Genomic DNA, 72,089 nt, shown 5'->3' on the forward strand with positions numbered 1-72,089 from the left:
AGGCAGTACCTTTCTCTGAAGGGAGGAGAGAACTTCCACTTTGACTATGACCTTGTCTAAATAAGATCGGAGTTGGTGAACTCAAGAGACTTCCACAGCTTTGGCAGCTCATGACAAGAGCCTCGAGTGATTACTGATGTCATAAATAAGAGTGTCAATTGTTAAATCAACAAGAGGAGTCACTGTGCACCTGCTCCCCTGTAGGACATCTGCCCTTAATACGTTGTCCTATGCAAATTAACGGTGAAACTACTACTCAAACAGTACTCTATACTTTGTGTGTCTGTTTGGGTGCAAACTGTTGAAATCTTTAATTAGTATATACTAAATTGATCTTCTGTATATAAAGTTAATTGAAAATGGATCATGATGAAGAATGGGATGGGAGAGGGAGTGGGAGATGGGATGATTGCAGGTGGGAGAGAGGTTATGGGGGGAAAATCTGCTATAATTCAAAAGTTGTACTTTGGAAATTTATATTTATTAAATAAAAGTTGAAAAGAAAAAAATAAAATCATAATACAGTTTACTTATTTATGAAATTTGTCTATTATGTTAAAATAGAATATTCTGTGCAAAAATGTGAAAAAAGCACATTTCACAAACCAAAAATGTCAAATAATGCTTTAGTTTAATGATGTGTTATATTTATCATAATAAAATGAAGATGTCTATTCTAAAATTTTCTGACTTTTAAACATTTTAGGAATATCTGCTACTAATGTAGAACAAAAATAGATTCATTTCTTTGCTGCTGATTTGATTTTTCACTTTTCTTTTCCATTTTTTAAGTTTTAGTGAAAAATTCTTTACCATATATATTGAGCACCCATCAAACAGATACTCACTTTAATAAGTCAGTGAAAGAGACCATCTGGCTGTAAATATCATTTAAAATGCTCCAGGTTATTTGACTCCCAGTGTAGACTAATGACAATTCTATCTATATTCCTTAGATGTAAACTTTTTATAATTAAATATGGTAATAACTAAAAAACCTGCAAAATTATCTTTTAGCATTATAGTTAATTCAAAAATATAATTTTCAGCTTCTTAATACAAAAATTCTGTACAAAGTTCTATTTTTAAATATAAACAAATTACCCATAATGTAGTACACATTGTAAACTATATATCCTCAATTCTGTATGTATATTGAAAAATCTAGTTATATGAAAATCAGACACACATGTCTCTTTTGAGAAGCATTCAGGGGGAAGACATCTCCATCGGCCTATTGTTATTGACCCATGTTACCTTTTTAGAGCCATCAGTTAGACCTTCAAGGTTATTGCTGGCTTAAAATCCCTCTTTATTCTCTAGAAACATGAGGAATCTTAGCACTATGAGCTCCTACTACTTATTAGCAAACTTGAGAACAATTACTTTATGCAATTCAGCACATTTTGAACTAGTGCTGATCTGTATAATGTAGCATCTAGTAGACACTTTTCGGGTGTGCTAAATTGAACAAAAATATATTCAGAAAGGGAGACAAATATTCATGAAAAATTCCTTGTTGAGATAGACAGAAATAGGAAATAAATGTGTAAGTCCATACCTTGACATATTTTTTTTCAGCTTTTGCACAAGGACATCTAGAGTTTTCTATATCCCCAGGTTTATTGCAGCTCAATTCACAATAGCTGAGATGTGGAACCGAGATGTCCATCAGCTGATGACTGGATAAAGAAAATGTGGTTATATATACCCTATATACGGGACGCTACTCAGCCATAAAGAAGAATGACATCCTGGCTGCAATAAAATGGGTGTAAGTAGAAACCATTATGCTTAGTGAAATAAGCCACTCTCAAAAAGACAAATATCAGATGTTTTCTCTGGAATGCGAAAGTTAATATAGAATACAAAAATGTATGGTAGTGAAATGGACATCTTGTGATATGATTGTTGTTTTTAAGCCCTTGCTTATACTCCTGGGGAACTGCGGTCTTCCTTTTACTTTGAATATCATGGTTAGTTGTGAACTAAGCCTGTGATTATAGAATGGATTAAAATTATGTCTGCAAAAATTAATGAAAAAAAAAAAAAGACAAGTGAGAGAAGAGTAGATGGAGGAGGGTGATGGGGAGGGAAGAATGGTTAACTTCTTAGAACCATACCTATGAAATGCATGAAATCTGTTCTCCTTATATTAATTAAAATTTTAAGGCCGGCGCCATGGCTCAACAGGCTAATCCTCCGCCTTGCGGCGCCGGCACACCGGGTTCTAGTCCCATTTGGGGCGCCGGATTCTATCCCGGTTGCCCCTCTTCCAGGCCAGCTCTCGGCTATGGCCTGGGAGTGCAGTGGAGGATGGCCCAAGTGCTTGGGCTCTGCACTCACATGGGAGACCAGGAGAAGCACCTGGCTCCTGCCTTCAGATCAGCGAGATGCACCGGCCGCAGCGGCCATTGGAGGGTGAACCAACGGCAAAAGGAAGACCTTTCTCTCTGTCTCTCTCTCTCTCTCACTATCCACTCTGCCTGTCAAAAAGAAAAAAAAAATTTTAAAAAGGTCATGTGAATAGAGTGGTAAGTCTAAGGTGCCACTAGTTTATCAGAATGAAAAATGAAGGTAAGTCATTTGTAATTTTTATTATCAAAAATTTTGTGGGATCATAAATTCCATGCCAACTCTGGGGATTTAAAACAATATATGGAAAAGCAAGACACACACTGCTTTACATAGTTACGGTTTAATTTTAACACAATTATAAATGGAAAATTAAGGTTAAGCAAAACAAAATTGTGGCTGGTGTTGTGGCACAGTAGGTTAAGCCGCTGCATACACTGTCAGCATCCTATAAAAGAGTTGCTCTGCTTCTAATCAAGCCCCATGCTAACGTACCTGGGAAGGCAGAGGAACATGGCCCAATTCCTTCGGCCCCTGAAATCCACATTGGAGACCTGGATGGAGTTCCAGGATTCTGGCTTCAGCTTAGACCTGCAATAGCTGCTGAGGGCTTCTGGGGAATGAACCAGTGGATGGAAGATCTCTTTCTCTCTGCCACTCAGCCTTTCAAACAAATAAACAAATCTTTAAAAAAAGAGAAATAAAATCGTCACTTCAAATGTATTTAACAAATTCAACTGAAGTAATGACATTGAATTTTTGACACAATACTAAACCAAGTTTATGATTTTAACTATTTAGGATACTTTGAGTGAAAAATATGCTATGATTTTCATCCATACATTAATTTCACTAAGAAAATGAAATATCTTAAAGCAATTCATTTATTTTAGATGAGAAATAATTTCAAAAACATTTATAGCCAAATAGTGGAAAACACTACCAAGTTACTTGCACACCTTTTGCAAGATGCAATATATATTAGCAGTTTTGATTGTTAACTAATTCCTCATATAGATTATTTTTCTGGACTCTTCAATATTTTCATGTGTATATAAAAATAAAAGTAGTATAAAGAATTAAAATATTTGTATCAAGCAAGCTTGTAATCATCGGTTAAGGAATGGATACTAAAAAACTAAAAATATCCTAATCAGAATAAAATACTGACAATCAAAATTGGAATTCTAGAGATATTATCTTTTTTAAAATTTATTTTATTTATTTGTAAGGCAGAGTTACATAGAGGAAGTGGCAGAGAGAGAGCGAGAGAGAGGTCTTCCATCTGCTGGTTCACTCCCCAGATGACTGCAACGACTGAAGCTGCACCAATCCGAATCCAGGAGCCAGGAACATCTTCCAGGTCTCCCAGGTGGGTGCAGGGATCCAAGGACTTGGGCCATCCTCTACTGCTTTTCCAGGCCATAGCGGAGAGGTGGATCAGAAGTGGAATAGCTGGGACTCGAACCGGCACCCATATGGGGTGCCAGCACTGCAGGTGGCAGCTTTACCCGCTATGCCACACCACTGGCCCCAGGCCAGGGCTTTAACCAGCTGTGCCACAGTGCTGGCCCCAAGATTTTATCTTTAATACACCCATACATTTATATATGCTGTTCATATAATAATTGTTTACATTATTCACATTATTTTTATTATATTACATTATACATTATGTATTTATAGGTTTTTATATTGTATATAGCAATATATAATCTCAATCAGGCATCTCTGACCTCCTAATAATATTTTTTAATACTAAGCCTTACCTTAGCCCCAACTGAATGTCCATAGTGTAACTTAATTTGTAATGACCATATTAACCATCATACTGATTTTCCTTAAGAAGCTTCTGTAGTCATAAAATAATTCAGAAGAGGAAAAAGATTACCTAAAAAAGTAGATTATCTAAAGCCAATGTTTGCAAAAAACATACTTTTTATGAGGCTATTTTATTATTTTTAAAGAGACATTTTGAATCCTACTTAATATCTCAGCCATTTGTCTTCCTCTTACAACCTATGTATTTTTGTAATTACGATTTCAAACCAAAGGAAAAAAGAGAGTGACAGAAAAGCCCCAAGGAACAGACTTTGGGAAAACAGCTGTAGAATGGTAAATAGTAAAGCAGAGTTGGAGATTTTGTTCCATATTTGGAAACTGATTCATGAAAGATGAAGTTACTAAATGTTTTCCTATTTCCAAACCGAAAGTAAGAGCAAGTGGATTGTTGGCACATTCAGGTACATGTTGGTTTGAGAAGTTGGAATATGTTTGGAGATTCTCTAAAAATAAAAACAAACCAACAAATCAACAAACAAAATACTTGAGATTGCTTAAAAATCTCACTAAGATAGATAAAAATGTTAGGTTAAATAAAATAGAAGCTGGATAAAAAGAGGATGTAATTTTAGTGACCAATACCTTAACTATACCTATAGTAATTCATAGTAGGTACATAAATAATCTAAACAAAAGTGACAAATACTTAAAAATCAAAGTTTAATAATAAAGTGAAAATTGTGCTATTCTTAATGGATATGTTGATGGTATTGCACCTCTTGGCGGAATTTCTTGGAGAACAGAAAAAGTGGAGTGGCAGTGATTATGTAGTGCAAATTGCCATTTGTTTCATTGCTTTTCTTAACCACTAAAACTTCATTGCGTGAAATAATTGCACAAGATATAAATGGAGCCATTAAGAAAAATCACTTATAGAGCACCAAATGACAGATTTGATTAATTAGAATTTTCTGTTTTCCACTCAGGTATGTGGCACTGATGGGTGAAGAGGGACCACTACACTAGACAGACACACAATACTACCAAAGGAATAATTGAAAAAATTCTCAGCAATCCCTGATTGAAGTTTACCAAAATCACTAATTCAGGTTATTTTCAGGCAGAGCTTAATCTGGTCAGTTTAAGAAAAGTTACTGAAATTCTTAAAAATTGGGAGAATCTGTTACTTTTTTCTTTGTCTCCAGCTGAAAATCACATTGATAGCTCACAAGAGATATTTCTGAGCAGAGTATCATTTGTTTGGCATTGTTCTACAGCCTACATATTTAAAAGCTACTTTTCCGCAGCAAGGCAGGAAGAGAATATTTTATCGTTGAGCTCAAGCCAATACTCTCCTACATTTTTCAATGTATGATTTAATAAATATTTATTTGGTAACACTTTACAAGCTTCACATAAAGGATGACTAATCGTGGCTAATTCTAGCTTCTTATAACTGATTACTGAGAGATGGGAGCAATCAAGGTTGGAAAGACAAGGGCGAACAAGATGCATATGATAGATTTTCCTTTGAAAAAAGTAAAACCTATTTTCACTATTTTTAGAAAAGTGAATTTTAAGTATCTTCGCTTGGTAAAACAAGATATTTCACTTCTTTATGAATTAGTTTTCCAATTAATTCATCCATTTAGTATATATTTAGTACTGGAATCAATTAATTAAATCTTTGAATTTACACTTCCAAGGAGTGATGAGTTACAAGTCAATAGCATGTTTAAAATGTTATGATAAAAATATTTACACTCATAAAATAGTTTCTGAATAACTTGGAAACATTTCAGCCCAATTCCAAATTTGTATTTCCCTAAAGTATAATTTTTTACCCTTCTAGGTTGTCATAGATGTTTCTAAATTAGTAAACAAAATTACTTTATTACAAACAGAATTATAGCAATATTTACAATAAGTTGTCTGTCATATCCACTGTAAAAAAGATCAAATATGGCAGTTCACCAGGCAGTCTGATTCATAATGATGAGTGTTTTATAAGCATGCAATTAGTCTTTGGAAGCACTTTTAATTAGAAATAATAAAAATAGCCTAGCAGTTTATATTCTGGTTAGACACCTGTATGCCATGTCATAGTACCTATCTTCAATACCTGACTCTGTGTCCTGATTCCTGCTCTCTCCTAATACAAAACCTAAAGGCAACAGGTGATGAGTCAAGTAATTGGGGTCCTGCTACTCCCATAGAAAATCTGGATTAATTTCCTGGCTGCAAGCTTTAGTCCTAGTGTATAGTCAGCCCGGGGTGGGGAGTTTTGGGGAGAAAGCCAGTGAACGGGAACTCACTTTCTGTTTCTATATTTCTTATTTATTTATTTATTTATTTATTTATTTATTTATTTATTTTTTGACAGGCAGAGTGGACAGTGAGAGAGAGAGACAGAGAGAAAGGTCTTCCTTTTGCTGTTGGTTCACCCTCCAATGGCCGCCGCAGTAGCGCGCTGCGGCCGGCGCACCGCGCTGTTCCGATGGCAGGAGCCAGGTGCTTCTCCTGGTCTCCCATGGGGTGCAGGGCCCAAGGACTTGGGCCATCCTCCACTGCACTCCCTGGCCACAGCAGAGAGCTGGCCTGGAAGAGGGGCAACCAGGACAGGATCGGTGCCCCGACCGGGACTAGAACCTGGTGTGCCGGCGCCGCAAGGCGGAGGATTAGCCTGTTGAGCCACGGCGCCGGCCTGTTTCTATATTTCTTTACATCTCTCAAGCAATAATAAAAAAAGTAATTATGGGAAGAGGTTTAGTTTATTTTCTATAAGTAGTTATTACTTGTTGACATTAATGTTTTTAGCAAACAGGATGGAATTATTTGCAATACATGACTCTTACAATTAAGTAACTAGCAGGTCTTCCTTTCAGTGCAATTCATATGGGCTCCTTAGCAAGGTTGATATGTTACTGTTGTTGGGTTCAAAATTTCGTGATCCAAACTAAAGTTATCTTTTATGTATAAAATATTTATTTATATATTTATTTATTTGAAAGGAAGGGCAGACAAGGAGAGAGAGAGAGGGAGAGAGAGAAGATAGAATCTTCCATTCCTTGTTCACTCTTCAGTGGCTGCAACAGCTGGAACTTGGATAGGCCAGCCAGGAGCTGGGAACTCCATCACAGTGTTCCACACAGGCGGCAGGAACCCAAGTACTCGAGCCATCGTTTGTTGCCTCCTAGGCACATTAGCAAGTGGAGTTGCTTGAATTGAAACTGGCACGGGGCCAGTGGTGTGGCATAGTGGGTAAAGCTGCCACCTGCAGTGCTGGCATCCCATATGGACACTGGTTCAAGTCCTGGCTGCTCCACTTCCTATCCAGCTGTCTGCTATGGCCTGAAAAAGAAGTAGAAGATGGCCCAAGTCCTTGGGGCCTGCACCTATGTAGGAGACGGGGTAGAAGCTCCTGCTCCTGCCTTCAGATGGGTGCAGCTCCAGCCGTTGTGACCATTTGGGGAGTGAACCAGCAGGTGAAAGACCTCTTTCTCTTTCTCTCTTCCTTTCTTTCTCTTTCTCTTTCTCTTTCTCTTTCTCTTTCTCTTTCTCTTTCTCTTTCTCTTTCTCTCTCTTTCTTTCTCTCTCTCCCTCCCTCTCTTTCCCTCCCTCTCTGTAATTCTGCCTTTCAAATAAATAATAAATCTTGAAAAAAAAGAAAAAGAAACTGGTGCTTCAATATGGTTTGCTAGAGTCCCAAGCAGCAGCTTAACACAATATACCAAAATGCTGGCCCCCAAAGTTAGCTTTCATTCCAATTTTTCACAAACTTTGTGAGGTATCCTGATACACTGTGCCAAACATTATTAAAAGGCCATTTAAAATTATTAAAATATCTTTGATTTATATGCATAATAATAAAAATTCGATGTTGGGTATAGAAGATTAAGGAAGAGTTAGGCATTTGAAAAGTATGTACACTAACTCTAATGTCAAAATGAAAATTGAATAACCTTCACCTCACTAAACTTACCCTCAATAGCATTAAAGATCCAACACTAACAGTATAGCTATATTACTTATTTTATAGATTAGGAAACTAAGGCCTGGAGGCTAATATCTCATCTTCCACAGAAACACTGGTATTGCTTTAAAATGTCAATATTCCCTCTAACGCAAAGAATTAAGAGCCCTTGTGTGGAGGGCAATTGATCCACAAAAATTATGATTTATATCTGACAATCCCCATTATGGGTATTTTTTTCCTAATGAAATTGAATCCTTTATGCTAAAAAATAACATCCTATATAAAAAGGTATAATAATATCCCATATTAAGGAATTAGCCAAGTCTGCAAAATAAAACTAGCTCCTCAGCTATTTGGTATAGCAATGTAGGTGATCCAAAATTTTTCTCCTTGGAACATATTTAAATATTGCTAAAAGAGCATATTAAGTGAAAAATATGAAGTAAGGACATAATATTTCAAGTACTCTAGGCATGTACTCACATATTCAATGAAATATATGAAGAGGAAAAATAATTGAATGATAAGAACTAAATTGGTTGCAGCAGTTTTTCCTAGGTGGTAAGCTTATTTATTTATTTTTTTGCTTTACATGTTTTCTAAATTTCCTAACTTAATAATCATATATCTGAGAGCAGAGGAAAATACTTTCCATTAAAAATAGACAAGGAGTGCTTAAGCATAATATGGTGTTTGGTGATTCATTAGGGCAGTTAATGCTTTTTGCTGTGTAGTTGTGTTAACTAATGTTGTCCTCTTGGTCAGCATCTTTTCTTAAAGGGTTTCATGGATCAGAGGTTCACACACCAGGTACTTATTTATAGTTTGGAGAAAATGAAAATATAAGCAAAAATCACCTTTTAAGTTAAGTGTCTTATTTTCCTTGTAATTTTTCTTCTAAGATGGCACCCCTATGTCTATAGAATCATGATCACTAGTATTCTCCAAACTCCAAAGTACAAACATGCACAGATGCACAACCAATAAAAATTTAGCCAAACTAGAGTTCAAAAAAGGCTCACGATTGCAGCAAAATTCCAGTTCATTGTCTATATTTTCTTACTGGATAACCCTTCTTAACTGAAATCAGACTTCCCTCCAGCTTGAGTGTGACAGTCTCCCTCTCAAGGGCTTGAGACGCCTGTGTCTGCTCCTGACTGTTTTAATTCAGCCAGCAGAATTTTGAACAGGATTGTATGCAGTGTACAAGATTAATCTTCTCTTGAAATCATATCCCCTAGCAGTGGTTAATACATGAAAGTATAAAAATTAAAGAATTATTTTGACCTCAGGTAAATTAAACTAGGGATTTGGGATTGTGTGTCAGTCTCTTGTTTTGTCTTTGATATTCAGATCCATTTCTGAACCCACTAAGACAATTGTCAGACCTCCAGGTATGAGAGAGTGGCTTTGTTTCGACATCAAAGTTCAGGGGGAGAGTGCAGAGTGTTAATGATTTCTATGAGCTCCAAAGAACACTATTAATCTATAATTGGTAAGGAGGTGCCACTCAGCAAATAATCAGCAGGTGAAAACAGAAGAATAATCAACCTAAAAAAACTAATTTCTTCTATTTTCCTTTACATTTTCTTTTTTTTTCTTTTTATTCTTCATCTCTTTTCTGAACAATAATACAGAGCTACTAATGGGAGATGTTTAGTCATTGATTTATTTGTAGAGGTTGCTGGTTAAGGTTTTAACCCATGTAAGCAGAACAAATTTAATACTTGTCACACACACACACACACAAACTTGACTAAAGATCATAAACCCTGAGATGGGGGCACTTCTGGTTTGGTTGCAGTGAAGTAGAATATCTTGTGACGCATAACCTACCCTGTATTGTTCATAAAACATTTGCTCCTACTGCTCCTACCAGGATGAATGGTCTATTGGGATTTGCAGGTTACACATCAATGTCAAGCAGAGCAAGTCCTGGAATCCATCTTGCTAGAGTGTGGCTGCTCTGAGGAGTGAAGCCATTTGTCTGTGCAGTTGTTCAGCAGGAGCCTAACAGAAAGGGATTCTGATTGCTGACATGGAATTTGCTTCACAACAACTAACCGGTGCCTATTTGTAAGAAGCTGAGAAAAGATTGACACTCAGGTAATGGGATGGAATTAAGCATGAAATTGAATTGCCATGTCATGGAAGGATCTACTAAAGACTTATCAGTACGGAGTGCTGAAAGTTGCTTCCAAGGTTAGCAACTAAAATTATGCTTCTTCAGGAAAACGTATGTTGTTTTTTCTTTCAATCAGAGTAAGTGCCATCACCTCACCATTAAAGCAAAGCAGATCAATAAAGACAAGTGATATTCTGGGCCTGGGCACAGCATGATTAGGTCCCAATAAGGAGACCATATTGCATTTCCTGGATTGATTCCCATCTACGCCACTCTTCCCATGCTTCCCAACCAACTTCCTGCTGATGTACTTGAGAGGCAGAAGATAATGGCCCAAGTACATGGTTCCCTCTCACCCACGTGGGAGTCCCAGATGGATTCCAGGATTCTGGATCTGGTCTGACCCAGCTTTGGCCTTTGTGGGCATTTGAGAAAAGAAGAGGGGATGGAAGATATCTTCCTCTGTCTCTCCCTCTTTTTCTGACATTATGTCTTTCAAATATATAAATAATTAAGATATTAACTCTGCCCCCTGCATTATTTGTTAGAGCTGATAATACTTCACACAGTAATCTGGGTTATACTTAAAAAAATGTGTGTGTTTGTGTGTATATATGTGTGTATATGAACTCATATGGTGTCATTATATTGATATTATATTCATATTTTCATGAAATTTGTTTATAATTCTAGGAAGTGAGAATACACGTTATCATCACTTACAACATTTAAATTGAGTTTTCAAAGTGTCAAACGTAACAACTAGTTTAGATTCTCTGTTCTTACTTTAAATGCTCCATTTTTGCAATGCTTACAGGTGATTTTGCAGGAAGCTCAGTCCAAATTCGTCTCACGTAAATTGAGATGACTGGATTAAGACTTGTGCAACCTCTCTTTCATATCATTGGTAACACCAATTTCCCAAGTATCTTAGTTTAAAACACATCTTGGGGTACATGAATCTAAGAGTTTTCATTATTAATACTCACAAAAGTCAAAGAGTAAATTACATTTCCCTGATGAGCTAGGAAAATATCTGAAATTTTGAAAATTTCCTTAATAAAGATGCTGAGAGGAGATTCTCACTCTGTCACTGATTTAAAACTGTTTTAAATCTGATTACATATACTTTTCCTCAATTCCTTTCCATAATTATAGGAAATTTGCTTTTAATAGCAGTGGCTGAGGGTGAGTTCCATTTCATCAAATCCTCATCGTCTTGAATCATTCTCTTCAGAAAGTTTAAAATCTTATTTTAATTATTTGATTAGTATTCAGTCTAGTTTAATGCTTATGTGTATCTTCAGGGTATTTTCTATTATTTTACTTACCTTTATTGTTGAGCTATTCCTGTTTATTTGCGAGTTCACTATAATATTAGCCTTATGTCACAATAGTAAATATTTATCCAGTTTTGTCACTTTAATATTTTGATTTTTTAATCTTTCATATATTGTCATCTCAAGATGGATTTTCAACTATGTTTATGATTTGCTACAATCTAATTTTCATGGATTCATCATTAAGCTATTTAAATGCATTGATTTGGCCTTTTTAGAAAAACAGATTAAAAAAAAAACATGGTAAGAAAAGATAAAGAAAAACGCTATCCACCATTCTACCAGAAGAAATGCCTTTAATTTGTCTTAATCTAATTGTCATATGCATTTACATTCATAGATGTCTACATGTGATAACTTTGTATCATATCAAGGCCGTGTAGTAAGAACTTGCTGTCCTAGAATTCTTTTCCTTGCATGATTCCAGGTTGGAATTGACTACAGAAAGATTCAAACAAAATTGGAAGGTATAAAAAACAGCACAGAGTGAAGGACTCTGTACAACGGAGGCGCGCACATGGCTGCCAGTCTGCTAGCTGAACCCACCAAATCCTCTCTTTCCATTTGTTGAGCTAAGGTTTCACTGTGTGGGCAGCACTGTAGCAAGGGACCACACTGCTCCTGTGCGTCATCTATGCCAGTGAGGTTGGATTAGAGACTGTGAGAGACAGATGTGAGTTCCAGGTATCTCTTAAGGACTACTTTGCCCCTTTGGTTGCATTTGTCCTCATTCTTCCTCAATTTACATTGAGCTTCCCTGGCTGTCTTCCAATCCTGCTGACTTGAAATGACTTCCTGTTCATCAACACACAGAGAGACAATGGTCTCACTCAGAATTCTCCACCAGTTCCTATGGTTTTGTAAGGATTGATCCTATTGTCAAATCCTTATTTATGTTACACTAAATTGTTCTGTTTATCTAACCAAATGCTATCCAAGATAAGGCTTATCTTGTATTAAGGAAAAAAAGACATTGCCATTTACAAAGATGTTCATCTAACACTTTCATCAATATTATAAGAGTATAAAAAATTTATATGATATTCTTTGAAAGAATAAAACAATAATAATTGAATTTCCATAACATTCTGTCACAAATAATGAAAATTAATGTAATCATTTGTATATATTGAAGTATTACACTGTTCTATAATAAATGTTCTTATATATGAATATTTATGAAAAAGTCTGATCCTTTATTCATTAGAGGGATTTCTAGATCAAGTGAAATGGCTTTTTAATATTTATATACAGATTACTTTTCATAAACACTAATAGTTCCACAACAATGTAAGTGAAAACTAATCCTATGCCAATATATTTTTTATTTTCCAATTTTACAAAGTCTTTTCTTCTTAAAACATACTGTACAAAGCTTATCTATATTTTCTTCATTTTTCCCATCTTCATTCTACTGTAAGCTTTATTTTTATTTAAAACGTTTTATTTGTTTGAAAGACAGAGTGACAGAGAGAGGGAGAGAAGGGTTATCATCCGTTGCCTCTCCAAGGGCATTATCAGGGAGCTGGCTTGGAAGCAGAGTAGCTGGGACTTGAACCAGCACTTAATATGGGATGCCCGCGTTGCAAGTGGTGCCCAAACCAGCTGTGACTCAGTGCCAGCCCCTAGCCTTATTTTTGTTAATTATTGAAAATAAAGTAATTGCATTTGATTTGAAGTGAAATAACACTTATTTTAGCCAATACTTCATCAAATATCCCACCATTAGAAAATTTATGTTTTCACATCATCAAACCTATTTATGTTCATTTTAAATTAGAATTACACAGAGAAAAAACAGTTGATAATTACACTATTTGATGGATAAACTTAGTATTCTGCTTATTAGTACTTCTTTTCTGACATTCTATAAGTATAGTCTGTAGAAGCAAAGTGAATGTGTACCTGTATATAAATGTATGCATTTTTTAGCATGTACCAATCAAGGTATATTTATCCTTTCTGTTGTGCTCAATTGGATTAGTTTTTTCAAAGATTTATTTATTTATTTGAGAAGCAGAGTTACAGAGAGAGGCAGACACAGAGAGAGAGGTGTTCCATTTGCTGGTTCACTCCCCAAATGGCCACAATGGCCAGGGCTGGACCAATCTGAAGCCCAGATCCAGGAGCTTCCTCAGGGTCTCCTACATGGGTGCAGGGGCCCAAGTACTTGGGCCATCGTCTGCTGCTTTCCCAAGCACATTCACAGAGAGCTGCATGAGAAGAGGAGCAGCTATATGAGATGCTGGCACTGCAGGCAGATACTTAACTTACTACGTCACAACGCTGGCCCCATGATTAACTTTCATTAATTATCTCGCACATTCTGAGATGAATTGCAATATGTAAATTTCTGTATATATACCTAAATATCTTCAGATTACTTTCCAGTACTGAAATCGTTAGGATAAGGATTTTTTTTTTTGCCTTGAAACTCACTATTTAACAGAGTTCATATATAAGATTCCATATATTAAAATTTTCTTGGGTCTAGTGAACCTATTTCCTTGGTAGATGCAGACCTTAAACCGTATATAATTTTATACTATTATAGTCTACATTTTATATATTTTCCTTTTTTTCTTTTCTAATCCTTAGTAGTATTATACACAAATGCACACACATACATCACACATATTGCCACATTCTATATAGATAAATTCTCCACAATAGACATTTTTGTTGTCATTAATTTAATTTTATCTCCCCCATTGCCCCAGAATTCTCTGATCATTGCATTAATGGCTCGCTCCCAATTGCCTTCCTGTACACACCACTTCTGATTACTGATTCACTTCTCAAATCACAGTTCACTGTAATTGGTTTACTTCTGTCCCTGGATATGTTGCACTACTAAATGTGTAGGCTTTAAATAAACATCAACATAAGAGATAGACCAAGGGAAAGTAAGGTGAATGAGGAAGAGAAATACTCATGGCCATCTTTGAAAGCAGTTAAGTGATGTGATTTTCAACTGCAAATTGGTAAAGAATAAATCAGATGCAGTTGCTAACCACATTGACCTAAAAGTCCTTCACCAAATTATCTAACCCTCTCAAGCATCCTCCAAGTTAATAAAGACTTGGAGCCCTATTGTCATGTATCAGTAATGACACAGAAGTCCAAAGTGTTGAGTGATGTGTCCAAAGTCATAGAAAGGTGGTAACCCACCTAGAACTGAGTCAGGATCACTGATGTGCTCATTTTTGCTGTCCTCATTATAGCATATGTTAATTTGGGCACAAGCAGAATGAGCCTGATTCTCACATCTTTCGGGAGCTTCATCACCCATTAACAAAGCATCCCATGCCACGCTCTGTATCATTGTGCCATATTATTATTTTTTATATAGTTGTTGAAATTCTAGTTTGATTACACATATAGCTACAACATTTTAGGCCCTTTATGTTAATAAAATGGAACACCTATTTTTCAGTTTGTTATTAAGAATATCATGTTAGTCCCTGGAGTCTAGATACCTGCAGCTAGTTTTTAATAAGACTGAAGCCGAAAACTTGATTTCTTTATGAAATAAGTAAATTCAGTATCACCGTTGTATTTCCAATTCTTGGCAGTGTTTCCATGATTTTAAGCTTATAAGTATATTGTTCATTGCAAAGAGCACAAAAGACACCTGGCTGATGATGGAAATTTAATTCTTGATATTTGAGTTATAGTTTTTCGTCTTGCTAGTAATTTTTATACACTTACATAACATACCACTTATTATGTACACATAATTATAATATATTTGTCCAAAACTATGGTCATAATGTCTTTAAAAATACATTTTGAAAGACTTGCTCTTGTAGAAAATGCAGAATTTGTTTCTTTTGCATCCTGTAGTGTTTTCCTTGGTATTTATTTGTTTTAAATACATTTAAACTTTTGGAAAGGACGTAATTATAATTAATTTTTATTTTTTCTTGAGCTTATAGCTACATTTTATGTGTGTTTGGTAAAATACATTATTCATTCATATACTTGTAAATATTTATATGAATGTTGAAACAATCTAGATATAAACATATATAAAGAGAAAGATTAGGTATAGATTAAGCCCGCATTATACTAAATACTGTTAGAAAATGTGATTAAAATGTGCATGAAGTGTTTTTTCAGTATATTAGATCTTTTCATATTACAAGTCAAAAGTTATCTACAGCTAATTAGAGATTCTTATGCAAACATGTTGCCTGATGTTATAGACTGATGATATAGAAGAGAATTCCGATACTCATACAAAGACCATAGCAGTCATCTGCATATCTCTTTTAATATAAATATTCAGGTTTCATTATTGCATGTGAATCCACTTATGTTACAAATATAATAATCTATAAATGAGAGCTCTGCTTATGGATCACTGAACTGAATGAATATAAAAGGTAGATTTGAAAATTGTCCAAATAAAACTCAGTAAACTCAAAACTTGTTATAGTAGATCATGTTGAGCACTAGAATGCAAATTGCTTGGTAACACTGCTTCATGATTATCAAGGAGACCATTTACAGGATACTGAAGAAGAAGCTTCTAGTTATCCTTTTATTAGATCTATTAACATACAAACTATCAACTTGAAATAGGTGTTTTTTTTTTTTCTTCAAATAGTTGAGTGGAATAGAAGTTGTTATGTCTGTGTGGATGCTTGAAAACAGAATGAGGTAAGAATTCAATTATCACCAGAAATCAAAGAAATATTCATATAAGCCTTCAATTCTATTCATTTGAGAAATTAAGAAAGTGCTAAATAACTCCTATAGTTTGTTTATTTATTGAAATCATTAATTATCTTTCAGAGTTTAAATGTTTTTATCAATGTCATAATTTGATTATTGATTTGAAAATACTTATAAATAAATGAAATTATTATTGAATAAATCAGCCTTGAAACACATGGTAAGTGATAGTTGTTTGGTTTTAGTCAAAGTCTAGTGACATGGCTAGTTTGTTATTGAATGAAGTAATGTAAAACATCAGATTTTCCTTCCTTCTATTCTTTGGTTTATTTGTGTTATTAATTCATTCTAGAAATTAACTATTATGATTATATATACATATAAACATATATATGTCAGTATATAAACCTATACATAAATATATCAGTAAGTATTTGTATGCATTTATTTACGGAGTGCTCCTTCTCATACTCAGAGTTACTTCTCACATTTTTGACATCTGTCTCATTGTTAGACCCATTTCAGTTCAACTTGCATGATCGTTGTAGACATGTTTATCTTTCCTACACATCTGTATAGTTCTTAGAAAAATAATTTATTTCTTCCAGCTACCCAGGATCAAAAATACTGCCTTTTGAAAACTTAACACCTGAATTTTGTTAAAACTTCTTGAATTTTTTTTCATTAAAACAATGCCACCCCTATCAATGCTTATTAAATTCAGCAAATTAGTATGATACATTAGAGAGAAATGGTATGAATGCCTGACCCTTAGTTTAATACTGCCAGGTCATGACTCTTTCATGAATTTAACCATAAGCAGATTGGGAAAAATAATCTTGCAATGAGTACAAATGATAATAAACATTACACATATACTTTGCTATAAGATTTTAAGTTTCTCGGGATTCTCTGATTTTGCCTTCTCTGATTTTTGACATTGACAAAGACTTCTCTGCTTGTCTGAACTCTTGTCAGTCTCCAGTAAAGCTTTCAGGGCTCAACTTCTGGATTCCATGGCCAACTTTAAAAAGTCTGGTTGTAGCAAGAATTCTGCTAAAATCAGTTTAACTTTGATATCTGATAACCTTTGATATCTGATCAATGGCTTCATTTTTCATCATCCCTGAAGTTATGTCTGATCACTCGGGTCAGGCGTCCACAAGAATTGTGAAGGCAAGGATCAATGGCTTATCCCTAAATTGTCCACTAAGTAGCTTTCCAACCATTGACACCAATCCTGAACCAGACAATGATGCCTACTCTCAACATTGCTATTCAATATAATCATGGAAATTTTAATCAGATCCATTAGGCAAGAAAAAGAAATCAAAGGGATACAAATTGGACAGGAGGAGGTAAAATTATCCCTATTTGCCAATGACATGATTCTATATAAATGCGAAGAAAAAGACTCCAATCAAAGACTATTGGAATTATTATCCAGAATCTATAAAGAGCTCAAGAAACTCAGCAACATCAAAGAAACAATCCAGTTAAGAAATGGGCATTTGAACAGTTATTTTTCAAAGGATGAAATGCAAATAGCCAATAGTCACATGAAAAAATCCTCAGCATCAATGGAGCCATCACAGAAATGCAAATAAAAGCCACAGCGAGATATCACCTCTCCCCAGTAAGGATGGCTATCTTCCAAAAATCAACAAACAATAAATGTTGGCAAGGATGTGGGGAAAAAGGAACCTTAATCCACTGATGGGAATGTAAAATAGTACAACCGCTTTGAAAGACAGTATGGCGATTCCTCAGAGATCTGAAATTAGATCTACCATATGACCCAGCCATCTCACTCTTGGAAATGTACCCAAAGGAAATGAGAGCAGCATACAACACAGTTATTTGTGCCCCATATTTATTGCAGTGAATTCACAATAGTTAAGATATGGAATCAACCCAGAGGTCTATCAGCTGGTGACTAGATAAAGAAAATATGGGATACATACTTTGTGTGAATACTATTCAGCCATAAAAAAGAAAGAAATCCTGTCCTTTGCAACAAAATGGATACAACTGGAAACCTTTAGTGAAATAAGCCAGTCTCGGCCAGCACCGTGGCTTAACAGGCTAATCCTCTGCTTTGCGGCGCCGGCACACCGGGTTCTAGTCCCGGTTGGGGCGCCGGATTTTATCCCAGTTGCCCCTCTTCCAGGCCAGCTCTCTGCTATGGCCCAGGAAGGCAGTGGAGGATGGCCCAAGTCCTTGGGTCCTGCACCTGCATGGGAGACCAGGAGAAGCACCTGGCTCCTGGCTTTGGATCAGCATGATGCGCCGGCCGCAGCGGCCATTGGAGGGTGAACCAAAGGCAAAAAGGAAGACCTTTCTCTCTATCTCTCTCTCTCACTAGCCACTCTGCCTGTCAAAAAAAAAAAAAAAAAAAAAAGAAAGAAAGAAATAAGCCAGTCTCAAAAACACAAATATATTTTCTGTGATATGTGGCTGTTAATATAGAATACCAAAAAATGTATAGAAAGTAAATGGTTTGGGGAAATGATTATCATTTTTAGCCCTTGTTTATACTCTGTGGAATGTGGTCTTCCTGCTTTTTACTAGTTGAATATTATGATTAGTAATGAATTAAGGCTTTGCATATAGAGTTGATTAAAATTATGGTTTTGAAAAAACTGATGAAGAGAGGGGAGGGAGGGAGGAGCAGAGGGAGTAGCAAGAAGGGAATGGTGGTTATCTTTTTGTAAGTGTACCTATGGAATGCATAAAATCTGTTTTCTTTATATTAATAAAAAATTTAAATGCAAAAAGGGATGGAGCTAGAAAATCAAAAGACCTTATCAATAAATGTAGATAGATTCTTTTCATTAAGTTCAATACTCTTATGAGAACTCTCACTATCATCAAACTACTAAAAGTGAACTCTTTATCCTAGAAGAAATCATGTGTGAATAACTGATTAACTTATTTACTTCCAAAATTTAGAACAAGACTAGAATGTATGCTTTTTTAAAAAATCATTTATTTGGCAGTATAGTGGAAGTCCTAGCTAGTAATAACTAAATGAAGTCACAAAAATTATACAAGAAGTGATCAAGTTATATTTAACTCCATCTTGGTCTCCCACACGGGTGGCAGCACATGATATCCAAGCACTTGAACCATCTGCTGCCTTCTAGGATCATTAACAAGGAGCTAGATCAAAGGAGCAGCACTGGTGCTCTGATAGGGAATGCCAGTGTCACAGAAGGCAGCTTAACCTATTGCACTGCAAGGAGAGCCCTGCATATTATCTTTGAATATTCTCAATACACTATTACCTTGACCAGTAAGTTTAGAGAGTTCAACAACATTTCTATCAAATTTTTTCCTTTGTTTATTTTTTCCCAATCTGTTAGGTTTTTAAAATCCTAAAGGACACTGTGGACAAATAGCAATTTAAACAGAAATGCCTACTAGACAAAAAGTAGGATCTTTGCTACTGGAGGCTTGAGTGACTGGGGAGGAGGGTAGGAAGGGGAGATGTCAGTCCTTGGATAATAATAATAATTCGATAGGACACATATAATGTGTATGTGTGCATACATGTATATGTGTGTGTATAGATAGATGATGTATGATGATGGTAATGATAGATAGAGTCCAGAATTGGCTAATAGAAAAGTAAGATAATGATTACTGGAGGCTAAAGTGTTGAGAGTAATAGATATCAGGGGGAAAATATTAGTGGTTATGAAATACTTTTCTTATGTTTCTTATGCAATGTTGAGAAGCAGTAATATGTACTGAAGTATGTAATAATCTATAGCTTGTTTGTAAAAAAAGTAATGAACATGTCATTTTAGGTTTATTGCCTGAATAACTAATAATAATAAGTACCTAATGCCTATGTATCTTGGCAACTTAAGCAATTCCATATAAAGCCTTCCCTTGATCCTACCTCTTAGCACTCATTCCGCACTCAACCACAATTAAGTGGATAACCATCTTCCAGGAAATTTACTTCCATTGGATCAAGGTATTCGTTCCCTGTCCATCTCTAGGTTAGAGCATTTCAAATTGTTTCCTCAATTAGAATAAAATATGAACCTAAACTCCTCACATAGTGTCTGCCATTCTGAGCAGAAGTTTGAAGCTCCGCATCAAACTCATGGTCCGCCCTCTCATTTGCTGAACTGCCAAGCTTGTCATTGTCTGAAATGCTCTCCTCTCTGCTCATTTGTAGATCTTCCCATGTCCTTCAGAGGTTTTGAAAAGATTTCTCTAACTTCTACTCAGACGGATCACCATTTTGCCCTTATTATCATAATTTGATGGTTGATTACATTATATCAAAATTTCTGGGGTAAGTATTTGACCTAAAAGTTAAAATTCCAGATATGATGTCTGTGTTCCCTATTTGAGTTTCCAGGTTCGATATCTGGCTTCAGCTCCTGAATCTAGTTTCTTCATGGTAGAACCTGGAAGGCAGTGGTGATTGCTCAGGCACCTATGTTCCTGCCACCAACAGGGGAGACCTGATTTGAATTCCTGGCTCTTGGCCTTGGCTTGGACCAACCTCAGCAGTTGCAGACATTTGGGAAGTGAACCACTAGGTGCTAATTCTCTCCCTCTTTCTCTGTCTCACAAATGAAAAAAGAAAAAAATTAAAAGACTTCTAATTACTTTTTTTTTAAGCTCCACTTACCTATTTGAAAGGCAGAGTTACACAGAAAAAGGAGAGGCAGAGAGAGAGAGAGAGGTCCTCTCCCCACTGGTTCACTCCCCAAACTGGCCACAACAGCCCAAGCTGTGCTGATCTGAAACCAAGGATCAGGAACTTCTTCCAGATTCCCACATGGGTGCAGGGACCCCAGGACTTGAGCCAACTCCCACTGCCTTCCCAAGCCTCAACAGAATGCTGGATTGGAAGTGGAGCCAGCCAGGACTCGAAACTGCGCCCACATGGAATACCAGCACTGCAGGCAGTGGCTTTGCCTGCTACACCATAGCACTGGCCCCCTAATTACTTTTTCCTTTGTCATTATGTTTTGTTTTTTTTTCTTAGTTTTTAGATACGACACTAAATGTTTAACTTACATTAAGAGAGATTTCTTTATTTTCCATTTATCATTTGTACCAAATTGGCTGCTTGGTACATTGCTAGGGCTCTATGAATGCTGGTTGAAAGAATGAATGATAATTAACCCAGAGTCTTATAAATCTATAAAATAAAGTGGTCTAGATAATTCATTTTATCCCTTCTCACATAAGTATAATTAATATAGGATAGTTCAACTAAAATAGTTTGGCAAGTACAATTAATTCACCCAAATTAATTGTCTAAATTATCCTATTTGATGCCTAGTTAATTAATGTATTTGTTAGGTCAGTAGGGTACGGTAAGGGAAATGTTATAATTCTAGGCCAAACCAATTACTAAATTGCTTTTATGAAAAGGTGAAATAGTTCAAAGAACATTTTATCCTGAACATTTTTCATCTCACAATTTTTATACTGACAGTTGTAGAAGTAAAGTGCTGAAACACTATTTCCCATTTATTCAAACGCAAGAAACAACAAAAAATTGCAAGGTGGGGGTGAATACTTATATGAGTTTCTGGTTTACTTTTGCTGACTCAAGACTTATAGATGTTTCAGTGTGGAAGTAATACTATTTTTATCCAAGTAACCCACAACTGATGTATGAGTGTCAGTACTTCGATCCCCAGGAAATTAAACTAACTCAAAATATCAAAGACAATCTTTAGTTGATTTGACCATGAATATCAAGATACCTCCCTCCATACAGAACTAGCTCACCGTAAGCAGAAAGAAGTACTGACTGCCAAGGTCTCAGAGCTGAGTACCTCCCCAGCAGTTGCTCTCATGATTTTGCCCTGAAGGGTAGTACATCACTTAATATTAAACTTTCTCTCCAGAGTAGGCCTACATGAAACTATTGACGGATGTGAAATTAAAAAGGCCCAGTCCTCTTTCCTGAAAGAGGAACAGATACTAAGGGCTACAGTTGTTTTAAAATCCCCCATAGAATCTGCTGTGTCCCGTGTTGTGAGTGACCACAGGTCTACATTCTTCCCCTGTGCTTTCAGTCTCTTAATTCTGGCATTCATAAGAGTAGTCTCCAATAACATTAATTTATATAAATCTCTGCTTCAGGGTTAGGATTCCTGGGGAACTCAATCTATACTTTGCATTTCAAAACAGACTTTTACCTATATTCATATGGAAAATATTCAGTTATTCTCATAATTTTCAAAATCTCAATGAAAGCATGTCAATAAACCATTTCAAATAAATTCTTTTGATTAATGAGGATATCACCTCTATGGTTCTTGTTCAATATCACTCTATAGCACGTCTCAGTGGGTCAGCACTAAGCATCATCCGAGTCTGGTTGGAGTGGCACAGACTTCAGATACCTATGTAGGATCAGAATCTCTAGAAATGAGACCCAAGAACATGTGAAGAGATCACTTCTACAGGTGATTGCTATGCATGTTTAATATTGGGAAGCATTTTACATATTAGATATTAATATAGGAAGGATGGATAATTCAATTGGTAGTTATAGTAAAAAATAAGTCAACTTTTCATTAAATGAAAATAAAGTGATTAGAGAAACATCAGTATTAAAGATATGAGTATATTGATTGCTATTCTTTCCATATTTACAAATAAGATATGTAGTATGGAGTAATGCAAGTAGCTAGATTTCTATTCTGATTTGAGCCTTCATCTATTGGATTATTCAATCTATTACATTAAGTCAGGGCTTAATAATTAAGCTTCAATTTTTCAATCAAACCACTGCAATATTTTTGAAAATTAGGTCATCAAAAATCTTACACGAAGTTTAGCAATCAATAGTACAAAGCCATCAGTACTGGGTTACTACTTGACCAATTTCAAATTGCTTTCACGTGTCATGTGTTATTTGCTGCTAACGAAACTTGTTTGCCATTTCATTTTAATTAACAAATAAGAATGTATGTGTCAAGTGAGGCCAATTGTCTTGCTCACATCATGTAATTTGTAATTGGTAAACTAAGGTTAAGATTTAGGTAATAGAAGTCCACTTTCTCCCCTGTTTAAATGTGTTCAAATATTAAGTCTTTATCTGTCTATCTACCTATCTATCAATCTATCTATGTATCTATCATGTACTCTTTTATCTTTATATCTATTTATGGTGATTTCTTGTTCATACTATAGATCACCTCAGTGTATAATCTCCTTAAAATAAAAGAACACCTGGCTGGCGCCATGGCTCACTTGTCTAATCCTCTGCCTGCGGCGCTGGTACCCCAGGTTCTAGTCCCAGTTGGGGCGCCGGGTACTAGTCCTGGTTGCTCCTCTTCCAGTCCAGCTCTCTGCTGTGGCCCAGGAAGGCAGCAGAGGATGGCCCAAGTCCTTGGGTCCCTGCACCTGCATGGGAGACCAGGAAGAAGCACCTGGCTCCTGGCTTCGGGTCGTCACAGCGCCATTAGGGGAGTTAACCAACGGAAGGAAGACCTTTCTCTCTGTCTGTCTCTCACTGTCTATAACTCTCTCTCTGTCTCTCTCTCTCACTGTCTAACTTCCTGGCAAAATAAATAAATAAAAGAACACCTGGCACAAATTCAGGTCTGCAGTTTACCTTGCATGAATGCTACCTCACTGTTGTCTTCTAAATTTTAGTTTAAGAGTGCTTGTATAAATACATTTGACATAGTTGTACACTCAAGAAGGACTCAAAGAGGGTTGGCATTGTGATGTAGTGAGTTAAGCTGTCACTAGTGATTTTGGCATCTCATGTGTGTGATGCTTTGAGACAAAGCTGCTCAATTTCCAACTCAGCTCCCTGCTAATGCACTCGAGAAAGCAGCAGAAGATGGCCCAAGTGCTTGGGCTCCTGCACCCATATGGGAGACCCAGAAGGAGTTCTGGACTCCTGGCTGTGGCCTGGCACAGCCTCGGCCTTTATAGCTTTTTGGGGAGTGAACCACCACATGGAAACTCTCTCTCTCTCTCTCTCTCTCTCTTTCTGTGTTTCTCCTTTTCTCTCTGGAATTTTGCCTTTCAAATAAGTAAAAAAAAAAAATCTTAAAGAAGTGTTTAAGGAAATAAAGTATCTGAAAATCTGAAATTATTTTTAAAGGATATTTATTAATTTTTATATATTCCACTATTTAATGACTATGTACAGTGTGCTGGTCATTTTGCTCGGTACTGTGTGTAAAACAAGTAGGAGAAATAAAATCTCTAGTCTATTAGAGATGATTACTAATGAAGGGTAAGGTTGATGACAAGTAAATAAACACACACAAAAATATATATGTAAAGTGTATGAAGCAATAAGACTTAATTTTTAAACTTTTCTATTGTTTCAAAAAATCATTCTTATTATCTTTCTTAACGTTAGATCATTAAAAATATTTTTAAAAAACTGGTGTGCTAAAATACAGAATAATGGGAAGCAAGGGAAATGCAAAATCTTGATATATTTTTGCTACTAACAATTAACATTACATATTCAAGTGATAAGATTATTTCTCCCTAAGATATTAAAACATTTGCAGTGAAGAGCCCATTTGAATAAAAGGAGTTGGTGGTCTAGATATGTTGCAAAGGTGACTTCAGCTTTCTAGAGTTTAACATTTAAACACACTCTCATTTTTGTTTATGATTATACAGATTTATGTCTTTCAATTAAATTAGAAAATGTTTCCCATAGCCTTCTATCAAGAAACACATTATCAAAGTGATTGCCTTGACCTTTGTTTATTCCCTTTAGGGAAATGTTGAAAGCCTTCACCACAAGAAAGGTTTCTGGTCACCTTTTAATTTTCCTGTGGATTGGAAGGGGATCGGCTGCCGCTGCAGAGTGCAGCAGGTGATTTTACACCTTTCAAGAGCAGGCAGACGGCAGCAGCAGATGGGACATATTTATAATCCCACACATCCCCATTGAGCAGTCATTTAAACATCTGGGTTTGAGAAAGGGTCATCAGTATTGGAATGAATTCAAATGTTTTATAACCTGCTTCACCTACCCTATCATATACATAATGATACTTAGCAATTCTCAGAGTATCAGGCTGTTGAGTTCTTTTTTTCTTCCATGCTGTGGTTTTTATATGAAGCAAATATTACCAGTAAAAATAAAGAAAAAGAAAAGACAGTATCATATATTAAAAGCATTCATAAAAGCAATAACTAACTTTCTGGACACTTAATATGTGTCGGACATTGGGATAACCAACGTAGAACCACCATCACGTCGACTCCAATAAACTGTTCCGTGAGCTGAACACTGTCATTTCCCCATCTCTGCATTCTTTACATAAAAAAAAAAGGACAAAATGACCGTTCATTAAGATGACACCATGTCACCAGGTCCTGCTTCTCTTCACCAGGAGGCAGCAATGTTTTTTATGTCAAAGATAGATACAGGGAAGGGAGGGAGGGAGGGAGGGAAAGAGAAAGAGAGAAAGAGATATCTTACATACACTGGTTCACTTCTTAAATGCCAGCAACAGCTAGGGCTGGGCCAGGAGCCAGAAACACCATCTAGGTTTCCCATTTGGTGGTAAGGATACAAGTAGTTGGGCCATAATCTGCAGCCTTCCCAGGTGCATTAGCAGGAAATTGGATGAGAATTGAATAGCCAGTACGCAAATCATCACTCTGATATGAGATATGGATGTCTGTGGCAGCAGCTGAACTTGCTAATCCACAGTGCTAACTCCAAAGAGGGAATAAATTTCCACATGTGAGCAGTGTAAGAACCATGGTAAGGGTTCCCTACAAAAAAAGATCCAACTCCATCACCCTCAAAACAGTTGACTTAGATATTCAGAGAAAGTTATTTGCAAAGATTGTTATGCTGGATTCTAATAAGGTATATCACTTTAGTTTTAGTCTTCCTTTTCCAAAGCCATAAAAAACCCAGCAGCACATTAAATCTCCTGGAATAAAGGATGGGGAGAATAGATAGTTTATCTATCACTATTTAAGAAAACTGAGAAATTGTCTCATGGTATTAAACAAATCCAAGAAAAAAATTATCAGGAATGTATAAAATTATAAAAATATAAGCATCATAATCTGTCTATTCATATCTCTTAACTCATGCTACAAATTTTCATTGATACACACATCCACCCACCCACATACACACTCATGTGCAAACACACATTCATACGCATATTTACATATACTTGCATATACACAGTATTGGTGATTTGGAGGTAGGGTGAATATATCAATGGTGGGAGAGACAATTCAATGATTCTCGTATCCCATTTGTAAGTAGCACTAATTTCAGTAACTACTTCATAAACTATAGTTTGCTAAGCTAGAAAGTTTTCCTCAACAGTTGAGACAAGGGCTATAAACAATCACTGAAGCTCAAAGTATCAATTTCACTTCCATAGACTGCATTTTAAGTACACTATTAGTTATCACCAATCAGGCAAACATATGGTATTTTCTTTTTCGGGACTGGCTTACTTCACTAAATATAATGTTTTCCAGTTGCATCCATTTTGTTGCAAATAACAGTATTTCATTATTTTTTAATGCTGTGTAGTGTTCCATGGTGTACATATACCATAATATTTTCATCCAGTCTCAGTTGTAAGTCATTTGGGTTAATTCCACATCTCACATATGGTGAATAGAAATGTAATAAACATGGGCTTACAGACAACTCTTTCATATGCTGATTTTATTCCCTTGGGTAAATTCCCAGGAGTGGGATGGCTGGGTCATATGGTAGGTCTAGATTTCTGAGTTATCTCCATACTGTCACCCAGTTTCTGTGTGTAGAACATCCTTAAGCATCTTCTGTACGGCTGGACAAATGTTGCCAAATTCTTTCAATTACTGAAGGGCTTTGCCTTGTGAAAAGTGTTAGGCACCATCTCCTCGTTTCTCTATATAACTCTTCATTCCTATTAAATACAAAACCGAGATTTGTACCTCCTTTTATTTTCTGCCCCAATCCCATTATTTTTGGTCAAGTCTTTTTTTTTTCCTACTATTTCCAGAGGATTTTTCTGTTCCTTTGAGTTTTTATTTTTTGCTGTAACTGAGGGTTATTAAAGTGAAAAATACAACAATATAGTAGCAGAGAAAAGGTAGGAGAGAGAAAAAATAAATTCTATAGAAATCTGTATATTGTGAATTCATTTAAAGATGTATTTACTTACTTATTTCAAAGAGTTGAGAGAGAGGGAGAGATAGAGATATCTTCCATCTATTGGTTCATGCCCCAGATTTCCCCAAAGGTCAGTGCTGGCCCAGGCTGAAGCCAGGAGCTAGGAGTTTCATCTGGGTCTCCCATGAAAGCGGTAGGGACTCAAATACTTGGGCCATCTTCTGCTGCTTTTACCAGGCCATTAGTAGGTGGCTGGATTGTAAATGGAGCAGCTACCACACAAACAGGTACCCATTTAGATTCTAAACAGGTACCCATCAAAATGCTAGTCCTGGGAATTTTTTCATTTTTATTTATTTATTTTTTATTAGACCAATGCTTGGGTATTAGCCCTAGTGGTTACAATATTCATCCATGCTGCCACAGGAACCACACAAAGGATCCCTGCATTCCGTGGTATGAGCACAGATCCCACAGCAATGACCCTCACCAGGGAATCAGGGCTCCCTGAACACATGGAGCTGCCCACAGTGACTGCCCAGAGACCCAGCCACACCCTGTGCCCTCCCATACAGCCACAGTGTTTTCACAGTCCCAGCACACATGGCTCCCACAGTCACGAGCACCCAGCCCCTTGTCAAGTCTCCTAGCCAGACTCAGGCATCTCCTCTCAGCTGGTTGCTGGGTGTGCAGACAGGAACTGGTGCAGCTGTTATGTATGGCCAGAATGGTACCTGCCTTCTCATGGTTCATTACAGGACACTGGTGTGTGGTGGTCGGGGAGAGAGAAAGGTGCCCCTCTTTTTTTCCCTCTAGGTTGGCAGGTATGCTGTCCCCTACAGGGCTCCAAGCTAGACTCCATCCAGGCTCTTCCTGCAGCTTTATTGCCAGTGGCTTGGGTTGCTGCAGTCTGGTCTCACCTCACTCCAAGGCTCATGCTGAGGATCTTGGCTGCTGGGGTCTTGAGTTGTGTGTGCCCATACCCTCCACATAGGTCCATAGTGTCCGTCTAATTTGCATGGAGTTTCTTCTGCAGTTTTCTACCTAACTGTTCTGTGAGCTTGCAATCTCTTCACTTTTATTATTATTATTTTTTTAACTATCTTCCCCTAGACTATAGCCATAAGCTCCCTCCCTATTCTGCCATCTTGGAAATTTCTCTGTATTTACTTTTGTTCTTACTATTTATCTTTTGTTCTTGTTATTTTTGTCTCTAGGTGGTGGAATTCCCTCCCAGCCACTGAGCTGCCTGACAGCACCATTTCCTGGTCATGCAAAATATAACCCAACTAGGGCCAGGGTGGCGTGAATACCACAAAAAGCTCCTTTCTACTGGATTTCACGGGTCTACCGCACAAGAGATCTTGGAGAAAATCAGTTTCCAGAAGCCACTGTCACCTCTTGTTTATACCTTATAAATATGTGCTAGATATTAGGTATTGTTAATTACTATACAAATCCTTTGCCATTTGTGCAAAGGATTTTAATGAAGGGTAGAGAAAGGGATGCAGTTTTGTGAGTTTTTCTCCCTTGGTTTTTTTTTTTTTTTTTTTTTTTTTTGACAGGCAGAGTGGACAGTGAGAGAGAGAAAGGTCTTCAAGGTCTTTTTTTTCCGTTGGCTCACCCCCCAAATGGCTGCTACAGTCAGCGCACCGCGCTGATCCGAAGCCAGGAGCCAAGTGCTTCTTCCTGGTCTCCCATGCGGGTGCAGGGCCCAAGCACTTGGGCCATCCTCCACTGCCTTCCCCAGGCCACAGCAGAGAGCTGGACTGGAAGAGAGCAACCGGGACAGAACCGGCACCCCAACTGGGACTAGAGTGCTGGCGCCGCAGGCGGAGGATTAGCCTAGTGAGCCATGGTGCTGGCCTCTCCCTTGTTTTTAATGAGAAGGATGAGAATTTGGAAGCCATGTCCTCCTGCCTCTACCTACCCGCCCCCCAAATGTGGGGAGGAGGTAAGATGAGATGGCCAGGAATATGGAACATGGAGTGGAATTTATCCAGACACACAATAATCTTTTGATTTCTTTCTAAGAGAGACTCCTTCAGCAGGATACCAAGGGCAAGGGGTCCTCATTCCCAACTTTCCACTTCAGCTCATTTAAAGGCTTCTTGTAGTGGGATCAGGGACAATCCAGATGTGGGCAAGTGATAGTTAAAGACCCACCTGGAGTAAATAAAAAAATACAAAATGAAAACAAATATAAATAAAATGATAGAATGACTCTTTGACAAAAACACCTTTCTAAAACCTCCACAAAGAAACAGGCATTGTGGTGCAACTGGTTAAGCAGCAGCTTGAGACACAATCAAACTGTATTGGAATGCCAGTGTGAGTCCCAGTTGCTCCAATTCCAATCCAGCTCCCTGCTAATGCATCCTGGGAAGGCAGCACATGATGGCTCAACTGTTTATGTTCTTGCCACCCATATGGGAGACCCAGCTGGAGTTCTAGACTCCTGAATGTGGCCTGTCACAGCATGGGCTGTTGGGCATATTTAGTGAATGAACTAGCAGATGAAAGATTCTCTGTCTCTCTGTCTCTCTGTCTCTCTCTCCCCTCACTCCACTTGTCCTTGTCTTTCGAGTAGATGAAAAGAAATAAAAATAAACATTTAAAATCTCATGTTTTTGAAAAGAAATAAAAAACATTTAAGGTCTCATGTAAAAAAAAATTCCATTGTCCCTACAATTCGTTAATATTATCAAAATGACCAAAGTTTAGCTTCAAGAAGATAAAAGTATGAGAGAAATGTATCCTAGTTTAGAGATATGACCATTTGACAAATGAGAAAAACACAGCTAAAAACTATTTTGTCATGATTTCACCAGATACTGATGAACAAATCTGTTAACTTTGAAATATGTGCAGAGTCAGAAATTTCTTAATGCTTACTTAACTAAGATGAATGTGAATAATCCAAGAGAGTATTCTTAGCCTGTATTTTCTGGGGACTGAGGTCCAAAGGGACCAAGGCTAGGATGGATCAAATCCACCTTTCAGCATCAAAGTGAGTGGTAGTGCCCTAGTCTTGGTGACATTTGGGCCTTGAACAGCAATTTAGGGCTGCCTGGATGTAATTAATTCAAAGTAAACTGATGTCATAGTAATCTTCAGTGCATCTTTTACCCAGGGATTCCTATCTCCAAAGTATCCACTTCTACCCTTGGGAAAATTAACTGTAGAGCTGTTACATTATGAGTTTTTTTCTTTCAAAGCTCTATTTAATATTGGCTAAAAGAGTTCTGTTGATATAAAGAAAAACAGTGACCGAGTCACCTTATTTTTTTTAATCTGTACAGTTGACACTGGTTTTGGTAGAAAAAAAAAATTAAATGAAAAGCAGAACCACAGGAGTTCATGTACCAACTATCCTTTTGGCAGCCCTATAAGAAATTCTGGAACACATTAAAATATGACATGAACTTGTTGAACTTCACCTCTTATTTTAAAAACTCTGTTCTGAACCACAGCCAACTCTGGACCTCCTCATTCGCAGCCAACTTCAAAAATGACCTTCTGTGATTTAAGGTCCCTTGAGTTGAACTGCAATAGACAAAGGGATTAACAGAACAAGCTCACACACACACAATTGGTCACCATACAAAGGCCATGAAAACTGGCGGCATCAGCTGTAATCCTAAGGCAGCTGAGAGACCTGAAGATGAGATTTTATGTGGCTCAAGAGTCAGAGGTAATATTAGGCTGATCATCAGCTTCTGCGGTGCATCAGTCAGCAGTAGGGGCTGAAAGTCTGCATGGTTTCTAATGTTGGAGGGTTTTTTATATCTCGGTGAATGAAAGATTCAAGCCACTTGGATGGAATTAATTCAAAGTAAACTAATGTCGTAGTAATCTTTAGTGCACCTTTGACCCTGAGATCCTGTTGGCCAGATTCTTTCCTCTACCTTTGGGGAAATAGTTGTTAGTGTTCTGTCAGGTTATGAGTTTGTTTCTCTGAAAGCTCTATGCAATACTGGATCAAACATTTCAGTTAATATAATGGAAATAGTGACTGAGCCACCTTATTTTTTTTTCTTCACAGCTGAAACTTATACTGGGGGTAAACATGGCCAGCAGTTGTTACTTCGGTGTTTGATGAACTCCTGAGATGATTGAACAATAATTGGAGAGAATTCATTTCTGCAATTTCCACTTTTGGTGTTCTGAACACATTTCATGGTCACACCTATATGCTAGGTATGTTCTCAAAGAAAAAGTTTGGTTTGTTAAATCATTATTAGCTTTATGATATCAAAACTTTTGCATATGCTAATACATGAGTAAGAAAAAATTTCTAGAGTGTGAATACATACACAAGGCAAGAGGATGGTGAATTAATTGCTGTTTTTTGATTTGTATATTGACAAAAACAAAAAATTGGAAGGACAGGCATTTGGCACAAGGGTTGATGCCCACCCTATTTCTGTTTCCCTAGATTTTAGGCCAAGTTTTTTTCTCAGTTTCAGCTTTCTGCTAATACACATCCATAAGGGCAGCTGGTGAAGGTTCAAGTTCTTGGGTGCCTGCCATCCCTGTGGGAGATCTGAATGGAGTCCTAACTTTGCCTTCAAACTGAGAAGCAACTCCTGCTGTTTTGGATAACTGGGGGAGTGGATCAATAGATGAAAGCAATCTCTTACTCTCACTCTCTCCCTCTTTCAAATACATCTGTTAAAAAAAATTTGGAAATTAATTTTGTGCCCTGTAGACAACCATCAAAACAATCTTATCTTTTTGATTCCATAATAAAATATTTTATAATCCATCCTGGGTAAATAATCTTAAAGCATGAAATAATATATTGAATACAATTTAAAATTTTAGGAAGATATGATAAAATTTATATAAAAATTATGCAGATTATTGGAAATAGTACACTGCTACTGTAGAAGTAGTACACATATATACAATAGAGAACCTGAAGTGTTATAGTACTCTATTGTTATAATATTTCCATAACCATAAACATTTTATCCACTTCATTTGTCGTATTTATATGACATACAAAATTGCATAATGATATAAAGCAAAACAGAGTTTTTACAGATGGATAGATAGATTTACATTATTACATAAACATATATGTAAACTGTTCCTGACTTACCATACTTGGTCTTAAAATTTTTCAACTTTAAAATGTTAAGAAAGTAGTACACAATCAGAGCAAACTGTACTTTGAATTTTAAACTTGATCTTTCCATGGGATAGTGGATGTGTTCTGTGGATGCTGGACAATGGCAGCATTCCCAGCTCCCAGTCAGTCACACAATCATTATGGTCAATGACTGAGACTCTACAGTGCACTGCATTGATAAACTACAATTTTCCATGCATGAAGTTTATTAAATGTTTTTTAAGTATGATAGGTTTATTAGGATGTAATCAGTATCATAAATTGAGGAGCATCTGTATATATGAATAGTTAAAATAAGATACATTTATAGTAATGTATAGTGTTTTGGGGTATATTTATGTCTGTGTGCTAAAATATGTGTTTTTAATGCCAATATTCTTTGCATCTATTACATTAATCTCCTTTTTTGAAAGACTATAGAGTATTAAATGCAAAATAATGCACCCCCTGGGAAGTCTAGAAAGTCAAATATAATCCATCAGTAGGCAATATATATTCACTGAGACAATAAAAGTGATTATAAATCATTAGACATTGAAGTATTCTAAAGAAAAAATTGATCTAAACATTATTATAATACAGCTTTGCAAAAACAAACTCTTTAAAATTGAGAAACATATAAGCAAAACAGTTCTATCAAGCCAGAACTCAAATAACAGAAGACTTAATCAAATGACTTTCTTTGGTTATATTTCAATTTTAGCAGAATAAAGAAAATGATAAGAAAACAAATGTCATCAGTGGTTTATTCCCAAAGAAACTTGGAGGTTAGGATTACAGTTTAGCAAATATTGCTAAATTCCCAGTCAAGCAGCAAGAAAAATAACATAATTTTTGCTCACATTTACATAGAAGTCAAATATTTGCAAAAATCTCAATATAACTTACTTTATATAGTAATTTCACACGTAAAAATGTAGTGTTTAGAAACTTTTTCAGTATGGGAAGGACGAAACTATAAAATTAAACTTTAATTTACTCAAGAAACATTGATGAACACCATGTTTTTAATTTGTATTGCAGTGGTTAAGATTTTGGTCTCTGGTGTCAGACTCCATGTTTCAGTCTGGACTTATGCACTTGTTCACCATGCAACAATAAGCAACTCATTTAAAAGTTCTAAGCCTCTCTTTCCACCTGGGTTAAATCAAGATAATAGTGATTTTTCTAGGAATAAATTAGGATTATGCTTGTGACATAGAAAGCTTGAAATGCATGTTTATTTTTTAAATTATGCTAGGTCCAGGGGATTTAATAGTGAGGGAAAAAGAAATCAATCCCTTCCTCTCAGAGAATAAGAGTTGAAAAAGCCATCAAGCTTATCAGAGAGCTAATAAACCTGAAAGCAATCCTGATGCACATGTTACCACTAGATTCAAAAAAGAAAATCTGAAAGTTTCAAGCAAGCTTCTGATATTGACTTGTTTTTGCTATACATATCTGTCCTTTATGTTCTAGGTAGCTGAGAAACTACGCATTGTTTTCGACAATGTGTTCAGTACTGACTATGAAAAGATTATAATCAAGGGACTTAGATTTGGGGGCTCTGTTAAACTTCTCATTTAATGGAGTTAGGACTCCAAAAGTTGAGATCTGTCATTAAGAGCAATCCAGGGGCCAGCGCCGTCGTGTACTAGGTTAATCCTCTGCCTATGGCACTGGCATCCCATATGGGCGCCGGTTCTAGTCCCAGTTGCTTGTTTTCCTCCAGTCCAGCTCTCTGCTGTGGCCCAGGAGGACAGTGAAGGATGGCCCAGGTGCTTAGGTCCCTGCACCCGCATGGGAGACCAGGAAGAAGCACCTGGTTCCTGGCTTCAGATGGGTGCAGCATCGGCCGTAGTGGCCATTAAGGGAGTGAACCAACGGAAGGAAGACCTTTCTGCCTCTCTCTCTCTCACTGTCTGTAACTCTACCTGTCACATACATACATGCATACATACATAAATAAATAAATCCAAAAATAGGCAGTTTTACAAGGAGTAAATATTTTTTAATTATTTCAAAAAATGAAATTACTAATACCTCTTGAGCTTTAATAAGTTTTCTTTCCATGATGAAAGCACAATAACCAAGAGGAAGTCAATCAAAGATTATGTAATCTAAAACAGAGGAGTGGATAATTAACACATAGTAGAGAAATGCATCAAATAGACTTTGTTGAGTTTAATTAGATGAAAGAAAGCAAACCTTTACAATGTAAGCTAAGAGTTGAAATCTGTAAAAAACAAAATAGAATTATTACAATTGAACTATGGAATAAATGGGATTAAGAAAAAAATCTACAGGTCTCTTAAAACCATGTTTGACACAGATGAAGATAGATTTAAGGAAAAAGAAGTTAGCCTAAAAGATATTACTGATAATGCAGAGACAAAAATATGTAAATACTGAAGAGTAAGTGCAATAAAAGATTCAGAGAATGAAAACTAATATTCAGCATATGCAGTTATCTTTGTAGATATTAACTGTTTAATGCCCTGATGTGTGTATGAGCACAAAATTGAAACTGTTATTCTAATATGGTATATGATCTCTGAAAAGGAGAGTGTAGTGTATGCAAGGAAAGATCATGAGGACCTTAAAATTTTCCTTGGATTCCTAGAATGCATCCTCAACCTCTGATAAGTATTTTAATGCTAGTTTAACTCATTTATGTCAAGAATGCTATATTGAGTTCATCCACCACTTGGGACACTATAATCCCGTATTTGAGTGTCAGTTGCAGTCTCAGCTACTCTGTGATTTCCAATCAGCTCAATGATGGTGCAAGTACCTGGATTCCTGACATCCGCAGGAGATAATCCAGATGGGGTTCCTTGCTCCTGGCTTCTGCCTAGCCCAGCTCTGGCTATTGCAGGCATTTGGGAATAGACCATCTCTCTGTCTCTCCCTCCGTCTCTGTCACTTTGCCCTCCAAATAAATACATAAATCATTTAAAAAGACAATGGTTTTTGCTCATGGATTCTTGAAGTGGCTTATTTTTTACAAATATCTAGGCTTTCCCTTTTAGACAGTAAGTCTAAACCTTATTTTTTACAACCATGCAGCAATGGTAGGGATTAATTCAGGAATTCATGTGAACACTGTGGTCTTTTTCTTTATAATCATACTCTTTTGAGTAATATTAGTTTTTTTTAACATTTATCCTATGGTTCCTTATGCAAAAATCAGTATAAAAATTGAGATATAGGTTATTAACACAAAATGAAGTTGTATGACATCTTCCTTATGTTTGCAGTCTTATATTTATTGATAAAATTTGAGATTGAATTATTCCACTCCAAATGTATAGAAAAAACAAATATTGACACAATCACTATGTGTGTCTAACCCCTAGAAATACAAATTTTTAGCCTGGTCCTTGAAGATGTTACATAATATAGACCTTAAATTTTAGGTGAAGAAGACTAGCTGGAGTGGTTTGAATGGTGCAGGTTCACCAGGCCAAATTTCTAGGAAGTATTTCATTAGCACTGGTATAGGGTCCAGAAATGCAAATTGTTAAAAATATAGCAAATGGCAAGGGCGTCCTGCCATGCTTTTTAGGAATACAATGTCATCTTTTTCCCCACTGCCAAAATATCCTAAATTAGGCAATAGCAAGGAGTTTCTAACTATCTTCCAAACAGACCATGGTATTTCTTCCTGTGACATGATTTAAAAAAAAGACTTTGTTATTCTCCTTTCCTAAAATACTCTTTTTTACCTCCATTTTCATTCAAATATTGACATATCCTTCACAACTCAATTTCTCTCTTTTTCTGTAGTTTCCTTTTATTAATCTTGGGCTTTGTAAGAGTTTATCTAAGTCTGTCCTCCATTCATATCTTTTGTTTATAAAATGACAATCCATCTCTCATCATTTACTATTCATGAGGAAAATTTATTGTTCCATATATACATATATATATATATTGTGTTCTATATACATTGTAGAGATATAAATGGTAGGCATCATAATTTCCTTTATTTAACTTCATTTTAGGTACAACAATGATAGGCCTCAAAAAAGCTAACCGATGCATATGGATCTTCACTATGTTAATGAGAACCACATACCATTCAAGTAAAACTGAAAAAGTTATTTTAGTGTTTGTTTTCTGAAAGTTAATATTTTTAGAAATATTGTATTCTTTTTAAAATATTCATTTATTTATTATTCTTACTTGAAAGGCAAAGCTACAGAGATAGAGAAGGGGCTTAGAGGGAGAGGCAGAGAGAGAGAGAAAGAGAGAGAGAAAGAATGAGAGAGGGAGAATGAGAATCTTTCATCTGCTGGTTCATTCCTCAAATGTCTATAACAGCCAAAGCTGGGATAGGCCAAAGTCAGAAGCCAGGAATTCCATCCATGTATCCCACATAGATGGGAGAGATAAAAATACTTAAACAAACACCTGCTACCACCCAGGTCACACATAAGCAGTAAGGTGGATTAAAAGTGAAGGCAAGACTCAAATTGAGGCAATCCAGTATCAGACATGGTCATCCCAGTTGGGGGCTTAACTTGCTGTGCCGTAATGCTATATAAAAAATATTTTTGAAAAATACACAGAGTGGGCATTAAATGTTCTGACTGCAAAGATGATAACTATGTGAGGTAATATTTGTTAATGAGCTACATTTAATGAGTCCACAAGTGTATGTATTTCAAAATACCAAGTTGTATTTGATAAATACATACAAATGTATCTTTTAAATTAACAGTTTTTAATAAGAAATTTTAAATAATTTTTAAGGGGCTGGTGTTGTGGTGTAGCATGTAAAGCTTTGGGAGTGAACCACCAGATGGAAGATTTCTCTCTGTCTCTCCCTTTCTAACTCTGACTTTGAGAAAATAAAACAAATCTTTAAAAAAAATTTACACAGTAAAATTTCTAATGATTTTACAATATATTTTACAAAAATATAATTTGATCAACTTACTTATATTTAATATGTGAATGTTTGGGATTGTTTATACACACATCTATTTGAATATTTATATCACTTGTACATTGGTGTGAGCATTTGACAACTGGTTAAGTCACTGCTTGGATGCACATCTCATATTGTAGTGACCAGCTTCCCCTTAGTGTACACAATGGAAGCAGCAAGCAAGTAATGGCTAAAATATATGGATCTCTGCCACCCACGTGAGAAACTCAGATGGGTTTCTGGGCTCCTGGCATTGACCTGATTCATTCCTGCTGTTACTAATATATTGAGAGTGAATCAGCAGATAGAAAACCCTTTCTGTCTGCCTCTCTACCTTTCAAATACAGTGAAAATAAATAAAATATAATTTTTAGAAATGTATACCAACATATATATACATAAATGAAAATAGAGCATATGTATATAGAATTTGATAAAACTAGAATTAAAAAGTGTAGTTACCAGAGTTTTTTATCTAATATAATATTTTCTGTTTTATAGAGTTTATCTTCTTTAGGAGGTTTATTAAAAAGCAACAGAAAACAATAGTCAAAGGATTTCCTACAGTGTACTTATTTTTAATTTAGTCTATCACTCTTCAAAAATTTTATAATATTTATAATGAGAATAATCTATCAAATGATTACATTATAACTTATACAATACTTGTGGAACCAGAAATACAGTTACAGATTACCTTGAATTTAACAACCAGGGTTTTCACAATTAAAATATAATTCAGAGGCTTTATAGTATTTCAACTAATGATAGTTTTATTGTATTTCTTCTCTCTAAACTTTCCAATTCACTAAAAGATTAATTTTTCAATCTATAGTACAAGTAAGTTGATCACATTATCTATTGTAAAAACATTAGAACTTTTACTCAATAAATTAAGCATTATTTTAAAAACATTTTTAATTTGACAGATACAACAGTATATAGTTATTAAGAATAGCATGTTTTGATATCATGCTTTGTATATGTATGTGTGTCTGTGTATGAACTGGTTAAATCAAGCTCATCAAACTTAATTTTTCTGGTCTGCAAATTTACTTGGATAGAAAATCAAATTTATTTAGGTATGAAATGATATAATAAAATGAATTAAAATTATTCAGAATATGCAACAAGTTAGATGTAACACTTTCTTACTTTATATTCAAAAAATAAATTATGCACTTTAAAGATTTAAATAACATTGTCATCCATCTGAAACTACCAATTATCTAGATTTTATGAACATTTTCCTTCACCTGTAAGATTATTACTTAATAGTCAAATGCTAAATAAAAGATATTAAAAGTCTATAATTCTTTTGTCAGTTCTTTCAAAGTGGGACAATTCTCCTATAGATGAATTGTTTGCCAGCTTCCAGTATTAACCATTTTGTTACTGTATTGTAATAATTAGCCCTTGTTCATTACCTGAAATAGATATCTCACAAATACTCTACAAAGCTTTGTACTTATTTCTCTTCATTAGCTTTTGATATTGATATCTTCAACTCACAAATGCAGGAGCTAGCCCTTAACAAAGACAAGTCATTTGTCCAAAGAAAATGGAACTCAAAAGGTGAAGTTGAGATTGAAATTGTATCATATCTGACTTCAAAGTTCAGCTTCTTATCCCTCTTCAGCTTCACACCTTGTACTTTATGATTACTGAATAAAGAAATCCTAATGTATACACACAGTGGAATACTATTCAGTCATATAAAAGAATGAAACCCTGTCTTTTGCAACAAAATGGATATAACTAGGGACCATTATGCTACTGAAATAAACACATTCTAAAATGAAAAATATGTATTTTCCCTGATTTGTGGAAACTAATATAGAGAATATAAAAAGTGTAATGAATGAGTGAAATTGACATTTTGAGATTTGATTATTGTTTGTAGCTCTTTTCTATACTCCTGAGGAGCAGTAGTTTCATTTTGTTTTGTTTTCCTTTCTTAGTTGTTGAATTCTTTATTTAGTGGAGGGTTAAGTTTGTGATTACAAAGTAAGTTGAAAGTATGTCATTACAAAACTTAAAAGAAAAATAAGAAAGGAAGGAGGGAGGGGGTGAAAAGGGGGAAAGAGAGATTGGTAGAATGGGAAGTATTATGCTTATAAAACTGCATCTTTGCACTACATAAAATCTGTCCCCTTTAAACAAAGTTTTTATTTAAAAAAAAAAAGGTAAACCCAGATAACAACAGAGAAGCCAATTTGTCATTTAAATTTGCTGATGATTATGGGCTACATTTTTTTTGGAAATCAGAGACATTTTTACTTAGAATTAGCTGATAGCCTCAAATTGTCTGAGTATTGAAATAAGCTCAGAAATTGTAAAACGAGATGTTTCTTCTGGAAAAATATTACTGCTAATATTGACAAAGTATGTCCATTAAAATAAATTTTCTCTCAACTCTATTGAGGAATTTTGGAGAAAAGTGGTGAACAAAGATCAAAACAAAAAGATGGAAGAAAATATGAAACACAAAAATTAACAAAAACTTTCATTTCTTGGCAGAATCTTCTTTTCTTTCCTTTCTTCTTCTTTTCTTTTTTTCCTCTAGGAAAACTGGCCATCTTATTACACTATAGCTCCAAAGAGTTTATAATGGGAAATGTCTGTAATATTAACTCAAATATTTCAACTAATAGGCTAAAAGAGGGGAGGGAATTTGTGGAGAGAGGAATAAATCCCTCAGTCATAAAGTTATGTGATGCCAATTAAAATGCACTCCCAGGTTGCAAAGCAGCTGCCAAACTGCGAGTGTTTTCAGAAAATCATTCTGGAGAGGGCCTAGGTGGCACAAGGGCTTTAAACATTCATCCCCAGAATATTTCATCACAAATACAATTCCATGCAAAAGCAAAGAGAGTTTGCCAAGCACAGAATTTCATTTAGCACCCTGGTAGTTCACTTAATTAGAGTAAACCCAGACTTCCTTAAGACTCTTTTGTAAGCCTAAACCTCATCACCACAAACTGACTTTTTAATTATGTGGTTCTTAAGAGCCTTTGGGCATGTAATAGGACAGACTGTAAATACAACCGTTAACACACACACAAACACACACACATGCACACTTTTGGAGAATGCGGCAATGGGCAGTAGTGCTATTTATATCACTCTTCCATATGACGTTGGGAAAGACAAACTTTAACATTTACATGACTTCATTTCCTATCTGCAAAATAAGAATAAAATAGCCGTGCTTTACAGCTACTCTTTTTCAAAGATTTTTTAAAAGCAGTTTTCATTCACAGCACAATTGAGGGTGAGGTACAGAGTTTTCACATACATCCCAGGTGCTACATAATGCATTGTCCCCTCCATTATCAACATCCAGTACTTTGCATTCAAGATTAACTAAGATAATACCTGCAAAGTACATAGTACAGGACACATGAGATAGATTTAAACAAACAAGATTTATGCTAGTTTTAGGGCAATGAATGATAAATCGGAGTCCAAAGTCCTGAATTTGAGTCCTTTCCCTATCATTGGCTAGATTTATAACATTAGAAAAATCTCTTCATAGTATTTGTCCTCAGCCTTCCAACATGTAGCACCATAATAGGTTTTAAAATTACATAACTTTATTAAGTCTTGCTATGATTAGACTCATTAAGGATTCTAACATAATAACTAAAGTTAAATAGTAGAAGTCTTTCCATTAGGCTGTCTTCTTAAAATTCAAGTTTCATAGAGTTTGTAAGTAATGAAAATATTTTATTAATCTGATTATGAAAAGATGTCAAGAAGGAGTAAATTAAAATCTTTTAATGTTATAATAAATCATTCTCAAGAGTAGCCTTACTCAGTTAACTCAGTCTTCTTCAGTTTCAGGAGGTAGGACCAATTAGAACTCCACATACCCATTCCAATAGAAACAGCTGGAATCATGAAGACTCGGAGCAAGGATCACCATTTGAAATGTACCATCTACCAGGAATGATAATAAGAAACTCATAAAGGACAACTTGCTAGGGAAAGCAGGGCTCCTGGACTGTTAGCGAGCATGAAAGGAAAGTGTGTGCCTTAATGTTGTGAAACAAAGTCTGTAAATTTTGAAATTTTTCTTCCCTCTCATTACTAGTAAAAGAGATAAGATGTTAAGTCGAGGTTGGTACCACGGCTCACTAGACTAATCCTCCACCTGCGGCGCCAGCACCCCAGGTTCTAGTCCTGGTCAGGGTGCCAGATTCTGTCCCACCTGCTCCTCTTCCAGTCAGCTCTCTGCTGTGGCCCGGGAGGGCAGTGGAGGATGGTCCAAGTGCTTGGGCCCTGCACCCGCATGGGAGACCAGGAGGAGACACCTGGCTCCTGGCTTAGGATCTGCGTAGCTCTGGCTGTGCCGGCCATTTTGGGGGTAAACCAATGGAAGGAAGACCTTGCTCTCTCTCTCTCTCTCACTGTCTAACTTGCCTGTCACTATATATATATATATATGTATATATATTAAGTCGAATTCAGATCTAGTGAAGAAATCAAACAAGAATTTAAAAAAAAACGTGTTTCTCAACTTTGCAAGGATAAAATTTAAATAAAACAGGCAAAAGGCAGCAACAAAGGAATATATCTCTGAAGAAAGGAAAAAAAAAAGTCAGCCTTCCAAATAGGTAAGCAGAAACTGGTGCTGCTATGTTCATGGATCAAAATGTAAAACCAAGCTGAGATTACTTGTTATAGCTGAACTGTGATGAAAATATTGTGCATCAAATACCAAGAACAGAAATTAAGTGGTAGTTAATGGGAATTATGTGTCCATCAAACTGAAAAGTTGAAGAAGAAATCATTCGAGTCTAGAAAGTAAGAAATAAACACAAATTCTAAAACTAGTAAAAGGAACTAAATAATAATAGTACAAAATAATCGAATAAATTATTTTTGAGATTTATTTTACTTATTTGAAAGGTATGTTACGGAGAGAGAGGGTATGTTACAGAGAGAGAGAGATAACATATATCTGCTGGTATACAAATGGCCTTAATGACCATACTGGGCCAGGCCAAAGCCAGGAGCCTAGAGTTCCTTGCTGGTCTCCCATATGGGTACCAGGAGCCCAAGCACTTGAGCCATTTTTCTCTGCCTTTCCAAGTGCATTAGCAGGCGCTGGATCAGCAATGGAATATTCAAGACTCTGAATCAATGTCCATGTGAAATGCTAACATCTCAGGTGGTGGATTAACCCACCATGCCACAATGATGGGCCCAGAATTTTAAAAACTAGAAAACAAACTTAGACAAGAATAGCAGGAAATATGAGAATAATCACAAACAGAGAAAAAGAGAGAGAACAAATTAAAATTAACATGTTTATAAAAAGAAACAATTGTGGTGTTGTTGAGAATAAAAGGGTAATAAGATGATATAAATGTGTTATTGACAAAAATAAATGAAATAAATACTTTCAGGAAAAATATAATAGTAAAATACAAATAAGAAAATAAGAAAAAAAGCTCTATTAGATGTTAAAACATCTAAGAATCTTCCCACAAAATTACAGCCATGATGAAATTTCAGGAAAGTTCTACTAAGCATTAAAACAGGTAGCTCCCCATACAAACTCTTCCAGAGGACAAAGATGTTGAATCAGACCCAATATATTTGATGAGGATAGCATGAGAACAAAACCTGCCAAATACATGACTGTTCATTTCTTTTTTTTGTCCTGTCATAATACCTGAAACTATGTTAATATGCACAAAATATAGACTTTTACCTGCCTTATGTGATTCATCCTTTTTTAAGTCTTCTTAAGACTTTTTTAAAGTCTTTTTAAAAAGATTTATTTATTTTTTTACTTGAGAGTCAGAGTTATACACATAAAGAGGAGAGGTAGAGAGAACAGTTGGCCATAACAGCTGGAATTGCACCAATCCGTAGCAAGGAGCCAGGAGCTTCTTCTGGGTCTCCCAAGTGGGTACAGGGGCCCAAGGACTTGGGCCATCTTCTATTGCTATCCCGGGCCACAACAGAGAGCGGGAGAGAAAGTGAAGCAACCGGAACTTGAACCGGCACCCATATGCTATGCCGGCACTTCAGGCCCCCTGTGCCACAGCGTCGGCCCTGATTCTTCACTCTTGATATATTATTAATTATATTTTGCAATGTTTCTTACCCTAAGCTGTGTTTTCAATGGGATAGCTATTACTCATCTACTTTTTGTGGTATATTTTCCAGACATTTATTTCCAATTTTTATGTTATACTTAAGCCATTCATTTTCTATGTTCAATATATTTGGTTTTTCATTTTTGTCCTGTTTGTTTATTCCACTTGTTCATTGAATTGTTTAATTCATTTACTTAATTATATCATTTTGAAATATTTTAAAAGATTTATTTATTTATTTGAAAGACAGAGTTACAGAAAGGCAGAGGCAGAGAGAGAGAGAGAGAGAGAGAGAGAGAGAGAGAGAGAGAGGTCTTCCATCCGCTGGTTCACTCCTCAAGTGGCTGCAACGGCCAGAGCTGGGCTGATCCGAAGCCAGGAGCCAGGAGCTTCCTCAGAGTCTCCCATGAAGGTGCGGGGGCCCAAGCACTTGGGTCATGTTCTGCTGCTTTCCCAAGCCATAGCAGAGAGTTGGATGGGAAGTGGAGCAGCTGGGACTCTAACTGATGCCCATATAGGTTGCTGGCACTGCAGGCAGCAGCTTTAACCGTTAAGCCACAGCACTGGCCCAGTAAGTGTTATCATTTAGATAGATAGATAACATACATACATACACACATACATATAAATATACATATACATATGAATTAACAGATATATATATATTTATATATAAATACTTTGCTTCTGTCTTATCTGTTCTATATCCTTCTTTCTTTTCATTTAGATTAATTAAAAATGTTTTTACTACTCTATTCTTTATTCTTGTTTACCTCAAAGGACAAAGAATAATGTCCCATTGTATTATTGTACCCTAGGAACAGACATATAGTACTTATTAGTTAGGTACAAGATAAATTAGTATTATATGAGCTATTCTTGTTCATGCCAATAAATTATATTCACTTAATTCAGCTTTATCTGTCCTTCTAGTTTTCATGCAGTATATGTCTCTCTTTTCACTGTTTCTCTCATTCCCTCTCTTGTTCTCCTCCCTTTGTGGGCATATTAACACACACTCATATGAACACACACATATGAATACAAACAGGCATATATACACAGGAATATACTTACACAGAGGCAAATACATACATGTGAATATACTCACAAATTATTCTATACAGTTAGTATTCAATTCCATTGGTTCATGTCCACATTGTTACTCTTTCTGCTGTCAACCATGCATTTTTGTACCTGGTTTTTCTTTGGAATCATTTTATCTCTCACGGGAAAGTTGACCATCAGTACTAAAGGATATGACCATTGATTATATTATTTTTAAAGAACTGTTGCCATTCTTCATACATGCTGCATCTTTTAAAATACTTATTTATTTTAAATAATTATTTTATTTATTTCAAAGGAAGTTACAGAGAGAGGGGAGACACAGTGAGAGAAAGAGATAAGATTGATCTTCCACCCACTAGTTTACTCCTCAGATGTTCACAATAGCTATGATGGGTCAGGTCAAAGCCAGGAAACTGGAACTTCATCTGAGTCTCCCACGTGGAGTCGGGGTCGGGGGGGTGTCTTATTTTGGGTCTCCCATGTTGGTGTAGGGGCCCAGACACTCAGGCCATCCTCCACTGATTTCCCAGGCACATTAGATTGAAGGAGAGCAGCCAGGACTAGAACTGGAGACCATACGGGGGCTGGCATTTCAGGCAGTGTCTTAACCTACTACACCACAACACCAGCCCCTAATTATTTATTTGAAAGGAAGAGTGAGGGGGAGGAAGGGAGGGAGGGAGAGAGAGAGAGAGAGAGAGAGAGAGAGAGAGAGAGAGAGAGAGAGAGAGAAACCTGTTCCATCCATTGGTTGACTACTCAAATGGCCACAAAATCCTGACCTGGGCTAGGCTGAAGCCAGGAGCCTGGAAAACCATCCAAGTCTCCTACATGGGTGTCAGGGTGCCAAGTACTTGGTCCATTTTCTGTTACTTTTCCAAGTACATTACTAGGGTGCAGATCAGAAGCATTATAGGTGGAACTCCAACCAGTGTTCTGATGTGGGATACAGGCATTGTAAGCAGCATCTTAACCTGCTGTGCCAAATTCTAGCCCAGATTGTTACACTTTTGAAATAAATACATACAAATCCTTGATTTTTTCCCCTAATATGGTGAACTTTAATCATATCCAAGTTTCATTAAATGTGAGCAGAATTTTGTGACTTACATCTAAAAATGAGAGTATGACAGAAGTCGTATGAGTGATAGGAATGTTACTCCTGGGAGTAAGTTGTAAAAAGACTACTGTTTCTGTCTTGGGGGTGGGGTGGGGGTAGGGCTCCTGCTTTCTTTCTCATAGATTGTTGCTCCAGTGAAGTTACTGACACATCATGAGGCGGCCCTAGGAACTGAAGAAGCTGCCAGATTATGATGACCCTCAGGGACCACAAGGCAAGAAAATAAGACCTTCCAGTAACAGTGAGTGAGTTTATAAGATAGTCAACATATGACTGAAATTAGAAGGGATTCCCCCTGGCTGAGCCCGGAGATGACCACAGCAATGTCCTGATAGACTGTGAGTCTGAAACAGCCAGTGAAAACACTTACATGTCCATCGCCATGGAAACTGCTAAATAATACAAGCTTATTGAGTCAGTATGTTTGGGAATTATTCGTTGTTCAGTAATAGATAACTATACATTCAATATAGAATTCCAGATGGAAATTCTTTTAAAGATACTGTGCCTTGGCCAGTGCCACGGCTCACTAGGCTAATCCTCTGCCTGCGATGCCAGCAAAGGTTGGGGTGCCAGATTCTGTCCTGGATGCTCCTCTTCCAGTCCAGCTCTCTGCTGTGGCCCGGGAAGGCAGTGGAGGATGGCCCAAGTGTTTGGGCCCTGCACCCGCATGGGAGACCAGGAGGAAGCACCTGGCTCCTGGCTTTGGCCGCAACGTGCCGGCCGTAGCGGCCACTTGGGGGGTGAACCAATGGAAAAAGGAAGACCTTTCTCTATGTCTCTCTCTCTGTCACTGTCTAACTCTGCCTATCCAAAAATAAATCAATCAATCAATAAATAAAGATATTGTGCCACTGACTTTGCCTTTATAATTTCTGTTTAGAAGTCAGCAGTCAGTCTTTTGGTTTCTGTGAACATAATATGTCTTTTTATCAAGACTGTTCTGTTTCTTTTAATAGCCACCTGAACATAATTCTAGAAATTAATTTTCTTTCTTTTAATCCTATTTTAGGTTTATAACCTTCTTGAAATATGTGACTTGATAAGTTCTGACAAATAAAGAAATGCCTTGAATTATATCGATAGTTATAGATTTGTGCCATTCTATTCTTTTCTTTCTCACTATCCTTCTCATCTCTTCCTTTAAAATGAACTCTTTTTAATTGAATAAAAATTTACATGACTTAAAAAAATCATTTAAAGTGAACAATTCAGAGGAATTTAGTAATCTCACAGTGTTGTGCAACCACCGCTTCTAACTAGTCCTTTCTCTTTAAGTAGCCCACGATCAAATCAGTGCCCAATTTGCTATTAAATACATCTGTATCAGCCTTAACTTTACTCTATCAGCCTAATATTTAACTAAGTGGTTACACTTAGAACACCTATTTTTTCTTTTAAAATCTATTTCTGAGCTAATGTTTGTGTCTGATACTGCAGCATCTGTAACCTCAAAGGTCGATTTTATTTTCTGTAATTGCTTTGGTTTTAAATTTATATTTTCTGTCTCCTATGTGTTGTATATTATAAATATCTTGTTTTTTATGTGTGTGAAATGTGTGTATGTGTGTGTGTGTGAGTACTTTCCAACCCCACACATTGTGAGTTTGGAAATCTTTCATATCATATAAGAGATTATCTTTTCCATAGACTTACTCATAGAACTTGCAGATGATTTTAACCTATATTTTAGATATTGAGGCGATTTGTAGCAGGATGTTGGTGTGATGGAAAACAGTGTAACTATTCTTGTCTTATTTTTAATGTCTATTTCTGTGGCTTCTAACACTGAATCTGAGTGTCTATTGTCTTTGGTTTTCTATGCCTGCACACCTGTAGTTATTTCTCTCACTACACAAGACTGCCAAAAAGTACTACTCAGGATATGAACCTCATTGCACCCTTTCCTGGAATTACAGATGCCATGAGATGAAAAATGAAACCCTGGACTAAAATTTCTACTTCCCTTCTTTTCATGGGTATGCATTTGTGTGGATATGTTTGTGCATTTATTTTATAAACTATGCTATATTTTATATACATATGAATTTCCTCAACTTTGTAAAATATTCCAATTACCAAAAACATATTATCAGAATCTGAAGATCTTTTAAATATTGACTCATATTATAATTGTCACATACAATACCTTTTTATTGAATGATTTTTATTTAAAATTTATTTTAAAGACTTGAAAATTTGATGAGAATCTTTGAGTTTGAAGAGAAATTTACAACACTCATTTTGTTCAGATTTCCTCAAAATGTTCCTCATCCTCATTTCTCTGTTGATGTAGACTACTGCCCCCATGAGATCAACTTTAATTTCTCTTATCAAGTTCCAAATTGTACTCCATAAACACATCCTATTTCCTAATTAAACCTTTACCTATGTTTTCTCCCTCTTCCTCAACAACAGGTTCGTACTTTTATTTCAGACCTTTATATTTACATTGATGAGTCTTATCTACATTAAAATTGATTATCACACATCTTTTGTCTCTATTGGCTTGCATTCTTCATATGAACATATATTCTACCTAATTTTTTCTTGTAAAGACAGTGAAAATCTTACAGGAAAACAAAATCATGATGGATAGGGGTGAATAGTTTTTACAGTGGTTAAAATGTCACTTGAGACTACTGGCTCCCATATTGGAATACCTGGGTTCAAGTCTCAGTTCATCTTCTGATTCCAGATTCCTGCTAATGTGTACCCTGAAATCCAGAAAGAGATGATCCAAGTATTTGTGTCCCTGCTACCCTGGATTGAATTCCAGACTCCTGGTTTCAGCCTGGCCCAGTCCCAGCTGTTGCAGGCATTTGGAGAATGAACTACCAAATGTAAGGTTGCATCGCCTCGCCCTGCACTGCCCCTTCATCATCCTCCTATCTCTCCCCTTCAGATTCTCCCTCTCTTTCTCTGTCTCTGTGCCTTTCAAAGAAATGAAAATACATAAATAAATAATTCTTAAAATCATGATGGATATAGGAAGGAAGTAGGATACTAAAAGGTAATATTTGGTCTCTTATCAGTGACTTTGACATAATCTACATTATCATTGGTTTTACTTTAAAGACACCTTCAAGTGATATAATTTTCTCAACTGAAAATTTTTTAAAGTTTTAAAAGAATTTGAATATCCATTGTCTAATAGAATTCCAAGCAAGATGTCACATAATGAGAGAGCTTTGCAAAATTTCATGTGTAATTATTCAACATACTTTAATTATAAAACATTGAGTATTAATAAATATTAGTTGAAAGAATTCATTCTTCTTGATTGTGCAAAGAAAGCAATAAATCTTGACTTGCTAAGTTCTCCAAGGATTTCCCTAATCCACTCATAAATAAGATAGCTCTTCAGTTAAGGGGTTATGATAACTTCAGATCCCACTTTATATACTCATGTATTCACAGTTTATTTTGTTTTGCAGGTAAAAGGTAGAGAAAGAAATACACATTAATGACTTGGAACATGCAAACTGAAAGGCAAATTCCTGCCCAAGCAATTTTCTCTTTTCATTTGGGAGGAGCCAATTGTAGAGATTACAAATGACATCATCAGTCACCGAAACTGATGGAACTGCTAAGATAACATTCTTCACCCCTGTGTAAACACTGATGACTCCTTTGAGGGATGCCTTACACTGCGAGTCTGGGGTTTAGTTTATAGGTCTGACAAGTGTGACCTTTAAAGTAATGTATTTGCTATAAAAAGGAAATAAAAATCTTTGTAACTAAAATATATTGCCTAGAAAATCACTTTCCAGCAAGTAGACTGATTACAATCAAAATAGCACACCAAAATGAAACAGTTTACCTGTGATCAATTTAATGTGGTTGTAAAATGCTAATTATGAGAGAAAACACATTCAAGGTTTGCGGTGCTGTCTATAAAACTTACAGCAAATCTAACATTCAGTGATGTGTGCAACACATATGGGCAAGCAGATGGTCAAAGTATTATTTTTAAAAACAGGACTTTTGCTGACAAAATACAGAATTGAAGTGATGTGATTGGAAAGTTAAGAGGATGTTACTTATGAGGCAGTAAACTCATGCTCTGTAATTGGTTTCTTGCTAAATGGCAGACAAAAACACTTGGTAAAATATATACATATGAGTGCTGGCAGCTATAGAAATGAATGGGAAATTCTCCCGACAAGAGAATTGGTGATTTCCATTACGACTCATTCCTTTTTAATTCTTTGGCTTTCAGAAAGCTGTAAGAGAAATTTGTTCACTTTATCAAATCACACTTAATTCATGTAAATTATGACCTTAAACCTTCTCTTTTTGATAGAATTTTTGGGGAAAAATAATGAAATAATTTTAAGCCACTTTTGGATTTTGGTACTCACTGTTTGAACTATTTCGTCAACTTGTTAATATCCCCAGAATTCATCATATTAAATTGAAATTTTCTGAGATTATATATATGCCTTCTTGAATTTACTATTAGCTTACCGATAGCAGGGACTTTTTAAGTATATATTTTATTATTCCAAGTAAACATTAGATATGATTTATGATAAATTATCAATAAAATCATGCTTGATAAATTAATGAAAACCTATTATGTAATTAATTTTAAACCATCACATATAATGCAGCAATTTTTGAAGAAATCTTTAAATTTTTCACAAGAAAGAAAGACCATTTTTAAGAAAGGAAATTTTAATGATTCTCTGATATAAATTAGCTTCAATCTCAAATTCCTTGCCAGTGAGTGAATTATCTCTATTAGCTCTTAAAATGAGATATAAATTACATTTACAAGACCTATAAAAACTAAGTTCAGAAATCACTTGATAACCTTTCCAAATATTTATAGTAGGTTAGTTCTGTTCATATTTCTCTTCAAGACATGTACTAAACTACATTGAGTTTCCTCTCAAGGTATTAACTCTTACTGTGTATCTTCATGTATATATTTACTAAATCCTGTTCTTTTCATAGTGGGCACTAGAGAAAACCTAAAAGAAAAATATATATAATAAATCATATTCTATGCATGCATAGAATTTTAGTATGAACAGTGATCTGTACAAGGGTATTGTAAAATATGCATGGAGAATTGGAATTGAGGGAGCAAGCATTCCGCCTAGACGTTTAGACACTTATATTGTATATCAAAGCACCTAGTTTTTATTCCCAGCTCTGGTTCCTGACTCCAGCTACGCACCAGTTCAGAACCTGGGAGGCAGTGGTGTCAGCTCGAGTAGTTGGATTCCTGGCACCTATCTGGGAGACCTGAATTGCCAGTTCCCTGCCTTGGCCCAAGCCCAACCAGGGCAGTTGTGGGAATTTGGGAAGTAAACCACTGGAAAGCATCTCACTGTTTCCCTGTCATTCTTTCTGTATTTCATTGCCTCTCAAATAAAAAATTAAAAACATATGTTTTCAAAGAAATGTTTATTTTAGAGCAAAAATTTTGAAATCCATACTTTTTCATGATATTAATTTCCTATGCACTTTTTGAAGACTTTTTTTATTCATGGAATTTAAAAAGTTTTTATACAAAAATAAACTCCTCTTTTAATTCCAATTTTCAAAAACTTTTGAACTACATGTGTGTGTGTGTGTGTTGCTATCATTCCCTGCCCAGTCAACCATCGCTAAATTGGTATACTCAACACTGTTGGAACTCACTGTGGTTCCAACCGTGACCTACTGTGATATATTTAATCTTCATTGTGAGTCCTGCTTATATTACTGTCTTGAGAATCAGATATAATAATTGTTTAAGAGATAATTTTTCACATTTGATTATAGAAAAATCCATTGGTTGATGCCACTTCAAGATATTGAATGTTTGATACACTTTTAATGGAAATTCAAGTATGTGAAAAGCTCTTGTCATTTTAGCCATGGTCTTGTGAAGAAGCTCTACCCTATTTCTCAAGTATACTTCTGAGAAATATAATCATGGTTTTATGAAATTTATTCCATTACCAAAATTACAATTGCTTGATTATGTTTTATTAATGGGATGGCATTTAAATATAAATTCTGGTTTATTTCAATTAACATTATTACTAATGGTGATCTCATATCAGTAAAATATATGCCAATTACACAGAAACATTTTTAAAACACAGGAGTGGTTTTCTAACTAATTCAGTTTTATGATTCCTGTAAAGTTAAATGGTGAAAGAAAACAAACACATAAATGTCAAGAAAGTAAATTACATTTATGCCATTCTATGTCCACTAAATAAGATTTATATTACCAGAAGCATAGGTAGACACATCATTTAAAAAAGTGATTTGAAAAATTTCTTCGTCCTATGTTCCACTTCAGTAGTAAACCATTTTTCTTCCTTCAGTTTTCTCAAGATGATTACAGGTCCTGGAACACTTGTATAAGAGGATCTTCTGTTTTGAAAACAACAATTCTAAATTGCTGCATTGACATACATTTGTTGAGTAGAAGTACCTGTTCACTGTGATAGTCCAAGGTTAGCCTTCCTTTCCCAGCGCTACTCCACTTTCCATAAAATAATCACAGTCCTTGCCAAATCACTTCCATGAGACAGTCTGCCTTCATACAATAGATGGTTTGTTTTATTCTAAATAAAGAATTTATTTTTCTTATTTGATCTCATATATTTAAGACACTCTGGGATAGTATAACAGAATTCTTTAACATTTGGGAGTCAGAGGAATAAATAAGAATATTACTATGTATTTTTAATTACATCATTTTTGTATTTTAAAGCATTAGAGCTCATTCCAAACTAACTTTCCAATTACAGATGTTTAGCAAAGATAGAAAGTAATCCACCCTAGCCACGTTAAGAAAAGAAGGGATGAGGCTGGCACCGCGGCTCACTTGGCTAATCCTCTGCCTGTGACGCCGGCACCCCGGGTTCTAGTCCCGGTCGGGGCGCCGGATTCTGTCCCAGTTGCTCCTCTTCCAGTCCAGCTCTCTGCTGTGGCCCAGGAAGGCAGTGGAGGGTGGCCCAAGTGCTTGGGCCCTGAACCCACATAGGAGACCAGGAGGTAGTACCTGGCTCCTGGCTTCGGATCAGAGCGTGGCCATTTGGGTGGTGAACCAAAGGAAGGAAGACCTTTCTCTCTGTCTCTCTCTCTCTCTCACTAACTCTTCCTGTCAAAAAGAAAAAGAAGAAGAAGAAGAAGAAGAAGAAGAAGAAGAAGAAGAAGAAGAAGAAGAAGAAAAGAAGGGATGAAACAAGAGTTCTAAAGCATGCTGAGTCAGAAGGTTGTCCAACCATTCCCTTCAAACTAAGTCTCTTAGGCATTCTGGAAAAGAGGAACTAGGTTAAAAAAAAAAAAAATGCATCCAGTTTAGAAAAACATTTCAGGGGAAATGGAGGCCACCTGCCTCCACAATCTAACTTCTCATTCTGTTTTGATCCATATGGCAATCCTCTCCCCTTTTAGCTAGTCTAGTAAACAGACCTGGTCGCAATGGGAGAGATCCTCCCCCCAGACCACGTTTTGATTGTTCACTTTACAATGGCATATGACAGAAGCTTCCCAGATTTGGCTGGAAACACCCCAGTGAAGTGTCTGCAGGCTGTTATCACAGTCCAACCTGCTGGCAGTATGCAAATAGGATTCTCTTTGGAAAAGCCTGTTGGTGCTCAGAGGCTCTCAGGGGAAGAGAATTCAAAAAGGCTCAAGCTGCTGCCCTGTGGGTTACTGCATTGCCAGTGCCAAGGAACAAACTCAATTTTGTTTTGAAAATCTAGCATTACCCCAAGAATTACAAAGAATAGTGTGGATTGAGAATTGAATATTAATAGATTACTAGATAAAGTTTCTCATGTCTGAGAAGGAACTATTTCAAGGGCTTTTGTGAAAGGTAATTAGAAAGATCCTCCTATTCAGATAGGTCAGCACCTGTGTCCTTGCACATTAAGTGCTTTGAAGTTATCCCATTACTTACTACCTCTTTTATCAGACTAAGCCCTCCAAATCCTCGCAATGCACTTGGAATATAGTTAGCATTCAGTAAATACTGGTTGACTATGTGAATGAATAAAATACTAATATGAATCTCATACTAAGTTGTATCTTGCTTCTGATGTCCCATATTTTACATTGAAAATTTAGTCAATTTTTTTTAAGAAATTGATTTTCCTTACAGCTTTTTTCAGTTCACTATTGCATTTCTACATCTCTTAAATTTTCTAAGTCATTGTAGGCAGAGGAGAGCTAATTTTGGCACTCAGGGCAAATTCAACAATCCAGGAAGATGTATGCTCATCACTAATAGGGGAAAGTTGTGACTGAAATCTAATCTGTACCTCTGCATTATCTACCAAGGTGCTGCTAAAACCCTACCGAACACAGGACAGCCCCAAATATGAGGAATTGTCCACCTCAAAATATCAACAGTGCTGAAATTGAGACCTGCCATGAAAAACAGCTTTTGGGGAGTCCAGAGTTCTGGTAGAGTGTGTTAAGCCACTATCTGTCACATTGGCATCCCATATCAGAGTGTCAGTTGGGGAACCATCTACTTCACTTCCAATTCAGCTCCCTGCTAATGTTCATGAGAAGGCAATAGAAGATGGCTCATGTGTTTGGAGCTTTGCTGTGTCTCTCTGCTCCATGTGGGAGTCAAGAAAGAATTCCTGGCTTCTGTTTTGACCTGGCCCAGCCCTGGCTACTGTAGGCGTTTTGAGAGTAAACCAGTGGATGCAAGATCTCTCTCTTTTTTCTCTCTCACTCTCTTTCTCTCCATCACTCTGCCTTTCAAATAAATAAAATAAAATAAATCTTAATTTTTTTTTAAATTTTTTGACAGGCAGAGTGGACAGTGAGAGAGAGAGACAGAGATAAAGGTCTTCCTTTGATTCTCCCTCCAATGGCCGCTGCGGCCAGCACGCTGCTGCTGGCGCACCGCGCTGATCCGAAGCCAGGAGCCAGGTTCTCCTCCTGGTCTCCCATGCGGGTGCAGGGCCCAAGGACTTGGGCCATCCTCCACTGCACTCCTGGGCCAGAGCAGAGAGCTGGACTGGAAGAGGGATGACCGGGAAAGAATCCGGCGCCCCGACCAGGACTAGAACCCGGTGTGCTGACACCGCAGGCGGAGGATTAGCCTATTGAGCCACGGCGCTGACCAATAAATCTTTAAAAAGAAAAGAAAAATATTCTCCACTAAAAAATTTTAGGCTACTTGTCAGTTTTTCTTTATGAATTGAAGCTGTTATTGGAAGTGTTTAAACTCAGCCTCTGGGCCATGCAGTATCTTTCTTCTTTTTCACATTACCACCTATTCTTGTGTCTGTTGCCATTTGTTTCAATCATATCCGGCTGCTGAATATCAGTAAAGTTAACTAGGAGCAAAGCACAGTCCTCAGTGTTGCTTCCCATTCACTTCTGGGCTTCAACTTAAGGACAATGTGGCTGATTCATAAAATAAGACTATCTCTGGTTGTCATTATGGTGAAGTGGATTAAACTGCCTCCAGCTATGCTGGTACCCGTATGGGTATAGATTTGTGTCTTGGAAACGCTATGTCTGACTCAGCTCTCTGCTAATGCACCTTTGAGAGCAGTGGAAGATGGCTCAAGTTCTTGGGTCCCTGCCACCCCTGTGGGAGACCCAGATAAAGCCCTGTGCGCCTGGATTCGCCCTCAACCAGCCCTGGTCATTGCAGAATTATTCGGGAGTCAACCAGTGATGAAAGATCTGCCCATCTCTCCTTGTCCCTGAAACTGCCTTTCAAATAAGTAAATAAATAAAATTTTAATAAGCCTATCTCTTGACAAAAAGGCTGTAGGTATCCATCACATTTGATCATTCTCATTGGTAATAGGGTCTTCTTTGTTTTGAAAATAAGCTATTAACATGCAAAGGCACTGTAGTAGGGTTCTGGAATAATTACTTATAAAATCTTATACAGAGGAGGGTATTTGGCACAGTAGTTAAGACAACACTTGGGATGCCCTGTTCTAATTTCAGAGTGCCTGATTTGGAGTCCTGACTCCACTCCTAAGTCCAGCTTCCTGCCAATGCACACCCCAGGTATAGCAGGTGTTGGCTTAAGGACCTAAGCCCTGCTAGTCCAGTGGAAGACCTGGATTGAGTTCTCAGATCCTAGTTTTGATCCAGCTTAGTCCCGGCTGTTGAGAGCATGTGTGAGTGATGACACAGATGGAAGATTTCTTTCTCTCAAATAAAATATATAAATACAAATAAATACACACACAAATACACACATGTATGTTTACACACTCACACATACAGACCCTATACATATTTTGCTTTGCCCTTATACTTGAAAATCAAAAATCAAATTCTTCACTAGAAGACAGATTTAACAATTTCCTTTACTTTTTTTGTTTGGAGCTGCCAGTTTAGTGATAAATTAGAAACATAATGTGAATAACGTAAAACATTAGATCCTTCCCTCAGTCTAATTGTTTGCTCTGCATTTAAATGACCTAAAATAGAGAAAATAAATTAGCTTTGGAATCCAAATTAGGTATAGATTAATAACATTTTGGTCTCCATCATGTATAATTACCCATAAAAAGTTAAACAAATTAAAAGTAAACTCATGAAAAATATGAGATCAATCACTATCCCTTTGTTTCCATGGTCTTCTCTCTTTTTTAAGATACATTTATTTATTTGAAGGGGAGAGTGACAGAGAGGAAATAGAAAAAGAGAGAAGTCTTCCATTTGATGATTTATCCCCTGAATACAACAGACAGGGCTGGATCAGGCTGAAGCAAGGAGCCAGGACTTCCACCCTGGTCTTCCACATGGGTGGCAGTGCCCAAGTAATTGGGCCATCATCTACTTCTTTCCCAGGTACATTAACAGGGAGCTAAATTAGAAGTGAAGCAGATGGGACTCAAACTAGCACTTGGGTATGAGATGTTGGCACTGCAGACTATAGCTTAGCTGGATGTGCCACAATGTCTATGGTCTTCTTAAAAACATTTTTGCATTGAGGTGCAACAGGATAAGTCACCTCTTGCAACATATTAGAGTGCCAGTTCAAGTTCCAGCTACTCAGCTTGCAATCCAATTCATTGAAAAATGTACTGGGAAGGCACCAGATGATGGCCCAAGCACTTAGGCCCCTGCCAGCCATATGGGAGACTAGGACGGAGCCCTTGCTTCTGGCTTCAGCCTGGTCCAACCATGGCTGGTTAGCCACTGGCAGTGGGGTGTGGAGGGTGGCAAACCAGCAAATGGAAAATCTCTTTTGCTCTGTTTCAATGACTTTCAAATAAGTAAATCAATTAGAATTTTAAAGGAGAATATTATTTTAAAAAAATGTTCTCTCATGTATTTATTTGAGAGGCATATTCACACACATGGCAGGGGGTCGGGGTGAGAAACAAGTTCATATCCACTGGATCACTTTCCAAGTGTCTGCAACAGCCAACATTGGATTGGAGCCAAAGATGGAAGCCAGGAACTCAAAGCATATGTTGCATGTGGGTTGCAGGAATCTAATCATTTGATTCATCACCATTACCTCTTAGAGTCTTCATTAACAGAATGTTGGAGTCTGGAGACTGAACCAAGAATCAAACCCAGATTATCCAACATAGAAAGTGGGCATTTTCACTTAATGCTGTATAATTGTTCAGACCTGGTTAATGCCACTATTAGGATCATTGGTTACTATCCTCACCCTGTCTTTTATGACCTTGTCTAAATATGATCAGAGTTGGCAAACTTGGAAGGCTTCCATAGCCTTGGCAACTCATGACGGGAGCCTAGCAGGGTTACTGGTGCCATCAGCTAGAGTGTAAATTTGTTGGGTCAACAACAGGAGTCACTGTGCACTTGCTCCTCATGTGGGATCTCTGTCCTTAATGTGCTATACATTGTGATTTAATGCTATAACTAGTACTCAAACAGTATGTTTCACTTTGTGTTTCTATGTGGGTGCAAACTGTTGAAATCTTCACTTAATATATACTAAATTGATCTTCTGTATATAATGAGAATTGAAAATGAATCTTGATGTGAATGGAAGGGGAGAGGCAGCGTGAGAGGGGAGGGTTGCGGGTAGGAGGGAAGTTATGGGGGGGGGGGGGAAGCCATTGTAATCCATAAGCTGTATATTGGAAATTTATATTCATTAAATAAAAGTTAAAAACAATAAAAAAAGAAATAAAGTGGACATTTTTCTTCAATTTTTATTTATTGATTTATTTATTTGAAATGTTGAGAGAAAGTTACACAGAGATACCCCATCCTCTGGTTGTCACAATAGTTGGAGCTGCACCACTTGAAGTCAGGAGCCAGAAACTCAGTCATGGTCTTCCATGTGGGTTACAGTGACCCAACTACTTGACCTAACAACTGCTACTTTTTGTTAGTGAACAGGGAGGCAAACACAGGCACTCTGGTTTGGTTTGCAAGCATAACCACTGCACCAGACACAGGAACTCAGGCATCTTAACCACTAGGCTAAATGCTTGCTCCTGAATAAGTCTTGTAAGGTTCCCATGGATGGGCTCAGAATGCAAGGCTGCACAGCTGAACTCTTCCGGATTCCTTCATTTGCTTATATGTTATTTATTTGTGTGCTTTGATTGCTGTAGGGTAGAGATTCATAATAGTTTCTCTGATAGCAAGCTATGAAATGTTGACTTTTTCAACTACTGGCATTTACCCCAGGTCTTAAATCAGTATTTCCCATCTCAAATGGCAATCCAGGAACCAACCACCAGTGCTACTTATTCAAGTTAACTGATTCTTAAGCTTCCATCCTTCTTGAATTGGTAACTTTTCATTTTTATCTTTATATTGGGTAATTGCATCTTAAGATTCTAACTCAGTTATTAATACAAGTGGTGCCTCTTATTAAAATTTTGAAAATACCTCTACAGTTTTCTTCATTCATCTCTTCATCAATGATTATCTGCCAAGTGCCTATAATATCACTGGGTCAAGCATAGGTTAAGTGAAGGGCAGTGACATTAATAGGACAAAATTTGCTTCCAAATAAACTGGAACCATTTATTACTTGCAGCCACCTGCTGAGCAGGTGAGGCATTGTTCTTGTCCTCCTGGTGCTGATAGTCCCAGCATTTCAGAGATGCCCAGTCTTATACGCCAGCAGACATTATGTTTAGTAAATGTTTTAGCTTTATCTTTATGCTTATTTTAAAATCTCTTTTTTCAACCTTCAGGTTGTGTTTCTTTTTTCTTCACCTTTTCTCTTTCCTTTTTAGCTGCTACAAGGTGTACTTTTTTGAGAATTTATGATTAGTAATACACAGTGCAATGTACCCTTCAGGATAAAAGATGAAGACAACTCTGCCCCTGCCCTCAAAATGTTCAGAGTCTGCTGAGGATTCTTCTAAGTGACAATGAGAGCATAGAAAGAAAGAATTCTAGTACAGGAAAATGTATGAGAATGCATCTGGGAGAAAGATCTTTTTGAGGTGAGCCTTTAAAAAGAAGCAAGGCTCCCACAAGCAAACACATGCAAGATTTAACTGGTCTGCTGGTTCAGATGGAGCAAAGCTTTGAGGATGCCTTATAAATTTAATAAGGGATAAATCTTGTGGTCCCATGTTGTTAGGGTAGAATCTCTAAACCAAGAAAAGAAATAAATGTTAGCCCAGGCAGGACCTAGAATGGTGTGCTGAAAAATTTTGAGATTGTATTTCTTAAATCAGTAGAATACACCATAAATAAATGTAGACACATAAAGACTTACTTATAAACAGTACAGAGCTATAAATTATTTATAGAAATAATACTGCAACAATGCAAACTGTAGTTTTTTAGGTCCTTTGTTATTTCCTAATGGGACTGTATTTTTACTAAGCTCTAGAGACAGTGTCATGTGGCATACGAAAGTTATTCAAAGAGTTCATGAAAATTATATTATGAAAAACACTTTGCAAATATTTTAATTTTTAAAATATTTATCTGAAAGGCAGAAGGCAGAACAATGCAGAGATACAGAGAGACACAGAAACAAAGAAACATTTTCCACCTGCTTTTCCATTCCACAAATGACTCCAACAACCAGGGCTGGACTTAGACAAAGCCAGGAGTCAGGAACTCCATATTGGTCTTTCAGATGGCTTGAAGGGTCCTAAACACTTAGATTAGCATCTGCTCCCTTCCCAGGTGCAATAGTAGGGGGCTGGATCCGAGGCGGGATAGCTCAGTAGGTGAAGCTACCACCTATGATATGGACATAGCATATTGGAGCACACACTGAAGTTCAGATGCTCTGTTTCTGATCTGGTTTCTTGTTAATGTGCATGGGAAAGCAGTGGAAGATTGCCTCAACCCAGCCACCCATGTCGGAGACCTAGAGTTCTAGGCTCCTAAATTTGGCCTGGCCCAGTCTCAGCTGTTGCAGGCATTTGAGGAGTGACCAGTAGATAGAACATCTTTCTGCCACTCCTTCTCTCTATCACTCTGTCTTTCAATTAAATAAAATAAAGTAAGAAAAATAAAAGAGGAATAGAAGAGACTGGAGCCAGTATATTGATGTGGGATGCAGGTGTTACAAGCAGCAGCCTAACACACTGGACCACAATTCTCGCTCTTGTTTTATTAACTTTTTGGCACCAAAACAAATTTATTTTTAATATCATTTTACACAAACTTTATGAAGTTTTCTTGTATATTATGGAAAATGTCATTGTCTTGGTTAAATAATTTTGGCTTTCAACAACTTCAGGTAATATACTTTTGCCACTTCAAGCCAACTTTTTTTGTCTTTAATCAGTAAAAACACATATGATTTCACACCTGTTTGAAATTACTTTTGAATGTGGTTATACTAATATGTAACTCAAAATTAATAACATTTATTTAGCATTTAGCAGTGGACATTGGTGCAACAGTTAAGACAACTGCTTGGGATATTCCCAGGCCATGTGGGAATTCCATCTGTGTCTGGGTTTGAGTCTAGATCAGCTTTTGATTCCAACTTACTGTGGAAGTAAGTTCTTAACGCTCCTCCTCTCAGAACAAATCCACCTCAACAAACTTAATACTAATGAACAGCTTGAGAGGCAGCCAGTGTTGGCTCTGGGAACTCTGGCCCAGTCCTGGCTACTGCAGGCATTTGGAGAGTGAGTGATCAGAAAGAAGTTCTCTCTCTCTCTCTCTCTCTCTCTCCCCCTCCCTCTCTGCCTTTCAAATACATTTGAAAACTAGCAGAAAAACAGTTTTTAGAAATTTTTTGTTAAGTATTAATGAAATTTTTTGGTTCTTTGAGATAAAAATTGACAAATTACTTACACATGTTTTAGGAAATTTAAGGGGATAGGTTGAGAAAAGTTAGCTTCTAACGAAAAATTTCAGTGCTCTGATTACATACAAGTTACCATTTTAATTCTTTTCCATGGAGTTTCAACTACACAGATTGTAAAATTGGGATATATGACTAGATTTTTTTCTCTACATTTCCTTCCATCTTGGGTATTTTTTTATTTAATATTTCCAAAATGGCACTACTTTATAAAAATTCTTTGTAAACATTAACCTAAATAAACACAGAAAATATCTTGAGCTTCTTCCTATATTGTGGCTATTTTTGTGAGTGAATTAAATTTTAGCAAAGTGTTTGCTCTATAAAAGTTCAATGACATGTATTATTGCAGATTATTTTTCTCTAAGACTGCAGTAATCATATTTATTAAAAAAAAACAAAGGGCTTTATAAAAGATATCTTTACCTAAGTCATTTTTCAAAGTAATTAAAGACTGTTAAGTATTTTGGCTTAAACAATGTGCTTTGGAATCCAATCACCTAGGTTGTTATGTGGTTGTTTCTACTAACAAATTGTGTAGTCTTTCACATATAATTTACCCTCTTCAAACATTAGTTTTCTAATCTATAAAATGGCTGCGATACTAGCACCTTATAGCATCGTGTCAAGAATTAAATATGGGGGCTGACATTGTGCTGCAGTGGGTTAACACACCACCTGGGATGCTGGTATCCCGTATGAGAGCAAGTTCAAGTCCCAGCTGCTCCATTTTAAATCCAGCTACCTGCTATTGTGCCAGAGAAAGTAATAAAAGACACCCAAGGAGTTGTGATCTGCTACTCTCGTAGAAGACCTGGATAGAGTTGCATTCTCCTGGCTTTGGCCTGGCTCAGCCCTGGCCATTGTAGTCATCTAGGGAGTGAACCAGCAGATGGAAGATTCTCTCTCTTTCTCTCTCCCTCTCTCTGTGTGTGTGTGTGTGTGTGTCTCCCTCTGCAACTCTGACTTTCAAATAAGTGACTAAATCTTTGAAAATAAGAATTAAACGTGGTAATAAGTTCATTCTTAGTACAGTGCCTGGTATTGAGCTACATCCATAAATTGTATCATGCTTAATTAAAAAAATAAAAATTGGGAGATGCACCTTTGACATCTTAAATATGAGGGGACTTCAAAGCCTTCATGTAAAATATATATTATGGAAAGGATTTCAGTATTTTTCACCAAAATAAGCTTATCTTTTAATTCTGTTTTTCTAAGAAATTTTTTAATACCTTTGTAAAAGCATATTTTGCTTCCTTGCAGTTTGTTGTATCTACATGCATTTTTAACATGATAAAAAGCTGGTAAATTTATTTGTAGCAATTAGATTATACTAATAACAATTTGGCATTCAATCTGTGATCTGATTTCTTCATCACTTGGTGGCTGCAATAAATGTTTCCTCTATTGTTTTCTCATCTTTCCTGCTTAGTCTGTTATGCCAGTTTCAGGATATGGCTACAGTTTCTTTGACATCCCTGACTCCTCTTAAGTTTGAGAGGTTTTGTAATTATTAGAACCAGAAGAACATAGAAGAAGTAACATGTAAGTGATTTTCAAAAGGAAGACAAAATATATGCAACTCCTGCTTGCTGCTGAAATACTGTATCTTGGTGTTGTGATTCTCCAGGTACGAATTCCACCTGCTCCAAAGCCAGTAGTAGTGCTTTAGTAGATAGCCCAAGACAACTACCACCATTCAGCCATCTTCAAGGTGCCAGCTGAATAAGCATGAGCAGCACACTCACAAACTGGATACCATTGGGTACTACTCGAGTGAAATTGAACAGCTGTGTCACAGATTCCCAAGGCATACAATTATGGGATTTAATAGATGGTTGTTTCTTAAGGCTATCAATTTGGATATTTAATAATGCAGGAGCAGTAGATAACTGAAATGGATACATCTTAGCATTTGCCATTTACACATTCATTTTTAACCCAAAAATCATTTGCACTCACCAACTGAGGCTAAAAATAATGGACCTAATAATGAGGTAATTGTACATACAACTGGAGAAAAGTCCCTTCACTTTAGGGAAAAAGTATCAAAGTTATTACTCAATGAGCCCATTATAAGTGCAATTACTTGCAGGCTAATTTCTTCCCCTATGGCTAAAAGTAGCAGAAGGATTTGAATGAAAAACTGAATGCCTACTAGAAACTCCTTAGAAATACATTTCTCTATTAGCCTGTGCAGGTTTCTGATGACCCATGGCCATTAAATACCACAAGACAGTACTCATTGGAAGTTGTATTCCTGTACTGTCTGAGCAAAACTTGTGCCATTAACACATATTTTCCTAAAATTCCTAATATTTTTTATATGTTATTCTCTTTCTTTGAGTATTAGATACTATTAGCATCCCCTTTAGCTTCTTGAATGTGAAAAAATACTGCTAACTTCATCTTTTAAAACACACACTGTGTTTATTATAGATCAACAGAAAATTGTATGACCTGAAAAATTATGAAGTGATTTAAATTATCATAACCTGGAAACAAAAAGTAATGTGTAAATCTCTAAACACTTATTAAAATACACATTGTATACACATGTTGTTATATTATAACAAGTGGTTCACTTCTACATATTACCTGTAAACTTTTTTATCTACATAGCAATATAGCATGAAAACTAACCATGGCAAATAAAAATGTTTGTCATTATTTATCATCTTTACTTGAGGACTGGCGCTGCAATGTACTAGGTTAATCCTCCGCCTGTGGCACTGGCAGCCCATATGGACGCCGGTTCTAGTCCCTGTTGCTCTTCTTCCAGTCCAGCTCTCTGCTGTGGCCCAGGAAGGCAGTGGAGGATGGCCCAAATGCTTGGGCCCCTGCACCCGGATGGGATACCAAGAAGAAGCACCTGGCTCCTGGCTTCGGATTGGCGCAGTACGCCGGCCGTAGCGGCCATTTTGGGGGTGAACCAATGGAAGGAAGGCCTTTCTCTGTCTCTCTCTCACTGTCTGTAATTCTACCTGTCAAATAAATAAAATCTTTAAAAATAAATAAAAAATAATCTTTACTTATTATTTTATTCCTTGTTTTTTGATGTATTATTGCTAGACATTCGTATTTTCAGTTTCTCAGTGAATAAAAATGCATTGAAGACTATCATTTTATCTTCATACTGTTATTAAATTATTTAAGGATATTTTTGCAAGTAATATACATAAAATTATATCCACAAATACTATTAATTTCAATATCATATGAATGTATTAAAACTTAGAATTCCTATGTTCTAATATGTCCATGAAATGAGTAAACTCCCATGGTTTATGACAAAGATATTTATGCTCATAATATAAAAGCAGCTGTAAAATTGAATCCAAAGATGCAAAAAATATTTCAGTCTCTCAGTGTCATCATATTATATTATTTTTCTCCTGGGAAAATACCTAAGATAGGCCAAATTTTTTTAAACTTTTATTTAATAAATATAAATTTCCAAAGTACAACGTTTGGATTATAGCAGCTTTTTCCCCCATAACCTCCTTCCCACCCACAACCATTCCTTCTCCCACTCCCTCTCCCATCCCATTCTTCAAGATTCATTTTCAATTATCTTTATATACAGAAGATCAATTTAGTATACACTAAGTAAAGATTTCAACAGTTGGCACCCACACAGGAATACAAAATATAAAGTATTGTTTGAATACAAGTTATACCATTAATTTGCATAGTACAACACATTAAAGACAGAGATCCTACATGGGAAGTAAGTGCACAGTAACTCTTGTTGTTGATTTAACAATTGACACTCTTATTTATGATGTCAGTAATCACCCTAGGCTCTTGTCGTGAGCTGCCAAGGCTATGGAAGCCTCTTGAGTTTGCCAACTCCCATCTTATTTAGACAAGGTCATAGTCAAAGTAGAAGTTCTCTCCTCCTTTCAGAAAAAGGTATCTCCTTCTTTGATTACTCGTTCTTTCCACTGGGATATCACTCAGAGATCTTTCATTTAGGCTTTTTTTTTTTTTTTTTTTTTTTTTTTTTTTTTTGCCAGAGTGTCTTGGCTTTCCATGCCTAAAATACTCTCATGGACTTTTTAGCCAGATCCGAATGCCTTAATGGCTGATTCTGAAGGCCAAATTTTTTATAATGGTATGTTGTTTATGTACTGTCCATAAATGTTAACTAATTGACCTTGCATGTTAGCATGACTTCCTGCATCCCCTCTTTTAAGCATCAGTGATGTAATTACATCAAAACTTTTGAAACTTGGAATATTCAAACCAAGACAAAGTCCTGGACAATTTTGGATTACAAATCTTTCTAGTTGTCATTGCCATTACTTGTTTTAGCAAAGTGGTAGGAGACAATGATTCGTAGGACTACATTGTAGCTTATAAAATCTTCAAAGAAATTCTGAAATAGGATACTGCCTTAAAACAGTATGTGGAATGTGGTGATGTGTTAGATTGTGTGAAGCAAACAAGCTCTTCATCTGTCTGTGCAAAACCCCAAGACCCTAAAGTTCATCAATCCTCTATGAATGAGTCTTGAGAAACATGGTACAATACTGTATTTTTAAACTATAATAAATAATATTGTGAATAAATATGATGAAATGATTTTAGTAAATGAAAAAATCATAATAAAACACTCCTGTGCTATAAATAGTTATACCTAATTAATGCAAGTGCAAAGTGGAAGGCTATAGAAGATTTTAGTCAGAAATTATTATATTCAAATATGATATTTTTGAGCATTTTATTCATTTATCTTTTCAAAAATATTTATTAAATAACTGTTATATTCCTAGTGGTTTTAGTGTGCAATTATAGGTAATTTCTCTCTCTATTTTTGTTTTACTTTTCTTCAATGTGGAAGGGTTATATATTAATATATAAAATCATAAAATTTCATATATTTTAATAATTCTCTTCAATCCATTCTTTGTTGAAATAGCAAGGAAGATTAGGAAGAGAAATGGGAATGACTAACTAAACTGTTGATATTATTTTATGCGAGAGCAGAAAAAGTAAGTGATTATACTAAAGCAAGAAATCTTTTACAAGAAACACACATAAAAACCTGGTACATGAATACTACATTGCAATCACTACCTCCTAAGCTCTTGTCCTTAAAAACTCTCCCTAAGCTACTGCAAACACTCCCTAATTTTATCTTCATATATTTTTTTGCCTCCCTAATTATTGCTTCATGTAGTCACTTTGGGACTATTTATAATTAAAATGATACTCTGCTCTTTTAAAACTTCTAATTTGCTTACAAACTAAAGGCTAGGTCTTTTTTTTACTTTTTTGGGAGGCGCATGCATGCATACACACACATACATACAGGCAGAGACAGAGAGACACACAGAGAGAAAGAGAGAAAAAGACAGTACAAGAAAGCTCTCACAACCACTGTCCACTGCTGGAAATGGCCCTTGCTGGGCCACGCTGAAGACAGGAGCCAGAAACTTAGTTCAGGTCCCCTCAAGGATGGCCAAAGCCCAGTCGCTTAGGCTGTCACAAGCACTTCCCAGCGCCTGCACTAGCAGGCTGGCATCAGGAGCCAGAGCCACGGATCAAAGACAAGTGTTGCAATATAGGACGCAGTCCTGTGTTAATCTCTAAACACTGACCCTTTTTAGGTCTGTTTTAGCCCATTCTTGCCACCCAGTTCATCCCATCTCTCTTGTCATTCATACACCCTGTAATCATTAAAAAAATCATAAAATACTCAGTTGTCTGTATGGAAGACGCTTTTTCTCATATCTGTTCCTTTGTTAAAGTGATCCACATGCACCTAAAAGATATTTTGTCCCTGAAAAATAGAGGCCTCAGAAAATGGAGTTCCTAACTCCTGGGAAGTCTGTTGGATCTCACCATTATGTAGATCCATGAAATCACAGGAGGGAGGACACTTAATCTTTTTAGTTCCTCAGAATTCAGCATCCACAAAGCAAAGCTATGCTAAAATTTTGCCTTTCATAGCATTGCTTCAAGAGATATTGATTCAGAAAGTCACTCTTCCTAGCAAGTATGCAATTAAGAAAGACGTAAAGGTGGAGGGTAAAATCAAGCTGCCTTTGCCACATACATCAAAACATAATTTAAAATATCTGCCTTCTCAAGTATTTCTGTGCTCTGAAAAGGGTCACCCAGCTCCCTAGGTTCATTACTCTGCATAGGAAAATTTAAAGGAAGTCCTTGTTCCCCTCCTACAGAATCATTCTCCCCTCTGTGCTGTAATCTGTCAATCTTGATTCTCCATTTACTCAAGAGATAAATATAATCAATAAGTTTCCATACTTCTGATACAACCAACTTGCCTTAGGCTTTGTAAGTGTAATTACTAATATTTTGCACCCTCAGTATTCCTACTCTACTGGTACATTTTTATTATTATAGAATACTTCAAAATGTCCAAAGTAAAATGCACTTAAAAGTATGAGTTTATTTTAATGCAAAAAATCTGGTTAAAATTCATAATCGATGGAAAATATGTTATAAAAACTATTTAAATTTTTTTGCTCCAGGGGCCGGTGCCATGACTCACTTGATTAATCCTCCGCCTGTGGCGCCGGCATTCCATATGGGCACTGGTTCTAGTCCCTGTTGCTCCTCTTCCAGTCCAGCTCTCTGCTGTGGCCCGGGAGAGCAGTGGAGGATGGCCCAAGTGCTTGGGCCCTGCATCCGCATGGGAGACCAGGAAGAGGCACTTGGCTCCTGGCTTCGGATTGGCGCAGCGCGCCAGCCATAGCGGCCATTTGGGGAGTGAACCAACGGAAGGAAGACCTTTCTCTCTGTCTCTCTCACTGTCTATAACTCTACCTGTTAAATAAATAAAAAATAAAAATAAAATTCTGCTCCAAAATAAACTCATATTTTAATTCCGTTTTCCATGAACCTTTTAAAGTAGCTAAGTAGAAAGATTTTGTAATAAATATCTTCAAAAAACATACTGAAAACTTTATTGATTCTATTGTCCTTTGGTGATAACCTCATTTATTTATTCATTTTCTCCACCCAAACAAAACAAGATTTCTCTACTTGCTGTTCTTGTCTTCTTACATTGTTTTTCTATATAGGAGAAACTTACCAAGTTTTATCTGCATTGCCTCACTGATATCATTCTTTTCAGCCTCTATTGACCTCCTCTTGGTAAAATATATTGCTCATGTATCATTTCTTATCAAAATGAACCTCTGGATAGCAGTTGGCAAAGAAAACCCCTGATTCTTCTTAAAATATTCATAATGATCTTTAGTATAACACACCCCGGAGGTTGCTTGCAGTTCACAGATTACTCTTCATTTTATTTAACTTTGCTTTCCCTGTTTTTAAGAATTATAGTAACATCACTTGTACCAAGGACTCCATTTATTCTTCATCTGTCTTAAAAGCACACATAATGCCAAAGTCCTAGGTTTTAATAATATTTTGATTCTATTATATACGAACTGTATATAATTTACTTCATCATTTCCTCTGAACTTAAAACTTTCATTAAGTCCTTGCTTACTTTGCACTCCTTTAAAATGTCTAATAAACATAGTTAACACGTCCCAAATGCCTATGACTAATCTTTTACACCTGCAACTCATATCAGTGTTTTTCACTTCAGAAAACAAAAAACAGAAAACAAAACTGAGCTATCAGTTGCTTAAGACCAACACCCAAGAATTAGCATTGAGTTCTTCCTTTTTCTCATGCCTCAGGTCTAATTCATCTCTAAACCTGGTCAGCTTTTCCTTAAAAAAATCACCAAATCTATTTCCTGTTATCCCTTTTACTGTTACTGTACCCCAAATCCCATAACACCTTGCTTACTAGAAAGCAAGAGCCCCCACAGGCTTTGTACTTCCACTGCCTACATTAAAACATCAATGTGTTTGTTATAAGGAAGCAAGAGAGATATTTGTAAAACTTAAACCTTTTCATACCATATCATTCTCTGTTCAAAATAGAGCAGCAACTTCATGTTGCACTTGTAAAAAAATCCAAAGTCCCTAGTCCAAAAGGTCTGATCCTCACCTACTTCCACAGACTCATGTTTAACTCCTTCCTTTTGGGTGTCTTGCCTAGTATCTCAGTAGTCTGTCTGATGTAACTGAAATATGTCCACTAGCTCCTTTTTCTGTCTATTAGCATTTGCATTTATTTCTGCATAAGAGTCTCCCTAAATATGGACTTGATGCCACTTGACACATTTCGTCCCTTAATATCTCTGCTCAAATATCATTTCAAAGATGCCCATTGTATTTATTCTACTTAAAATAGACTATCTTCATTGCTGCTGACCCCACCACATTTCTTACTACATATTAAAATATTAAATTAATTTGTATGTGTAATTGCTCAAAGCTTATTTTTTATTTTATGTCTCTATTTTGTTCAAGTACCAGGAAGACAGTTTTTTGTCAGGGAAAAAAACCTGACACATAATCAGGGTTCAATAAATATTATTGAATGAATGGATAGAGTAATGAATGAAACTCACTTCAAGTAATCTATACCTTTTAATTATTTGCATGATTTTCAATTTATACTTTCTGCTATGGTACTAATCAAAAAAGTTTAACAGCAATTATGCTTAAAATTTTGTGGCACTTCAGTTTTCCCAAAAGCAGATTTTAAGACAAAAATTTGAGACATATTGGTTATTAAGAGAGTTCCAAGAAATACAGATTCTTGTTAAAATTGGACAGCATCTACTACATCTGCTATGGTTGTTCAATAAACTTGTTTGAGGACATATTAATCTATCAAATCCTCATCCTAGGTCTCCCATGCATTGAAAAATCATAAATAAACTTAAGGAGGTTGATATGTAGTACAAATTAAATAAGTCTTAAAATTCAAATGAGCATATGGATCATAGTTGAAAAATCATAGTGACATTATCAGAATTAGTCACTAAAAGTAAAGGAAGAATGGGGCTGGTGTTGTGGTGCAGCAGGTAAAGCCTCCACCTGTGACGCGATCGTCCCATAAAGGCACTGGTACAAGTTCTGTCTGCTCCTCTTCTGATCCGGTTCCCTGCTAATCCACCTGGGAAAACAGCAGAAGATGCCCAAGTCCTTGGGCCCCTGCACCTAGAAGAAGCTCCTAGCTCCTGGCTTCAGACAGGCCCAGCCCTGGCCATTGAGACCATTTGGGGAGTGAACCAGTAGATAAAAGATTTCTCTCTCTCTCTCTCTCTCTCTCTCTCTCTCTCTCTCTCTCTCTCTCTCTCTCTCTCCCTCTTCCTCTCTATCTCTAGCTCTCTCCTTCTCTGTTACTCTGTTTTTAAAATAAATTAAAAATATTAAAAAATAGTATAAGAAGAATAATGATAATAAAACCATCAACTAGTATGTTACTTCCTACTGTGTGCTGCACGCTGTTTCTCTGTTTCAGGTGTTTTACATTTCTTGGCTCCTTAATCTCAAACAATGTAGATCAACATCATTAGTTTCTTCTATTTGCAGATGAGAGAGTGAGGATCAAACAGGTAAAGGGATTTCATCAAGGACAGAGTTCCAACATTAAGGCTTTCTGTCCTCAAAAGTCGTGATTTAATCCTCACCTTCTGTATGTATCATTTAGCACTAGCCTTCCTCCTCTACTCTTGTCTCCTCTATTCACTATTACATTAAAAAAAAGAAAAAAGATTTATTTTTTTGAAAAGCAGAGTTACAGACAGGCAGAGATAGAGAGAGATTGGTCTTCCATCTGCTGGTTCACTCCCCAAATGGCCACAATGGCCAGAGTTGTGCCGATCTGAAGCCAGGAGCCAGGAGTTTCTTCCGGGTCTCCCACATGGGTGCAGGGGCCCAAGGACTTGGGCCATCTTCTACTGCTTACCCAGGTCACAGCAGAGAGCTGTATCAGAAGAGGAGCAGCTGGGACTCGAATCATTGCCCATACAGGATGCCGGCACTGCAGGCGTCAGCCTTACCAGTTGTGCCATAGTGCCGGCCCCACTTCTGCATTATTGTGAGTTCAGTGACTGCTCATCAATGTGACTTCCATGAATAACTAAGCTCCTCACTGTTTTTTTTTTATTGAAACATGAATGTGGGCATATTTCTGTAAAAGATGAGAAAATTGGCCCACTTACTTAAATTACCACATCTCAGGGCCCTTCACATTTACTAGGCAGATGTCCCTTGAGGAAAATAACGGGTATTAAATACACACATAATCCTAGATTTGACTCTATTACTAGTGCAAATTTGCTAAGATACTTTGAAAATCATTAATCATTCATTTTGTCACTATACTTTTAATGGCATTATAACTCATTCCCAGATTGCTAGATAAATAATCTGTTAGCTGTCATTTCTGTTACATGACTGCAAAACACAACTGAGAAGTAATACACAGCCACATACCAAGTACTAAAAGGTTTGTTTTCAAATCAAGATTCTCATTATTTCAATACTAAAACAAGTGAAATGCAGTAAGAAAGCAGGAAAATGCTGAAGTTTTCTGAGAGATGTGGTAGTGTTGTGTGGCTGCTGCACTTGCAGACTGAGTTCTTTGTTTTTAATTTAAATGACATATTTGCTGGAAATAACTATTTAGCTGTATTGCATACTGTACTTTTAAAGTGTGTATTCATAATTCTCACTGAAAACAAATAAATAATGAATTTATAATTATTTGTATTCTTTATGTATTACTCCACAATTATTAAAGACATAAAATAACATATGTATTTGTCACTTTTTGGAAATTACAGTTTATGAACATGACTTAAAATTGATAATACTTCCAAATTGTGGTCACAGAGTAGAATGAGGAAATTAATTTTAGTTTCTGATGCAAAGCTCAACTGAACTTCATACTAACAGATACAGGAAACATAAATATGGTGAGTATATTCGTGGTCTATTCCAAAGGTTTCAAATAAAGTCAGTCTTAATTATGATTCCTGGAAGTGCTTTGTTCTTTTTTCAGTGGTAGCAGTAAGAATTATTGAGTTAAAAAATATTTGGTACCTAGATTAAGACATAACCTTAGATCAGATTTGAATTTATGGACTAGATAGAGTTGAAGTAGTTGTCTCAGTTTTACTCCTGAGATTGATAAAAGGAATTTCAAAAGAAAAATATGCCCTGAAGTCAGAACTTCTTTCATTTCTCTAAAGTGTTCCTTTGTATGTAATATTCTGCCTCT

This window comes from Lepus europaeus, chromosome 22, assembly GCF_033115175.1.
Source record: "Lepus europaeus isolate LE1 chromosome 22, mLepTim1.pri, whole genome shotgun sequence".
Taxonomy (NCBI): Eukaryota; Metazoa; Chordata; class Mammalia; order Lagomorpha; family Leporidae; genus Lepus; species Lepus europaeus.